Below are 71,899 nucleotides of genomic sequence, written 5' to 3' on the forward strand. Positions count from 1 at the left end.
GTTTTGCTTATGTGGAGAGTAGTAAAATTTCTATGCTTATAGATCATAAAAAGAATGCTTTATATGACGGTTATATTGTTGAATTCATTCATTATGCTACTGAAAATTATTATGAGGGAGGAATATATGCTTGTAGGAGTTGTGATAATATCAAGTTTCCTCTCTATGTGCTTAAAGTTTTGAAGTTATACTTGTTTTGCCTTCCTGTGCTTAACATGTGAATAGCTAGTTACTTGATCATGAAAAGTTTTATGAGATGAGCTACTAGTATGACATATAATGATGCTAGAAAAGGTGATTGAAATTATCATTGATCAAACTTATGCGTTTGCTAGCATTCACACTTCATAAATTATTTTCTTTTATCATTTACCTACTCGAGGACGAGCAGGAATTAAGCTTAGGGATGCTGATACGTCTCCAACGTATCTATAATTAATGAAGTATTCATGCCATGTTTACAATAGTTTTATATGATTTTGGTATGATTTGATTAGAACTAACCCGGAGTGACGCTGTTTTTAGCAGAACTACCGTGGTGTTGTTTTTGTGTAGAAATAAAAGTTCTCGGAACACGCTGAAAATCAACGGAGATTTTTTCTGGAAAATATGAAAAATACTATAACAAAAATCTACCGGAGGGGAGTCCCGTGGGCCCCACGAAGGTGGGGGCACGCCCACCTCCCTGGGGCATGCCCTCCTCCCTCGTGGACTCCCCGAGGGCCCCCCTGACGTGGAATCAACGCCAACTCCTCCTATAAATACATAAACCTTCAGGAAATAACCTAGATCGGAAGTTCCGCCGCCGCAAGCCTCTGTAGCCACGAGAAATCAATCTAGGCCCTCTCTGGCACCCTGCCGGAGGGGGCCATCATCACCGGAGGCCATAGGGAAGGATCTCGGAGGGGCCATTATCGCCATGAAGGCCAAGGACCAGAGGGGGAACCTCTTCCCATCAAGGGGGGAGGCCATGGAGGAGGAAGCACAAGGGGGAGAACCTCTCCTCCTCTCTCTCGGTGGCGCCGGAGTGCCATCGGGAGGGGAATCATCACCGCGGTGATCGTCTTCATCAACATCACCATCCTCACCTCTTTTACGCGGTCCACTCTCCTGCACTCCGCTGTAATCCCTACTTGAACATGGTGCTTTATGCCACATATTATGATCCAATGATGTTTTGCCATCCTATGATGTTTTGAGTAGATATCTTTTGTCTTTGGGTTGATTGATGATCTAGATTGGTACGAGTTGTATGTTTTATTTTGGTGTTGTCCTATTGTGCCCTCCGTGTCGTGCAAGCGTGAGGGATTCCCGTTGTAGGGTGTTGCAATACGTTCATGATTCGCTTATAGTGGGTTGCTTGAGTGACAGAAGCATAAACCCGAGTAAGGGGGTTGTGGCGTATGGGATAAAGGGGACTTGATGCTTTAATGCTATGGTTGGGTTTTACCTTAATGATCTTTACTAGTTGCGGATGCTTGCTAGAGTTCCAACCATAAGTGCATATGATCCAAGAAGAGAAAGTATGCTAGTTTATGCCTCTCCCTCATATGAAATTGCAATGACGACTGTCGGTCTTGTTAACAATTGCCTAGGATAATTCCGCATACCGATCCATCATTATTCCACACTCGCTATTTATAATATTTAGTAATATATTCTAACTTTATGATAATAGCACCTACTTTTATATTTTAGCTCTCCGATATCATGCAAAGTTATCCTCTTCATACCCACAACGTAGTTTTATTTCTCGTATCTAGTTGGAAGCAAACGTTCGGTGTACGTAGAGTCGTATCAGTGGCAGATAGGACTTGAGAGAATATTGATCTTACCTCTAGCTCCTTGTGGGTTCGACACTTCATACTTATCCCTTCCACCTTTGGAAATTGCTACGATGATTCTCTGCACTTGGGGATTATCATTGTTGCACAGGCTCCAACACGCTCTTTGAGAAAAAAAGGTGGCACAGCTTTGGATATAGGTGACATGGCGGAATCATACAGTAGTATCATTCGCTATAGTTGTAGTATACTCCTACTAGGACGACAACTCCTATAAAACCTTGCGCTTGGCTCTTTGCCTCTTCGGGAGGCTCAACAGTCCGTACTCGTGTGAACCTTGCACTTGGCTCTTCGCCTCTTCGGAAGGTCCAACAATGATGATACTATAGTACAATATGCTTTTGGCAATCTGACACTGATTGAACTGATGCACGTCCACCGCGAGAGGGAGAGGGAGAGGGTGCTATAGTCAAAACCCTCTCCTCGTCCTGCGAGCCACCGCACGCGTGGGCGAGGGAGAGGCGTAGTAAGCAAGCTTCTCCTCATTCGGCGAGTTGACGGGACACATCAAAGCAGCACTAGTACTAGTCCATACTGCGTCCTTTCTGGTTAATATGGGCTTAATTTGAAACGAGAAAAATACACTGGCGGTCAACGTATGTAACAATACGCTCTTTACGGTCACTATATATGGTTTTGCGGTGATTATACATCACTAGCTCATCGTAGAGCACCGTATTGCACCCTAGTGACCGGACACATAGTCGACGTGGCACTTTGTTGACTGGTTAAATTGTCACCTGGTTTCTAGGTCCCACCTATCAGTTGGCAGAGCAAAGAAATCAGTTAAACAAAACTTTACACAGGCGTGACAGGAGTCCAACCCTTGCGCGCGAACCACCCTGGTTGTGTATGTGAGTGCATGCACGTGTACTCCCTCGGTCTTCCAACAAAGAGTGTACATCAGATAAAAAACAAAGAGTGTAGTACATCTACACTTCCAATGCATTTAGCATTTAATCTAAATCGATATTGATTGATTAATGCACCAACTTGTGCTCTAGGTATAGGCTACATGCCTATCCTTAATTACAGCATGCAACAACCTTCATTTAATTTTTTTTCTCTCGATGGTCGCATGCACACATAAGTCTGCTACTTTTGGGCGTTAATTATGCCCTGGTCAATGTGTAAATCTCTAAATGTACAGTCTTTCACGGACGTAGGGAGTAGGTTGAGCACTTGAGCGTGAGCGTGTGTGTTGCATCGTGTGCGGTGTGCCACATGGGTGCGTGAGTGTTGCGTGCGTCCATGTGTACGTGTGAGTGTTGCATGTTGCATGCATGCATGCATGCATGAGGCTTATTCCCTCCCATTGACATGTTCATATTTCAAGCTTCCTCTGTTCCCTCCATATGGTGATACTCCCTTTATTCCCAAATACGGAGTAAAAACCTCCCTCCCAAATACGAAGTATTTGTCTTTCTATAGATTTCAACAAGTGACTGCGTACGGAGCAAAATGAGTGAAGTGAGCGTAGAGGCACAGGGATACTGTAGAAAGGAAGTCTTCGCGGTCCATTATTCCCCATCTCGGTCAGAGAGAACTATTCAACTAGTCTTCGCAGTGAAGTGACAATACACGCTACAGCAGATGGGACACTTAATTAATAAGCTGAACCAGCGTGTTGGTGTTACTAAATCAGCCTTACCCAGTACTGCCATCATGTTTGCCGGTAGAGCACGCTTTGGCAAATATGCCTACGTATCTCTATCCTCCATTAACTAACATATGGGCCCTCATGAGGTAGACCCACATGTCATCTGTGTAACTATTTACACTCCGAAGGACGGTATATCCTAGTAATAGTACTAGTAGAATTGAGATTTAATGCACTTTCTTCCCCGTCTTTCACTCTTCTTCCCCTCTCTTCTTCTTCCTCCTGTCTTCCCCATCATCGGCCGCACACCATTTCCCCCCGCTCACTGCTCGCCTGCTCGCGCCATCTTCCTTGGTAGCTCGCACGTACCATATCCCCCCGCTCACTGCTCAGCTACACGAGGAGAAGCTTCTTCGCTCGCCCGCCCGAATCCACTTCCCCGCTGGCTCGCAGGCACCGAAAACCCCAATGGCAGAACCGACTGACACGCAGAGCCGCGATTGGAATTCCCTCCCCGATGTTCTCTTGGAGCAGATATGTAATCGTATGGACCTACTCAGCACCGTCCGTCTGGCCGCATGTTCGGTGTCTTTGTGCCGTCTACTCGTCTGCAACCAGTCGACTCTTTTCAAGACACCCTGCTTGCTGATGCCCGATCCTCGCAGGTAGCCCAGACACCGACTTGATGATCCTACGGAGGTTGTTGTGGTGCCCCTCGACATGCTACCACTACCCGTCCACCTGTCTTTCATGCGCGGCCACTACTGGGCGGGCATGAAGGCCAACCGGATCGTCCTCATCCACCAATCTGGTAGTCCGTGGTGTCTCGTGGATATCTACACCCAGCGGGAGATCACCCTTCCATCGTTGGATACCACCGCCATCGAGCCTTGTGCCCCGTCGGACACTCCTGCCTATGCACGAGAAGCGTCAAGCTTTTGGCTCGACCTCTGTTTGCTGAAAGTTGTAATATGCGAAGTTCCCACACCATCAGAAGACTACATGGATTACATGCTCATTGCCTTGTTCAACATGGGATTAATCTATCTGGAATCCGGTCGCCATACATGGTTATGGCTCATCGTCAATCCTGTTGAGGCAACATTTTTGTCTGATGCTATAGTGCATGATAGCATCGTTTATGTAGTCGACGCACAAATTGGCTGCCAGGCATGGGACGGACCCGTTACGTTCCACCCGGTGATCAGAACCAAACACACCCTAAGCTCACTACTGCCATTTATTTCGCCCAGCTTCATTTGTCGGGTCCCAATGTTGAATTTTTTTAGGTGTCCTGAAGAAGTTCTAGAAGAAGCCGGTGAGGCAGCGGATTCTCGTTGAATCTGTTAAAAAAACTGTCTCATTCATCTTGACTAAGCTCATTTATTTCGCACGGTCTCAATTTCAGGTTCCAATGTCTTTTCTAGGCTTGACCTCCATTCCCACTTCCTCACATGAAATCATCGTTGTCGCGATTCTAACCACCCCACAAATCAACATAAGGCTGCTCCCAATGGACCGGTGCTTAGATGAGGTGCTAAGCATATTAAATAGCTTAGCAATTAAACTCCCCAATGCATAGGTGCTTAGCTTCTTGTAGCTAAGCTCCCTTCATTTAATGATTTAGCTATTAAATTCTTTCATGCATTGGTGAATTTGCTTCATTTAAATGTTTTGCCTAGGTTCGCGCGCTTGGCATTGGTTCTTCGTGGGGTCACCAAACCCATCTCTCTCCTCTTAATTGCCTTGCCACATCAGATTTTTCGTCTACGTGGCATGCTTAGCACCCATACTAGGTGGAGCATTGGGAGGGGCCTAAGACCACGTCTCTCCCCTCGACTGGTACTAAAGTATTTTTACTTAGACCTGATCATACCCCGAGCCAGGCTTGGCAAAGCCCAAGTCAAAATCCCAAGGCCCGAAGTCTGGCCCAACCGAAAACTTTTGAAGAATGCACTTTTTAAGTTAAATAATAATTTCAAGATATTTTTGTATATTAGTATTCCTATTTTTCATTCAAAATAATTATTTTAATCCCATTCAGGCTTTCAGGGCAGGCTTTGGGCAGAAAAGCTAAGCCCACACTCAAGACCGGTCCAGATGTTGGGCTTTCAGGCTATCAGGCCGTCCTGCCCTAATTCTGCTCAATTTATTTCCCCATATCAAGCAGGCGGCGAATCCTATTTGGATCGATGCTTAGATGGGGTGCTAAGCATATTAAATAGCTTAGCAATCAAACTCCCCAATGCATAGGTGGTTAGCTTCTTGTAGCTAAGCTCCCTTCATTTAATGATTTAGCTACTAAATTCTTTCATGCATTGGTGAATTTGCTTCATTTAAATGTTTTGCCTAGGTTCGCGCGTTTGGCATTGGTTCTTCGTGGGGTCATCAAACTCATCTCTCTTCTTTTAATTGCCTTGCCACATCAGATTTTTCGTCTACGTGGCATGCTTAGCACCCATACTAGGTGGAGCATTGGGAGGGGCCTAAGACCACGTCTCTCCCCTCGACTGGTACTAAAGTATTTTTACTTAGACCTGATCATACCCCGAGCCAGGCTTGGCAAAGCCCAAGTCAAAATCCCAAGGCCCAAAGTCTGGCCCAACCAAAAACTTTTGAAGAATGCACTTTTTAAGTTAAATAATAATTTCAAGATATTTTTGTATACTAGTATTCCTATTTTTCATTCAAAATAATTATTTTAATCCCATTCAGGCTTTCAGGGCAGGCTTTGGGCAGAAAAGCTAAGCCCACACTCAAGACCGGTCCAGATGTTGGGCTTTCAGGCTATCAGGCCGTCCTGCCCTAATTCTGCTCAATTTATTTCCCCATATCAAGCAGACACTGAGCAGTAAACAAGAGATTCTGATACAATCATCTTTCAGAAAATGAACAAACGTAAAGATTCAATGTCACACGGAAATAAACATCAACACGCTATTTTTCATCGATCCTTGTAGTTTAGGTCTGATAGCAATACACTATCCTCACACTTCAGGTCACACAAAAATACTGTTCTGACATCAGGATGGAAAGCTTATCAGCAAACATCAGGGTGGAAACGCCCGGGCATTGAACTGTTCTGCTGAGCCTGCTGTAGATGCATCCTAAGTGCATAATTATTGATCTGCAATGACAGGTGGTTCGCAAAAGATAAATTAAAACCCAACCCTTGGTGTGAAATGGATAGCTAAGAACCAAAGAAGCAAGGTCTGGAGAGTACCTCGAGAGTCTTTAGTTGTTCCTGATACTGCAAAATCAATTGCTTTAGGTTGTGAACCTCCTGTGTCTTATCATCAAACTCTTTTTGGCGCTCATGTTGGATTGCAACCCCCCGCTTCAGAACAGCATTCTCTCGAAGAGCTATTGCTAATTGCTCCTTTAGCATCGTATTTTCCTATGGCCAAGTGAAAACATTAAGCCCTAGAGGTAAATCGTGAATATTATGCAAGTGTATTCATAGTACCTTGTGCAAGTTTTGCACTGCCTCGGCTCCTGTCCGCTCCATGATGGACTTTTCAATAACCTCCAAAGCTCTTGATGCACGAGCCCGTGCATCATTTATGTCAGAGGCGCTCATCATCTCTCTAACAAATAGCTCAACCCATTCAGAGCTATGGTGATTTGTCTGACAATTATCTGTCGCAGGTGGATTTCCACTAATAGCATCCAATTGGCCATTACCTGTCCAACATCGAAAATTGTTTCCATTAATATAAAAGGGATACATGATTCATAAAGATATAGCGATATAAGTAGGCTGCCAAACAATAGACATCGTGGAAGTAATAAAAGCTTAACTAGTACTGCCTCTGTACACTAATATAAGACATTTTTGCAGGAATACTAAAGATGCCAGATAATACCAATTGAAAATTGAGTAGCATAGATTATGCAGTGTACATGAAGTACAAGGCATGCAGTCTATTTCAAATAACCACAATGTGCATGATAGACATGACAGAACAAAAATTAAAATATGTCTTTTACACGGGACACAAATACATGAAAAGTGCATGCAGACTATGATAATGCTAACTACCATTGTTGCAAAACACCAAGCAGAACAATTAAGGAATTCAGGGAAAGATGCCTATTTGATCACGCTGACTACCATTGTTGTAAAACACCAAGCAGAACGATCAAGGAATTTAGGGAAAGATGCCTATTTGATCAGACTGACTACCATTGTTGCAAAACATCAAGCAGAGCAATTAAGCATACTGTTTCACTTATCGAACAAGTTTTTATCAATAAATAAACACGTTAAATGCGATGAATTGTGCTTGAATGTCTAGCATGCAACCACCTTCTAATGTAAATTCAATCACCATACCTTCAGCCGTTAACTTAAGGGCTGTTGACAGGCCATTCTCAGGTTCACCAACAGCAGCTGAAAAGATAGCCTCAGCTGACTCCAGGCGCAGGTCATTCAAACTCCTTATTGCAAAATCCAAATCATCTCCAGATGCTTCAAGAGCTCTTTCAAGCAACTGGAATCATTATGATAAGCAATATCAATATCATATCGCTACAATGAGAAATCACTATTTAATCACAAAAACATTCTAACCATGCCAGTCTAAATGAAAACCACAAGTTCCAATACAAGATCCCCAGCTTCATAGAGCAAAAAATGCTAACCAGGGAAATACACTTGTCACAATGGAAGCATGAGAGCAGGTGTAGATAAATAGAAAAGAATGATAAGGAAATTTCTATGAATGGCACATTTACATGAAGGCTGCAGCAATATTGAGAATTAATGGGGGAAAATGCCAGCTGTTCAGGCACAAATACATACACACCACTTACAAAGGTTTGCCATGCTAAAAAAAGGATGGGTAAGCAATTACCAAACAGCTAGTTTTATTATAGTTGGTAAGAAGGTGTAAAAAAATTATCTCAATTAGAGTAAGATAAATACATAGTTCAATAAAAGAAACTAAAATAATGGAATGACAGTTTCCAGCAAATCTACATATAACAAAATAATTGAAAGTGTCTTTATTGAAATTATCTAGCCAAACACTTCCCTTATATGTAGCAGCAGTTGTGTTCGACTTTGAAGTACAGGGAAAGGCACGCAAACGGAACGTTGGTTCTATAAGTCTATTGGAACTGGCTCTCTATCCATAAAATCTCATCAATCATCCAGAGGCTGCCAATCCACCTTATAGATGGATCAATAAATGTTTAGATTTCTGTGATTATTTTTTACGCGGAATTGTTGAAGATCAAGCTTGTTATGGTGTGGGTTTCATTACATATAATGGAACCGGGGAGGACTCCCTGTTTTTCTAAAAATTGTTGAAGATCAACAACGTATTGCACAGAATCCCCTTTTTCTAGAGCGAGTTGAAGGAGTAGGTTTTATTAATGGATAAGAGGCAGTAAATTAGGGCTTATCAGACCGACGTTACGAACTTCTGGAATACAATGGGATCTTCGTAAACTAGATCCTTATGAGTCTTACAACCACTTTGATTGGAAAGTCGAGTGTCAAAAAGAAGGGAATAGCTCGCTATTTAGTACTCCCTCCGTCCCAAAATAAGTGACTCAACTTTGTACTTGAGTCACTTATTTGGGGACGGAGGGAGTACGAGTTAGTGAAAAGAGGGAAAACATATATGGGACACAATAGAGAAGCATCTCCTGACAACTACGAAGAAATGACAAATCCCAACTACATATATATAAGATCCGAAACTGCTCAGAGCATTATATGCGCAAAAAAATAGTGACATTTAGCATTACCTGAAATGCAATACGCAAAGAAGGGATATCCAAGGTACTGAGAAAATGCTCAGAATGTCAAATTTTGTGATGGGAAGTCCTAGCAAGATGTAAACTAGTTAAAGGTAGACACAATATTGTCACAACACATCCTGAAAGAGAAACCTCCTAATTGACAATAGAAGGCTATCATTAGATTGCTTGATAATCATCCAAACCATGATACATGACTCGCAATTTGCCGGGTCCATGATCCAGGTTTGGAGGAGATTCACCACTTCATAAAAGTAGGCTCCTCAGGGTTGGTAATACCTCCGCGGCTCACTAATCAGAGATGTGGTTCACGAAGAAGATATTTGCACCTCATCATGAAGATCCGGTTGCTGCTCCTCCCCTCCTCCCCTGGTTGCTGGCTTGCTGCTGCTCCTCATGTCGACTAGTCGACCATGAGTCTAGACTAGTCACAACTAGTCAAGAGTCGCTACCCCAGAACGACTCGTCGACCATTGGTTTCAGCGCGACGTGGCATTAGATCCGACATGACGGCATCCCTCTCTCGGTTAGTTCTCTTGGTTTTCTTTGTTCATTAGTAGCTGGTTTCTCATCCAGCCCTTAGAAAATAAGATCGTGGTCCAACTGTGAACCAGATCTCTCGACCGAAATAGAGGTTTGACAATGGTTTAAGGGAATCTGATAAATATGATCCAAATTATTATCGATTAGTTGATTCATCATTCATCACCAAATAAGTCAGGTAACATTCATCAAAGCTTTGCCCTATTTCTTTCTTTCTTTATTGTGAGGAAAAGGTGAGATCTATTGCATCACAATAGGTTTACATTCAGCATCCAATAGCTGGACAAAACTCAGTCCATGGTCCCAAAGTGAAAGCACAGAAAGCCGCAGACTAAATTGAGCTAACTCATGCCGCTTTTGATCTAGCAGTCCATGGTCCAAAACTCATCACGATAGGTTTGTACAGTTTGGCTGTCAGCCGCCCCTTCTGAATGAATTGCGTACTTCTCCTGTGTTTCTTCAAAAAAAATTGAGCTAACTCATGAGCTGCCCTATTTTGATCCCTACTGAAATGGGTGATTTTAAACTCTCCAAACTGGTGCACTAAGCTCTTCACCTCTTCTGAGTGAACAGTCTCTTTGTAACTAATGACCCATTTCATCAAGATAGCACTTGAGTAGCTATAGCCTAAATAGCTTTGCGTCAAACGCTTTCCACATCAAGTTTAAGCAAAGGTCCACCGTAAGGGCATCCCCAATCGGCGGTAGTGGAGGATAAATTATCCTCATCTGCGCCGCGCCTCCCTATATTTACTCCACCGCTCGGCGGCTGAGTAAAAATTCTCCTCTCCTCCTCTGCCTCCCCTGCCCCACTCCCGCGCCGCATCTACACCGGCACCGCCCCTCCCACCCCCCGCCGGGCACCGCCAGCCACCGCGGATGCTCCGTAGGCTCCGCCGCGGTGCTTGACCACCCGGATCTGTGCCTCCTCGTCCCGTTGCCAGCGCACAACTGGTAGATCTGCGGCTGCCGCCACCGCCGCCGGATTTGGCGCTTCCGGCCGCCGGCAACTGCGCCTTGCCATGGATTGGCCGGGTACCGAACCACACAGCCCCGGCAACGCCTCCACGCCGCATGCAGGTATTGACTCCGCCTCTAGCCGCTCGTATCTCCCCCGTCGGCAGTTTGCCGGATACTCCACTATTTTTAGAGGGTAGAAATGCCCTAACTTCACAACAAAAGGACCCGGTTTCAGCATCCAACACCATAGCATTTGAGAATTAGAAATATCACAAATCTACCAAAGCAACAGAGGATCTTCACACCCAGGTTTCCAAACACCAACCTCTCATCACAACAATACTAAGATTAGCGCTATTTCATTCACAGCTCCAGGCACAGCAGAATCCAACCACAGAGCACAAAATTCACATGAAAAGAGTCGCCTTCGTGCGTCCAACGCCAATTCCTACAAAATAAATCTCTCTCGGCAACTAAATTAATTAGACAAACGAGGGCGGCAGACCTGGGGATCCATGTGAGGGAAGAGGGAGCGAAGGTGGTGGAGCAGCGCCTCCCGCCGGTGGGCCGCGGCGGCGTCGTCGAAGGCGCGGGCCGGGGAGCAGCGGGCCCGCTTGGAAGGGTGGTGGTGGGGAGGGGAAGGCGGAGAGGAAGGGATGAGCTCGTCGGCGAAGATGGAGGACCTCTTGCCGCACACTACGGCAGACATGGTGGCCCCCGCCGCCTTGCGGCGCCGCCGATCCGTCCGCCGCCGATCGCAGCCGTGCTACTCGCCCCCGCCGCGGGGGTCGCCCACCATCTGGCCCGTCGGGATCCGGCCGGTGGTCCTCTCCTCCAGCGATCCACGGCGGAACAGGGCTCCGGTCTGGGCTCGAGCTAAGGAGGCGTGCGCGGTCTGGTTCCTGGTGGTGGAGGCGGCTGCGTCGCTTGCGAGATTGCGAAATGGTTTGGTTTGGTTTGGTTTGGTGCTTTACTTCGGTCGTTGGGTCTGTTTTGGTTTGGTTTGGTTAACCTGTTAGTGCTAGCTTTGTTGTTGTTTTTTTGTTGTTTTTTTTTTGCTTGTTAGTGCTAGCTTTGTTGCTAGAATGCCTCTCGTCTGGCGATCAGGACGGTGAATTTCAGGGAAGTGAAATTTTATGCGAACATGACGGTGGCATGCACGGGAAGTGAAATTGAAATTCACCGCCCTTGAGGAAAATTTAATTTTCACGGTTCAAGCTTTTGGTTTCGGAGATTGGCAGAAAATAACAGCGGGCGGTCCTCGCCTGTTTAGGGATTTCTTAGTGAATAGGATGGCGGTTTGGATCTAGATTACACAAGTGTCCTCCTAGGTATCGATCAAAGGGTTTTGTTGCCAATCTTACTACATGAGTTGGAAAAGTTTCCGAGCAGGAACTAGATGTTCAGGAAATAGGAAATTTTGTGCACCTGCATGTCAAGCTTGATTTGATGAAATTATTGGTAGGTTTCATTACGGTATCCAGAGGATGAAAATGAGAGTAATATAGAGTCCAGTATAGCAAAACCTCAAAATTTTGCGTGACATGTGATCCTATTAGATACATAAGGTGGCTTGGGAAGCATAAAGAAGAGGACATATAGTTGGATGTTATCACATCCTGAGTTTGCAGCCTGAACATTAGTGAAAATTAAGGTAATCAAACCTTAAAATAATAAACACTTCAAGCCTATTTGGTAGTTGTATTCCTTTTTTGGATGCTTTGTGATGGGACACTTTTTACACAAGTGGGAACGGCGATAGTATGTGTACTATGAGTGTCAGGTATCATGGGCAGATCTTATGTTGGGGTGCAGCTTGATAAGAGGCTTGGTTGCGTGTTTGCATCGTATACTTAACGCATGGTGAGTCATGGCTGACATGGTAAACAATCAAGTCTTGTGGGTCCAGCGTGTCAATCTGTTCGAGCAATCATGTCCACAATTATGGACGAGATGGAATAGCCGTCGCTTAACTTGATGTTAACAGTGTTTTGCCAAGTACAAAATAACAATACGATGAACCTACATAGAATTGTATGGTAATGGGACGTTGCCTTAGGTTACCAGATGGACACGAGGCACAAGTTTTACCCAGGCTAGGCCCTCGTCGGGTGAGTAAAAATCCTACTCCTACTTATATGAGATTCTACCATAGTTTGATTACAATGGGGAGTGTAATGGACTATTCGGTAAGTTGAGGATCAAGTCGTTGGCGTTGTAGGTGGACGATCTGGATGGAGAACCTTAATCGGATCTACTAATGAACTAATAAACTATTCTGATTTTCGGAGGAGTCTAAGGTCTCCCCTTGTCCTGAGGGAGTGCCTTATATAGGGGTCTTGGTTTGTGGTCGTTGTCCGTCACCTTGATCTTCTTGTTGTGCAAGTCTTGATCTTCTCCATCTTTGGTAGTCGCACGACTCCCCTTAAGGCAACCAGGTTTGCACGTCTAAGGTAACTGACCTCACAGGCATGAGCCCCTCGTACCATGCACTACAACTCAAGTTACGGTATGCATGGATGAGAATACAGTGAAACCACTTCCCCACGATAACCCCCTATCAATATTCGAAATGCGGGCGTGGGCATATTGCCCAAGCCGTTTGCCCTATTTGAAGTCGGTGGGCAACTTGCTTGGTGTTGATCAGGCCCGATGAAGTTGTTCCCTCTGTGTGGCCATGTGGGTGGTCTGATCGGCTGCCATGTGGCATACCCTATAGGGGGCCAGTGAATTATGGATGGTGATGTGATATGAATCTCTGTGTTGCATCCCTCATCGCCTTGATTCACACCGCACCTTTATCTCTTATTGGTTTGGCTTTCGAGGATGCATGGTCTGTAGGATTTATATTTTATTCCCCATTCCTTGTTGGGTTATATTGCTTCCTTCATACTTTGTCCCCAAGTCCTTGAGCCATCCTCCTCATTTCCCTCTCCATACTTCGGCATGACCACCCAGAGCACCGCCCCGACTCTGTTGTCATTGAGAGCCCTTAGCACGCAGCCGCCAACTATTGTGCTGCATTGCAAGTGCACTTTTGATCATATCGGTGTCCTTACTTGCGTCGGGAGAGGCCAACACTATCCTTACTTGTGGTTGGTCATCGTCTTTGGTTCTCATGGAACTATTCATCATGTTCAAGGAGGGGATGTTGTTGCGAGGGGTGGCCTTCTCAATGGGTGGTATCCTCATGTCTGAAGGTGTTACAGCGGTGGTCCTCCTCGATGACATGCTATGCGTTGTAAATTTTTCATTGTCCCTCCTTCTTTCAGTGTTGCATTCTGTAGAATCCTGTTGTACCATCTAACCCCAAATTCGGTGGTCTTTCTTTCTCCCTTTGTACATTCGTGTGAGGGTTTTCTTGGGATACTTCTGGATCTGGAATTATGTCATCATCTTTTTTGCGCTTTATGAAGGTGAACACCAACATGTAAGAACAAGGACATCATCGAGGTGAAAACACATAATTCTTGGAGCCATAATGACATAAAACCATCAACACGATGGTCATCGTGTCCGATGGGGCGACTGCTCCAGGTTAGGTGATTGGACTGTGCATGTGGTTGATCACGACTTCATCAGGGAGATGTAAGTTGTCATCAAAGACCTACGAAACTGGTAGCTGAATGATGTCCATGTCACTGGTGAATTCATCTGCTGATAGATTGCCCCCTCACGGAGTGGGTAGAACCCATGTAGGTTTATATGGTGGGTTGGACCCCTGCCATGATGGGAACAGTAAGTTGCTCGATCCTTTCTTCCCGCAACTGGTATTCCAAATTATCATTATCCACTTCTTGCAATGCACAGATCCCTGATAGGAGGTTCCTTGGGCTAGGGTGAACGAGATGGTCTACCCTGAAAGATGTCGAAGGACTAGGAACCACAACGCTCCAGAAGCATCGATCAAGGTGGATGCATAAGACAAAGACTGCATCCTTAGGCTAAAGTGAACTTAGTCGTGTGTTTTCTATCCCCTTTGGACTCTTTTCAGTTATTCTCATTATGTGTTTTGATGAACTCCCAAACGCATTGTTAGAAATGGTATCACATGTTCAAGGATCACAACGACCTTGGGGCGTCGGCCTAAGAGGTGGTGTCAGCCGCCAATGCGTCTGCACTAGAGGCACTTGCTACCAATGCCTGGACCGGAGGCACCTTCTCAAAGCGACTTCTATCCAACCATGTCTAGCTTGAACTCTGTAAGCTTTCTTGTTTATTCTTCACAGAGGAGCGATCTAGTTTCTCTCTTTTTGGTCGCAACGATGGGAGGAGGTCATAGCGCCAGGGCGGCTCAAGTGTGACACACACAAGGCTCCAAATTGTCTTTATGTTGATCCCCTATTTTCCTTGTGAAACTCACTTAGTGAGTTTTGATGGTGCCTTATCTTCATTGCAGCTTGTTGGAGGACGCTTTGGTTGGTAGCACGGTGGGTTGTGTCACCACTGGCACCACCCCTCTAAGAGCGAGTTTAAAGGCCACAAGCGGTGACACCTTTGTCAGCGGCTGAGCCCCCTAGGAATGAAGCTCTAGTTGTCAGTCCTTCACCGGTCGCAAGGTTGTGGGCTATCAAGTCCTACCTCTAGGAGGCAATTAAGGCCATGCAGGTTTGCCTTACTCATCATTTACCTTCTTGGCTTTCTAGATTCTGCTTTACTTTGGATGAGTAGATTTCTAGTCCGTACAGGGTGTTGCTGACCCTCAGGGGTTGAACACCTCTGCCTTGGAGTAGCCCAAGCCTATTTAGCGGGTGAATCTCTGTGTGCCTGGCTTGTGCCCAAGCGGAGGAGCGTGCCAAGTTTGCACGTCTTGAGGTGGATACGATGGTTAAAAGTCGAAAGAGCTCACGCGCCATGAGCGAGGCATTAGGAGAAGGCGGTTTCAGTCTGCAGTGACCTCCAAGCATCTGTGGAAAATATGGGGGAGGAGGCTGAGTGGCTTCGCGATAAGTTATGCAAGCTCAAGGAGTTGATCCATGAGGAACAAACCTTGAACTTGTAAGTCCTTGTCGACCCTAGATGCATGTTATCCATGATTAGGGTTCCCTTACCATCAATAATCATGCTATTGGGTGAGTTGTGGTTAGGAATGAAATAAAGTTGAACCCAGAGCTAGCTGGCTCTCCCCGAAATGCGTCTAGGGGCACCATTTGACTGGACATCTAGGGATAAAGCATTGTTTCTATGCGTGTTGCATGAGCAGTACCTAAGTGAGTTGTACCAACTCATAATACTAGATATGACCCAAAACTAATAGGGGTCAAGATCGTCAGGTGAGACGATTGGGCATAAGCCCCGATCACTAGCTAAGTCTGAGCATGCACTAAAGGAGATACTGGATATTCCCAACCAGGTTATTCATCTGGTGAAGTGTCTGCCACCATTTGATGTTGCTTCCGCCACAACTTTGATGATGATGCTGGATAAGAATGTGCTGCAGATGCCATCTCCACATAGATGCTAGCTTCTGCCCCTACAAGGACATAAAGGAGTAAGATAGTGGCATGATGGGAGAAAGATGCCACGGTCTTTGTTAAGGTACAGGGTTTTAGTGCCATAACTCAGGCCTCTCTGGAGTCTTTGAGGCCGTTGTATTGATCCTTTCATAGTGTGTGCTTTGTCATTTCCTTTTTTCTATATGAAATATAAACAAGTTAGTTCTAAAATCATTTGCTTGTCGTGTTGGAGTGGCTTTGGTTGTGTCCTACTAGGATCTTTGGTTTTCATGTTGGTAAGTTTGATGTGCAACATGTAAATATGTTGGTGAAAAATCGTTTGATACTTGTGCTGGAGCAAGTTTAGCCTTTTCCTACTAGGAACAATTGGTCTTTTTTGCGGTGTAGCCTTTGGATTGTTATTCAAAACTGTTCATTGTTATGTTGATCGTTTTGCTCACATGCATAGACTCAGTTAGTCATTCTCAGAATCTATTGTGTTATATGGTGGGACCACAAAATGTGTGTTTAATGGCACAATCGAGCCTCCTGAGCTTTGTTTCAACCCTCGCTAGATCCTCGGGTGAGGCGCCCGAAGTCCCACAGCTCGTTGAATCAAGATCCCACCATTCAAGTGGGGGCCATTACTTCCCTTTGTCCCTTTGTACTTGTGACATCGAAGACCTTGTAACCCCAGCATCATTCTAAACCAAGCTAGATACTAGGGTGGGGCGTGCAAGCTCTCGAGCGCTTTCGAAAGGCACGAGGTATGTATGTGTCATGATCGACTAGTTGTAAGCCTAGCTAAGTGAGTAGTGAACTTGCTTGATTCGTTTCAGGTATACTAGTCCCAAATTGCACGTATGAGCTTGGTAGGAAACTTGTGTGTGTAGTCAATATAGAGAAAAACCATGAATAATATAGAGAAAACCATCAATATCATATGACTAATATAAACTAATATTATAAAAGTAACAAATGCATATAAAGATGTAAATGTAATAGTTGGGTGAAGCCCTGGGTCATCATGCTAGTAATCGTAGAGTGTGTAACAGAATGTGACTGAGTTACCTCTTTGAAATCTTACGCCTTCTTTTGCATAGTGGGTTCAATGGTGTGGGCTAGGGGTGGTGTCATGGAACTCCTTAGCTTCATCCTCCATGTATACAATGACATCAATCTCCTTCTGTGTTGAGGAGTCATGGGGGTCCTGGTGCATACATGGTGGGTTGACTGGACACCTCCCGCATACCCTTGCATTGCTTGGCGTGTTGGTTGCCAACTCATAGCTCTAGCAATCGAATTTGCTGCCAAGCAACCATAAGTGGTTGTTTAGTTTTTTTCTAACTAACTTGATGATATTTAGAACTAATTTTTGTAAAACCCAAAACCAAGTTTTTGGAAAACAACTATTACATATATTTGAATAAATATGTTTATGTTATCCTCAACAACCTTGATCCTACTTCTTAGGCCAATCCATTTTCCACATCTAACAACCTACATCAACATAAAGTCAAACATGGTTATCTACAAACCAGTTCAAGTTTTTTTTAATCCAAGCATGATTTTTTTGTAAACGTATACTTGATCAGATTATTAACAAAAATCTTCTTAAAACAAGCTTTACTAAAACTGGTTGATATTATCCAAACAACCAACTAGAGTGCACTTTAGAAATGTTAAAGGTTACGGAGACATGTGCAAACTCAAATTCTTCCTTTACATGTAGCATTTATATTTCATCTCTCCCATTTCTTCTATGTGTTTGCATGCTTCCATAATTTGAACATCTACTCCATCCGTCCCAAAATAATTGTCTTGGACTTGGTACAACTTTGTACTAAAGTTGTACTAAGTCTAAGACACTTAATTTGGGATGGAGGAGGTATTTGGCTAAGAACATTTGCTCTCCTATAAGAACAACACACACTACTCCCACTAATTGTTCATTGGTGCCTCCATGTTGTACAGAAGTTCTCGAAGTGAAGAGCTCATTATGTGGCTCCATCGTCAGGTATTAACCTATTGACTTATTGTTAATTACTACAACAAAGAAATCACCATTGGAAGAAACCACTATTTCAATATCGTCATGCGACAAGTTAGATTGCCTTCTCGTTAATTACTAATGTTCTCCTAACCCTTTTTCACATGGCAGAAGCATGAACTCTGTGTCTCTCCCTCTCGCTTCGTGGTCTCAAATCACTGATGACATAACTTGGAACATCCTCGTGCTAGTTTCACCACATCCTGTCACCATTGCAAGGATAGCAGCCGTGTGCAGGACGTGGCGCTCCATTGTCAGGACTAGCAAGTTCCTGAGGAGGCTGATGGAGCATCACGAAGTAACACCACTCATGGGTTTTTTCACCAACGTCCCTAGCTCAGATCGTTTCCTCCCTTTTGATCAGCATCTAGGTGTTGTCGGTGTCCCTCGATTCACCCTGCCCATCTTGTATCCAGACAACCGCCTCCCCACTCTCTCCACGAGCCACTGGGAGGTTCTTGCTTGCCGCCATGGTAAGGTTTTGCTGCTTGGAGGGGCCGTACCTATGCTCTTAGTGTGGGATCCAATCACTAGTCATCAGACATTAACACGCACCCACAGCGAACTGGCCTATGTCCACGGCACAGTGGTATGTGTCGCCCACCACCACCATGGAAACTGTCACTCGTCGCCTTGGGTTGTTGTCTGGATTGTGAGCACCGGCCGCGAAATCAAGGTAAGAAGGTGGTCATCGGTAACCCAAGCTTGTAATATCCCGCAAGCTCAAGTTTGGTTCGACGGCCTGGTTGATTTCCGTCCAAGCACGTTGATCGGTGATGTTTTGTATTGGCATTTGACCAATAACTTCCTCATTGCCTTCGACATGGCTGAGAATCTGCTCCACCCTATCGAGTTGCCCGAAGCAATGCCATCTCTTAAATTCCGACGCCACGTCCACGTCGTGCCATTAGACGATGATGTTCTTGGCTTGGCAGTTCTGAACACTTCAGTGCTCGAGATTTGGTCCAGGGTTGGAGGCATCAATGAAGGATCTTCCTGGGCCATGAACTATACCATCCCTTTGCTTTCCATCATGCCCATCCAAGATGACCACATCATAAATCATCATAGGCCACAAGGCCGAATTGTGTGTGTCATGGAGGACAGGAAAGTTATCCTCATTCGTGCTGCTGACGGGGTATATGAAGTGGATTATCAAAGGAAGACATCCACCAAGATCATGGGAGAAACACCAAGGGGGACTATGTTTGCATATGAGAGCTTCTACATTGCAGGTTTACTCACATCATTAGATAATTTCCTTACTGCAGACTATGGATGTAATATTTCTTTTCGACCTGATTAATAGATTGCTAGTTTACATTTTTGGTGATCCCCATCGTGCATCAGGTGTCGCTGGTGTCGACGAGGCATGAAGCAAACCATCCTATGAGGAAAGCAGGACCCCGACATTACCCCCCGCCGCACACCTGCGTTCTAGTGGAAATCCGGGAGGCCTCTCTTTTATCAAAACAAAAAAGAAAACAGTGTATTGATTACTTTCATTTGTTCAATCCCTTCATTCAATCATGGTGTGCACATCTTATTTCAGTATTTTGTTTTTAAGCCATTTGAACCATGTCATCAATGTACTCCGTTGTATTAGACATCAATAATGTAGGAGTGGAATACTTCTATATGGAAAGCACGCGACTTACTTTTATGTCGTGACGACATAATTTGTTTTGAATAAGCGGTGTTGTTATATCGGCCCAACAGGCATTGTTCGCTTGGTTGATAAGAACTTTTATTAGTGAATTATAGTCATTTTACTAGGGAGAAACCAATTTTGAAAACAAATGGGAAAACATTCTCCCGCAACGATGCCTTTTGTTTTAGTGTACCACAATTAGAAGTATTGTACATGTTCTTCCACATATGAGTATTTTTATCTGATGTTAGTGAGGCTACACTATCCCCTAGTATAGTAACTCTTGAATTTGACCCATCTCCTAGTACAATAACTCAATTTCAAGTGATATGGCATTCGGTTATGACAAAACAATTCTACTTATCACACTTTTAGGGGAGGGCATCTATGCTGCCGCCCGTGCCTCACACCGTTGCACCAGAATCAACAAATGACACGCCATTTGCTTTCTCATAAAGCTAGTTATTTATACTTTTGTTTCGTGGACATATCAGTTGAGTCTAACCGTTAAGTAAATCATAAGAGATATCTTCCTAATCTTAGAAACAAGCAGACTATCTAGAGTTAGTTCCAACTTTAGAAATGAACGACTGGGTGATGTTTGATTTGCTCTCTCACCAACGGACTATCGACCATAACACGCATTCTCTGACATGAAAATGTCTTTGTACCAACCCCCTTCCTGGCCTCAAAAGTTTGGTACGAAATTCACACCCGTAAAATGGTATGACAAAATAACAACCATGAAAAATCATAATAACAAAATCATTGCACTCACGTTCCACATTAAAAGCCATGCTAGAGGTGCAAAAATAAAACAAAAAGCCAAACTAAAATGTAGTACAGAAAACAAAGGTATTCACTTCTTCCACATTAAAAGTCATGCTCGGGGGTACACATGCATCCACATTTTCTGGCCACATGTGGACCTAGAGTTGACCTCAAGTCAAGCTAAAACTCGCAGTCTTGTATTCATGTGTGGGAATTTACCACGCATGAAACTACCTTAGTGAACCAAATAGATGTATTTTTACATTCTTTGTGTAACGCATGGGTGCAACAATATTTCCATGAAAAAACATGTCGGGGAGGACCGGAGGGGTGGCGATGCCGACGATCTTGTCGCCGCGGCCAAAGAGGACCGCGCCGGTGGTCGATGATGTGGCAAGAGCCACACCAACGAGGCAGCTATGGGGCACGACAGGGGTATCCGTTGGGTCGGGGTTGTGGTAGTGGAGGAAGCAGCCAGATCGAGTCCTTCCTCACCGAGCGGCGTCGAGCGACCAGGTCGTCAAGCTCGGCGGTGTTGGCTCGGCGGTGTTGGGCCTGATGGCCTTCATGTTGGTACAGAAAACAAAGCTTTCAACCGCTCGAAATACTTCTTGACAGACGGATCCATGGCTTCCAGATGTGGACGAGGTTGACAAAGACGCCTAGTCTCCACGAACTGGGGCAGCGCAAGGGGAGGAATGGTGTCTGGCCTCTGATACCAGATGATAAGAGCCTGCTACGATCTCTCTCTCTCTCTCTATTAGTCACTTCACCAGAGGAGATTGTAGCAATTACAGGAAGAGTTACACCAAAAGGAAGAACAGGATGAACCAGGCACATGTGTTGGCCTTGCAGCTGGCCACCAAGCACCTGTGTTGGCCCAACGACAGGCCCCTCTACGTGGGCTGGTTAGGCAAGGGCCCTAACTTGTCTCAAACAAAAAAAAGACAAGGGCCCTAACACAATAGCTGCTGCAGGTGAACAGGAAATAGTACAGCAAGCACAATTGGGAAACCGACATTTGAATAGTATAAATTTTGTATAGAACACTTGAAGGTTCTTTTCAAGAACATAAATCAGAAGACGGCCAGTAAAACGAGAAGACAGAGTTCATCCATTTAGGCTCCGCCTTGTCTGTATTTTCGGGGTATCTCGTTCCCGAATGACTTTTCTGCTCACATTTGTTTTCCCACTACATTTATCGATATTGTCCACTTCAAAACTTGTGAATAGTACAAACAAAAGGTGGAAGTTATTCACAGCTCGAGAATATACCACACCCACACTCTACAACCTACAAACAAAATCGGCATTCCCATCAAGTATGGAAACAGTGGTGCTCGGTTTGGTTCGGGCTTCCTCTCCTTTTCTTCTTCCTTTTTTCTGCGGTACACAAACACAAGATGTTATTGTGTCGGTACACCAATCTGACGCAGGGCAGACTTGATGTCCTCGGTAGTGCAACCCTGGACTTCGATGATGTTGGAGCTGTCCAGTGCAACGACATCCTGCAAGGGGTATCTCCGGACTGTGTGGATTCTGTTTGCGGCAATGTTGAAGTCGCCCTTCAGGATTATGGTCCTGTGGAGACCCCCTAGCAGCTCTTCGTAATCGGAATCACCACTTTCACCAACCATGACCACGATATTTGGCAACTCTATCCCCCACCGTACAAACAAGTACCTAGAGAAACAAAAAGTTCAATCAGCAGGATTAAGATAGTTTACACTTTACAGGCATGGGCAGGTGGCCAACTGCTTAAGGGGGACAATAGCCATCTATTCCAAATATCATCTTGCTTTAAATACTCCCTCTGTAAACAAATGTTAGACGTTTTAGGTCACTGCATTTGTTTACAGAGGGAGTAGTTAATATAAGATTCCCGGCATTGTTAATTCCAGAGGGAATGCTATACCTTTTTTCGATTTTAAGGCGGGAAATATCCTATACTCCCTGTTCTCTAATTGATGAAAATTGGTATGCAAACACATACACCCTTTCATAAAGATTGGGTACAAATAAAACTACAACCAAAAGCGGGCCTAATCCGCATTTGTATTGAAAGAACTTGCCATTTGGTGTTCTCCTATTGCAAACACGCACTTAATGTTCTGAATAAGAAACTATGCTATGGTGACAAGGTAAACTGATAAATGCAGACAAATAATCAGCAAAAGAAAATGCCAAACCTTATTGCCTGAGAACGTGACGCATGAATAGGAGTTACAGACAGTCTGGTAGCGCTGTGATTATACAGCGCATTACAACGGAGAGACTGGATTCTCATCAACTTCCTCAACTCCTTTAGGGGAGGCAGCTAGATGAAGGGAGAGAGAACATCACATTAGAGACATTGTGAAGGAACTTCCACAAAATATTAAGCACAGATAAGGCGATCCATGAAGTAAAAGATTAGGGAAAATGTAAAGCTTACATGATTTGGATTGACCACTTTAAATGCAAGACAATATGTAGAAGAGTGTTCTGAATCTTCAAAAATCATTTGCCTTTCAATTCTTCCCTTTCTTTCAACCACTGAAGTAGCCCATTTCACAAGATACTTTCTTAGACCTTCTCCTCCCCAACGATACTCAATATGTGATTGATGATTTCGATCTATTACATGTGTAACCCTGGAATTGCTTGGCGTATTACCAGAATATGAAGGATAGTAAATGCTACTCCCACTGTTGCAGATGAAAGCATCAAAACCAGCAGGATGCATGCCTACAGATACTAGCAGTGAACATATCTCTGATATTGTTAGCGAAGTTGACAGCACGAAACCAGTTGAAGCCGGTGTGTTTTCTGTATGTGCGGCCTCAATCGCATTTCTGATGATCCGCACTAGATTCTCCTTGTTAACAGAGTCTACAGAAATAACAATGATATGCTTCCTTCCTGATATAGGTGCCTTACTCCTTTCCTCTTCACTACCGACAGCAGGAGATCTCATGCCAAGAGTCAATATCCTTGACAGGTGATTCTTGCAATGTTCAGGCCAGGAAAATTGGTGAATATTTTTTAGTCCATTTTCTCTGCATCTTGACCAAAGTTGCTTCTCGGAAAGAAGTTTATACAGTGCATCTGCAATGGCATTTTGATCATGTGGATCGACAAGGAGACCATTGTTGAGCACCTGCATAAGAAACGACCAGAGAGCAGACACAGTGATGCCCATTTGAAATGAGTTGATGCATTTTTGTTTACGTTAATAGCATGGCACACGTAAGTGTAAGGCCCACGTACCTGATGAATTTCAACAGGAGCTCCATTTTTTGTAGCAATAACAGGCAAACCATTCATAGCGGCCTACTCATGGATATAAAATACTGGTTCTAATCAGGAAACTGAAAAGTAAATTGCTGCAACTGGAAATTAGTCTCTCTAGTTCTGACCTCTATCAAGGTAACGCCAAATTGTTCGAAATAAGCCACGTTAACAAAAGCCCCCTGAAGAATAGATGATCAGCATCCATGTAACTAGGACAATAACAGAAGCAACAATGAACTCTACCACACTATACTATAAATAAATAAATAAAACGGTCAGATCATTAAATCAAGAATCCACTCTTCATTTTATTTGAATTTTTTCTCATTTATGCATATCCACAGGCATGAAAGAAGACATAATAAATAAGTGAATAGAAGTATGCTAAGGGAACATGAAAGAAGCATGGCCAAGCTAGCACAAGTGTATTCATGTCGCATCATGAACAACATACCTTAGTTCTTGTGGCTAAACGGTAAATGTCAGGAACTTCAGAGTGCTTGTGATGCTTGGGGTATGCCACTTGACCATACAAATCGTATTCGTCTATTAGTGTAAGCACAGATGTCAAGACAGAAGCACTCGTGTTGTGCATCTTTGAAATAGCCTCACGGTTACCCATTATTAGTGTCTACAATGCAAAATTAGAAGTTTACACAACAAAGGATAGTATCATTCAGAAACTACATATAAGGAAATAAACCACATAAAATCAAGATGATCAAGTCCAATCTTACGAGATTCGCGAGCTCCCTCAGTGGGCGGCACTCACCAAATGCCTTTACAAGTGTTGTTATATTCTTTTCAGGATATGGACGGGCAACAGCCAGAATCATAGGCTTCCGAGGATTTGTAAAGAAGCGCATTATCTGCCATCAGTTGGACATGCATGAATTATCAGTACTTAGAAATACAAGCTTAACAGGAAGAAACAATTATTCTTAAATAATTACTGAACAAAGGTTACACTAGTAAAAGTGACCTGAGACCAGATAGGCGGATCCTCAGAGGCTGGGCCATGATTTTCTTCTTCACCATCTATATCGAAATCATGAATTATATGACCAAATTCAACACCAGGAGGAATTATCTGCACAGCCAGGAATAGGAAGATATGTATGTTAAGGAATTGTAATAGACAATGCGTGCAAAGTAAAAACTAAAGCCGGTGATAATACCTTAAACTACAAATACAGTTGCCATAATTAGAAACTATTGTGAATATTGTGAAAGAGGGGGGGGGGGGGGATTGTGTACTCACAACCATACGGGGCATATAACGCCCATAGCAGTTAGCACCACGCTTGACTCTTGCTCGAAGCTTCCTTGCAAGTATGACCTCAAAACCATCATACAAGTTCCACTGCTCTTCTATCTCTTGCCTAGTACTAGCAATAACAATTTCAGATGCATCAAGAGACAATTCCTCCGCCTCGATTCGGCGCATTATTTTGTATGTCATATTTATTTCTTCCCTTGATTGTCGCCCTTGCTTGAGAAGGCCTTCCAGTTTATCTTTCCCAAGGAAATGTCCCGTAAATGCCATAGGCAGGTTAAGTGCTCCTGATAACAGGGTAGCAGCTATTCCCGCGCTGGCGTAATGCCCATGAATCACAGCAGGCCAGACTGGATGCCCACAGCCGATTTCTTCACCAATTGTTTTTGACATCCGCACAATATGGCTGAGTGCACCATCAACAAATTCTTGAATGAAAGGCCATAGACGTTCTTTAGTTAGGTACATATCTCTTGGTCCAAATGGTATCCGAATGATGTATCCACCACTGTTCTCTCCTTTTTCCTGTTTGGAATTTTTAAAGGTTGTTGAAACCAACATTTCTGCAGGTTCACCATAACTACGATCGAAATTTGGTGCCAAAATTTGTCTTGTCAGCAAATCAACCCGGTAAACTCCAGGAGACGAACTCAATGCTTTAGCAAATTCAACCACATATTTGACCTACAAAATGGTATATAAAAAAAACATTATGCACTTGAAACATGAAATAGAGAATATAGGCCCCATATGTAAGGTAAAAAACAGGATGGGGTGTGATGAGAAGCTTAATGCAAGTTTGAATTTTACCAAGAACCTATTTAAACACAAAAAGAAAAAGAAGGAAAACATCAAACCCTCGATCCAGTGGGCCTTAATTGCAACTGGAAAACAAGCATCAGATGTTATCTAGAGCCTATTTAAACGCAAAGGAAAATATGAATCCAGGCTACAAAAGCAACTCTCCTTAGGATACACACTAGAGTAAACTCTGCACTGTAAAAGGTTGGGAATATCTGTGATATTGATATACTGTACTAAGTTCAATTTGAGATGAGAGTTAATACAAGATAATGTACTAACTGGACCACTATGTGCAACTGCAATCATGCAAGCAATCAATCAATCATGTGTGTACTACTTAGGCGTGCCAACATTACCTGGCCACCAGTATCTGAATCTCGGCCTAGCTCCATATTCTCACCACGGACAAGACCATGGAGACTGCAGCACAAAACATGAATGGTTAACATACATTACAATTCAACACAAACATGTATGCCACTTCATTTGACAGTTGTACAGCTGACAAACAACCATGCCATCGGTTCTTTGTCCAAAGGATGGATTATAAAGCAGTGAAGCTAAATTTATTCTGCCAGAGTGTGAAGTTCTTCAAAGCATTTGTTTATAAGGTGGTAAGGCGACCTAAGGCGAGCACCAACCGCCCTGACGCCTAAGCACCTAAAGCGGGCATAATTGCAAGGCGCTGCCAGGGCGCCTTGCCACCTAAGCATCGCCTAAGGGTCCAAGGCAGGACACCTTACAAACAATGCTTCAAAGGCTTTCAAACATGTGATGAATTGATAAAACATTAGTTCTTGCAATCCTAGCTCTAGTGCAGATTTACAGCCTAAAAGCCAGCACAGCTGCAGAAATTCATTAGCAATATAAAAATATAAACAAAATTTATATGTAGAAACAAAATACGAGTTAAAAATTGTCAATCCGCTCTTTCCTAAAAAATGAAGATGTGCAGAGTGGAAAATGGTCGTCCTTCGCGACCAGACTATTTCATAACACAATAATTCAGATCTGTGAATACCCAGAGGGGAGACATGAATGCAATGCACAAGCATTACACCTCACCACCTCGGTTTAAAGGTAATCTTCAGAATCAGGGTATCAATTATCAAAGCAAGATAATCCCTTGCAGTTAATTTCTATAATGTGACAGTGCTCAGGGACAGGAGGGGCTTTTGTCCATTTGAGTGTCACGAAGAAGAGATATCACTATAATTAAGTTTTGCTGCTTAATGTATCTTTGTTTCCAAGGATTTATTCATTAAGAAAGCGATTTGTTGCGAACACCTTGTTATTATGGATAGGCAGAAAAAAAAAACTTGGTGCATCATTGTGAGGTCCCTATGGTACAGGTTACTTTGAATGTATGGAAGAAGAATGTTCTTCCTCCTATCTGGTTAAGTATATTATATTCAGCATCAGATAATAGAATGTGCCTTATGAAGAGATTGACATGTTATCTGCTCCTGGTGGTTATGCTGAAACAATATTCTCCGTACCTGATCAATACAATGTATAGCTTGTCAACTGAACTTGTCTTGGGTGAGACCCCTGTGGTGCTATCACCATAGGCAACAGATGGATCACCAGCATCTTCTCCCTTTTCGCCTTCAAAGAGATCTTCAGACATATCCGCTGTAGCATCAATTCGTGTTTTCTCGGTTTCTGGATGCCTTTTCAACAAACGACAAGCTTCTTCTTTCTCTAACTGCATATCAGAACATATATATGACTGACGCAGGAGAGGCTAGACCGCTAGAATTATAGAGAGTGGACACGGTCCAATATTGGCCTTTAAAAAAGAGTACTCTTTGATATAAAATGTAGTAGAACTAAATAAGTGGATTGGGTAGTTACCCAGAAAGTAAAAATAAAATTGTAACTGAACTGAACTTAGCTGGAAAACCGGTGGTATACTAGAGTATTATGTACAAAGTTATCTACTTCAGGCACATAGAAAATAGATCTTAAGAAAGGGATACGCAGATTCAACATGTCTTGTTGTGTCAGCTAGCGCGTATTCACAGAACTCCCCTTGTTTCCAGCAAATATGAGAATTGTGCAAGGTATTTTCATAACTGTGCATGAATTATCAAGCGACACCTTTCACATACTAATTATAAGGTACAGGCGACATTAAAAATCCAAGGACCATCAAATTATAACATAGTATCATAGCTGTAGTAGGCGAACATATTGTCTTATAAATAGCTCAAGCTTCAAGGAAAAGATGCACCAATTCTACCCACCATTCTTTGCATGCTAGTACCTATATTTCTTCAGTACCCACGAAGAACAGATCTGCCGCCTTCTAACTATCACCTACACCACACGACATATTTTGATTCTTTTCAGCCTTCAGCTACTTCTGAGCAAAACTAGACCGATCTAATAACTCGCTGGAGCTTTCCGTTCTCTGTGCAGAATCGTCGAAAACAAACCCAGCCCAATAGAATCTCACGCAAGGAAGCTACTACAATCCAAGAGAGCAGAGCTCACCTCCTTCTTCTTCCTCGCGAGGTTCCAGATCCTCCATGTCATGTTCTCCAGCCGCGTGTTCCTCTCCTGCGGGCTCCGCATCGCGTTCGCCTGCGACACACCCCGCAGACCGATCAAACAAATCCGAAGCGGAGCACAGAAATCCAAAAGGGTAGGATTCGTGCTTGCGGCGTGGACCACATACCCGGAGCCATGTCTTGTAGAGGTCGGTCTCGTCGTAGCCGGTGATGACCTCCTCGACGAAGTAGCGGGCCGGGGAGAAGTGGCCACGCTCGCGGAGGAGCAGGGAGGGGCGGTCGCCGCCGATGGCCGACTTGCCGGCGTCGAGGATGGCGTCGAGGTAGCTGTTGATCCAGTTGTCGTTGCCCACCATCTTCGCCGCCGAGCCGCAGCCGCCGCCGCCGCCGCGCGCCGGCGAGATCGGGGGGTGGGAAGAGTGGAGGCTAAGCCAAAAGAGGGAAGTGGGGAGGAGGAGGAAGTGAGGAGAAATGACGAGGCGAAAGGAAAGTGTGCAATTTGCTATTACCAAAACAAAACAAGACAAGAGAAAGAAAAAGATAGCGGCCTGGTAATAATAATGGAGCGAGACAGTCTGGTACATTTGGACTTTGGAACCAGTATACAATACAATACACACAATAGTATAATGGCAGCATCAATATGAGATGCCATTTTTTAAAAATTTGATTCCCTGTCCTATTTCATGATTTATGGAATTTGAATTATTGGATCTAACAACTTTTCCACGTCACTTTTTACCCTCAAGAAAACTTCTCCTCCTCATTTTTTGATGAAAATTATGAAATCACACGTTCTTCAATTATGAACGGTTTGAAGTTGGCAGGAACCATGCATTTATCATGTATGCAGTCGTTACATCGCCGATGTAACAACATGTGTGGCTCCTACAAATTGTGCACTTGGTTTTCAGGCACCGCATCAGTCTCCTCCACATAACTTGCATTATGATTAATTATTCCTTGATGATGACCAAGTATCGTCACCATCACATTTCCATTTCATATGAGGCCAAGTGTTTAATGTGATCCAAGTGCTTAGGGTGTTTGACATGTGTACATAAATCTGTCCATAAGCCCCCAAAAAACAATTCTCATATATTGCCCTTATATATTATGAGAGTAGCTCACAAGCTATAAAGCACTAAAATAATATTATTTGTATACATTTCAATATTAAACTAATTTTGCATGGCAAGTCTATTATGAGAGTAGTTCACAAGCTATAAAGCACTAAAATAACATTACTTGTATACATTTCATAATAGACTACTCTCATAATATACTTGTGAACTACTCTCATAATATACTTGTATACATTTTTTTACGGGCCTTGGGTTTTACTTGTATAAATTTCATAATAGACTACTCTCATAATATACTTGTAGTCTATTATGGCCAGCCCGTAAAACCCCGGCTCCGCCGCTATATTTACCGGATCCGATGTGTTTTAGGGTTCCTATCTGCCAAATCCCCACCTTCCTCCGCTGCAATTCCTCTTTCTCCGACGCCAAATGTACCCACTCCTGCGACCGTTTTCCGCGTGCACATCCCCTTTTCGACCGCCTCAATGTCGAGCGAAGGTCGCGGGTGTGGTGGCCGAGGGGGCGCGGCGGCTCATTGGCATGTTGTAATGCCCCTGATTCAATCTACACTAATCATACACGCAAATGTGTACGGCCAAGATCAGAGACTCACGGGAAGATATCACAACACAACTCTAAATACAAATTAAGTCATACAAGCTTTATGTTACAAGTCAGGGGTCTCAAGGGCCACAATACATCAGCTCGAATACAAACGAGTCAGCGGAAGCAACAATATCTGAGTACAGACATAAGTTAAACAAGTTTGCCTTAAAAAGCTAGCACAAAAGCAGCATCGACCAAAAAGGCAAGGCCTCCTGCCTGGGAGCCTCCTAATTACTCCTTGTCGTCGGTGGCCTCCACATAGTAGTACGCACCCTCGGGGTAGTAGTAGTCGTCGGTGATGGCATCTAGCTCCTTGACGCCATCTGATCGCAACAATCGGGTAGAGGAGGAAAGAGGTAGCAAAACAATCGTGAGTACTCATCCAAAGTACTCGCAAGACTTACATCAGATCTATACCAAGTATGCAACAATATCAGATGAAAGGGTTGTATCTATGGACTAAACCGCATAAATGCCAGAAGAGAGGGGAAAGCCTAGCCTATCGAAGACTAGCATCTTCAAGCATCTTGCAACATCAGAAGAGATAAGAATAACATATCATAGTAGTAGTAAGTATGTTGTAACATTAACGCCCAGAGATCCTTTCCTGGCTCCCTGCGAGAAAGCAATCCCGTAGCCATCATATCCACTTCATGCCTTAGCATCCAATTCTAGTTGTATCGATCGAGATACAACTCCGAGCATCGGTTACCGTGGACATGGCTATTCGAATAGATCAATCTTCCCTGCAGGGGTGCACAAACTTACCCACCACGCTCGATTAACTCCGGTCGGACACACCATCAAGTCATGTCCGCCCTCGGCTGATCAACACACCTAGTACTACCTAGGCTCAACAGAGAGGCCAACACGTTTGTTGGGGATATAACTATTGGGTATGACCCGCCCAGGAGGGGCCAGGTCATACCACTGACAGTTCATAATGAGAAGGCCCAAGAAGATATTGAAGATGGTGGTTCATGAAGCAAGCTTATTGAAGGCCCAAGACCCGGAGGAGACTTGAGGCCCACGGGCATAAACCGCCATATATTTAACTTGTATATTAAGGAAAGATTAGTTTTGTCACCGAACCGGACACGTTGTGTATGAGCCGACCGGGACTCTGTAGGCCGCCGACATCAGCTTGTGTATATAAAGGGATGACCCGGCGCGGGTTAGGGCAAGAAACAATAAGTTGAGAACTAGGTAAAGCGTATTCGCTCCCTGGTAACCGAAACCCAAGCAATACAACCTAAAGCAGGAGTAGGCCTTTACCCCGTTGCGAGGGGCCGAACCTGGGTAAAACTCTCTGCGTCCCTTGTCCCGTTTTAACCCCTTCAAGCTAACCACGTCGTGATGGCTCCACACCTAAGTCCTCATGCTAGGGCATCTGCCATGACAATTCCACGACAGTTGGCACCCACCGTGGGGCCAGCGCACGGTGGTTTCGAGTTCTTGAAGGGCAGCTTCGCAGGGCTCAAGGGATACACTGTGGGCCGGATAACCAAGAGTCGTCGCGGCAAGCTCTACATCGACGCCGCGGGCTGGGGCCCCGAGGCTAGCTCAATCGAGTACGGGTAGCGGGTCCCCTTCGGTGGAATTCATGTCTTCATCGACAAGATTGGTGAGTCGGAAGCTGAGCCGGACACCTGCACCAACATCGTCGAGACGGCTTAGCGTGCACGACCCGCACAAGGTTCAAGCGCCCCGGAGCATGTCTTTGTTCACTTTACTCAAGGAGTGGATCTAGAAGGAGGATCTGAATCCGGTGGTGAGACGACCGTCTATTCAGGCGATGAGTCCTCAACCAGTGAGACCAATTCCATGTATCAGGTTCAGGATGGTGGGCTTGGGGACTGTTTCGATGGTGACAGTATTTCAGACCCCTACGAGTCGCTGAATTGGGTTACAATCTTCATGGCCAATACACAGCCAGGGCAGAATTCTTCAACTACGACAGCAATGATCTCCGGTTCAGCGACGACAATGATGGCTCAAGTTTTATCTGAACTGATGGATGCTCTGGCAACATTGTTAACGACGGAGGTGGCCTCGGCGAACCAAACTCAACATAACACAGGCGTTGCAAAGTTACGTGATGAGATAGCCCAAGGCAAGGAGGATCTGAACGCTGAGAACACCCGGATGGCGATGGAGCGAGCTGCCTTGGAGAGGGAGGCAGAACGGCTTCAAGCAGAGAATTTTTGCTTGAGCTTGGACTGGGACGCATCAAACGATGTCTTTAACAGAAGACATATGAGCTGTTCACCTCGGTTTATGATGTGAGGAATCTTTTCAACACGCCTGGGGCAGGAACCACTAACCCGCCTGGTGTGGATCGGGCCGTTGAGGCACCGGCGGTTGGAGCGCCAGTTCAACCATGTGCTACAGACCCCCCACGTTTGAATTTGACCCCTCCTCAGCACATTCCGACACCCCCGGGTCATTATTCTAATCCTTTGGATAACATGATAGCTGCGGCTACTCGATTGGCGGCTCTCCCAGTTCAGGATGAGTCGCCAGCGGCGATGGAAATACGAAGAGCCGAAGAGCTTCTTCAGACAACGGTGTCTCAACAGGCGGCTTATTCATGCAGTCGTTATCAGATCCACTCAACCCCACGTCCAAGCCGGAGCTATAGCAGGCACATTGATGAGTCGGCCGTATCGAGCAGTGAGCAGCACCGCAATCAACCTCGTCGGACTGACCCGGCGCGCTGGTAATGATGCTCAGACTTTGGTGGACCAAGGCAGAGCGCGGCATGAGGCGGAGTTGGCAGCTCAGTCGGCGGCTCAACAGCAATCTCCGGCTTATCCGTCAGCGTCTGTCAAGGCAGGAGTGACCTCTAGAACCTTGGGTGTGCCATATTTAGTATTTGCTTTACGCAATGAGCGCTTGCCTAAGGATTTTAAAGGCCCTCGCAAGGTGCCTAATTACACGATGGGTCAGCCCCCAGAGGCTTGGATTGAGAGCTATGAGATGGCTATGGAGATGCTGGATGTTAGTGATGCTGCATGTGCTAAATATTTCACCATGATGTTGGATGGGCCGGCTCGTACTTGGTTGAAAGGGCTGCCCGCTAATTCCATTGGGTCATGGACGGAGTTGAAAAAGCGATTTATTCAAAATTTTAAAGATACATGCAAGCAGCCTATGTCGATTCTGGATTTGGACTCTTGTGTCCAAGGTGAAGGTGAGTCAACAACAAATTGGGTGCGCCAGATCTCAGCTCTTATACACTCATCGGACAGTATCAACGCCTGTTCAATAGTCCTGATGTTGGAGAAGAACTGATGTTTTCTTCCCCTTAAGCAGAAATTGGGGCGACTTAAGCGTAATTGCAATGATATGGGGGAGCTCATGGCGGCTCTCGTCAAGTATGCCGGCTCTGATAGCACTAAAGACCCTGAGTTTGATGAGGAGAAGACTGTGAAAGGGAAGAAGAGTGGCAATGCAAAGGAACATCATAACATGACGAGTCAAGGTGGAAACGGTAAATGTAAGGCGGACGGCGGTTTAGACTTCATGGCTAACACCAATGCGCATAGTAATAACCAGTGTCATAAGGGGAAAACGCCAGCACCCCAGTTTGGAGGGTCGAAGTTTAACCTTGAGGCCATGATGAATCAGCCTTGCCCAAAGCACGGAACCCAGGATAAGCCAGCCAGTCATCTATGGAAGGATTGCTTCATCATGAGGGAGTATAGAAACTCTAATTTTTCTAGAACAATCATGGCCCGCACGGTGGTTCAGGTTCCGGCTCTCATGGAACTGGTTTCGGAGGTGGCGGTTCAAGCTCTGGCTTTCAGGGCCAAGGCAGTCAAGGTGGTTTTAATCAGCAATCCGGACAAGGGAATCAACAACAGCAGTCTGGTTTTCAGAGCAATCCAAAGCAGTTGAATAGTGGTCAATATCATGTGTTCACCACAAGTCTGTGCAAGCGAGATCAGAAAATCCATAAGCGGGCGGTGAACTCAGTTGAGCCGGCGGTACCTCATTATTTGAGGTGGTTTGAGCAGCCTATTGTATGGAGTCGGGAGGATCACCCGCCTCGTGTTGACAATCTTTGTAAATTGGCATTGGTAGTTGCTCCTCAGGTAGGAGGGTATGAGCTTACAAAGGTGCTCATGGATGGGGGCGGTAGCATCAATATCCTTTACTATGAGACTTTTCTTCGTATGAATTTGAGTGGCAAGGATCTTAATACGTCTTCTACTGTTTTCCACGGGGTGGTGCCTGGTAAGTTGGCGTATCCAGTGGGTAAGATAACCCTGGAGGTGGCCTTTGGAGATGACCATGATTCCGGAGCTGAGAAATTAACCTTTGAAGTGGTTAAGATCAAAAGACCGTACCATGCTTTGTTTGGGCGGCCGGCTTATGCCAAGTTTATGGCGTGGCCATGTTATGTTTATTTGCAGCTTAAAATGTCGGGTCATAAGGGCACCATCATGGTGCATGGTGATAGGAAGATTGCTCTAGACTATGAAGAGGGTGATGTTGCTTATGCTGATTCGGCCTGTGCCACTAAGGAGTTAAAGTTTTATAAAGGCAAGGTTGACCCGGCGGATATGACACCTTTGAAGAAGCCAACTACAGAGAATGACCCCTTGTTGAAGTTGAAGTCGGAAGATGACACTAAGATGGTTGATTTTGTTCCTGGCGACTCATCCAAGTAGTTCAGCATCAGTGCTAATATGGATGCAAAATAGGAAAGCGCGCTCATTGAGTTCATTTGTGAGAATCAGGACATCTTTGCATGGAAACCTTCTGACATGCCAGGTGTACCGAGGGAACTCGCTGAGCACACTCTTAATGTGGATCCAAAGTTTAAACCGGTCAAGCAATTCCTTTGTCGTTTTAATGAAGAGAGGCGCAAGGCAATTGGTGAAGAAGTGGCCTGGCTCTTGGCGGCAGGGTTCATCATTGAAGTTTTTCATCCTGAGTGGTTGGCTAACCCGGTGCTGGTACTTAAGAAAAATGGAACTTGGCGTATGTGTGTGGATTATACAACCTTAATAAGGCCTGTATGGCTGACCCTTTTGCTCTCCCTTGTATTGATCAGATAATTGATGCTACGACGGGTTGTGAGCGTTTGAGCTTTTTGGATGCTTATTCTGGTTATCATTAGATCAAGATAGCAGTTAAGGACCAGGAGAAGACAACTTTCATCACTCCCTTTGGAGCCTTCAGCTATGTGTCTATGCCCTTTGGGCTCAAGAGTGCCTTGGCGACTAACCAACGGTGTGTTCAGAATTGCCTTCATGGCCAGATTGGACGCAATGTTCACGCCTATGTGGATGATATTGTTGTGAAATCTAGGAAGAAGGAGACTTTGAGAGATGATTTGAAAGAGACCTTTTACAATCTCCGGGTCTATAAAATGATGCTGAACCCGGCCAAGTGTGTCTTCGGCGTGCCAGCAGGTAAACTATTGGGTTTCCTGGTTTCTGAGAGAGGCATTGAAGCTAACCCGGAGAAAATCAGGGCTATCACTTCTTTGGCTAAGTCGGCATGTATCAATGACGTCCAGCGGTTGGCGGGTCGTATTGCAACTTTGAGCCAGTTTATAAGTCGCCTGGGAGAGAAGGCCATCCCGTTGTATCAAATGATGAAGAAGACAGATGACTTTGTTTGGAGTGATGTTGCTAATGAGGCGTTTGAGGCGCTTAAGAGACAACTAGATGAACCGCCGGTTCTTGCAGCTCCTATTGAGAAGGAGCCCTTGCCGTTATATGTGGCTACAAACAACAGAGCCGTTAGTGTGGTAGTTGTGGTTGAAAGGAAGGAGTCAGACAAGGACTATCCGGTTCAAAGGCCGGTTTATTATGTCAGTGAGGTGCTCATTAAGTCTAAGCAGCGATACCCACATTGGCAGAAGTTGGTATATGGCGTGTTCATGGCTAGCCGCAAGTTGAAGCAATATTTCCTTGGTCATCCCATCACTGTGGTTAGTTTTGCTCCCTTGGGAGATATTATTCAAAATAGAGAAGCCATGGGTCGGGTAGCTAAGTGGGCCACTGAGCTTGGACCCCATGGCTTGAAGTATATGCCTCGGACAACTATAAAATCTGAAGCACTTGTGGATTTCATCAATGACTGGATGGAATTGCAAATGCCTAAGGATAAACTGGATATCACATATTGGACTATTCACTTTAATGGATCTAGGCAATTGGAAGGTTTGGGGGCTGGAGTTATATTGACTTCCCTACGAGGTAATAAATTTTATTATGTTTTACGGTTGATGTTCCCTTGTACTAACAATGCAGCTGAGTATGAAGCCTTACTCCATGGTCTTTAGATGGCTAAAGAGATGAATCTAAGTCGAGTGAGGTGTTTTGGCGACTCATACTTGGTGGCTCAGCGAGTGTCTGGAACTTGGGATTCAAAGGATCCACTCATGGCGTCTTATCACCGAGAGGTTGACACTATTGCTGGTCATTTCAAATGTTATCAAGTGGAGCATGTTGATCGCAGGAAAAATGAAGCCGTCGATGCTTTAAGCCGGCTGGGGTCTCAGCGCAAGCTAGTACCCCCTAATGTTTTCCTCGATGTTTTGCATAACCCATCAGTCAAATTGCCTACAAAGGAAGATCTTGCAATTCCTGACCCGGAGGCACAGTTGGTGGCGGCTCTCCATGTTATTCCTGATTGGACTGTTCCATATTTGGCTTATATGACCCAGTGCGAGTTACTTGAGGATGAAACCTTGGCCAGAAAATAACCCAGAGGTCTAAGTCAATGACTATTGTCAATGGTGAGCTACACAGATGCAGTGTTACAAGAGTGTTTCAACAATGCATTTCTCCTGAGGAGGGCCGCGAAATTCCAAGGGAGATTCATGAAGGAGATTGCAGTCATCATGCTGGCTCTAAATCTCTCGTTGCTAAAGCTTTTCTTCATGGGTTTTATTTGCTGATGGCTCATGCTGATGCGGAAGATCTGGTTAGTAAATGTGATGGTTGTCAGAAATTTTCAAGACGAGCTCATGTGCCGGCTCAAGAATTAAGGATGATTCCAATTACTTGGCCGTTTGTAGTCTGGGGGCTAGATATGGTTGGACCTTCTAAAAGGTCCAAGGACAAAAAGACGCATCTCCTGGTAGCTGTTGACAAGTTTACAAAGTGGGTAGAAGCTGAACTGGCCAGCAAATGTGATGCAACAACGGCGGTTCAGTTCATCAAAAAGGTGATCTTTCATTTTGGATACCCTCATAGTATCATCACCTATAATGGTACTAATCTGTCTAAGGGTGCAATGAAAGAGTTCTGTCAACAAGAGCATATCCGGCTTGATGTATCGTCGGTGGCTCACCCCTAGTCTAATGGTCAAGCTGAAAGAGTCAATCAAGAAATCTTGAGAGGTATCAAACCCCGGCTTATGGTCCCTTTGTAGAGGACACCGGGTTGTTGGGTGGAAGAGTTGCCCTCAGTGCTTTGGAGTATCAATACCACCCCCAACAGATCCACGGGTTACACGCCTTTCTTCATGGTTTATGGAGCAGAGGCGGTTCTCCCTAGTGACATACGTCACGATTCACCCCGTGTGGCGGCTTATGATGAAGCTAATAATGAGAAAGCACGTCAGGATGCTGTTGAACTGTTGGATGAAGAGCGTGACCTTGCGACGGCTTGTTCGGTGATTTACTAGTAAGATCTGCGTCCTTATCACAGTTGTCGGGTTAAAACCAGGACCTTTCAAGGAGATTTGGTGCTCCGGCTCATCTAGGATCAAACTGACATGCACAAGTTATCCCCACCTTGGGAAGGGCCTTTTGTGGTTAGCAAAAATCTGAACAACGGGTCATACTACCTTATCGATGTTCGAGACCACAAGGACTCATGCGCGTCGGAGGAGGAGACCCATCGGCCGTGGAATATTGCTCATCTTCGACCTTATTACACCTGAGCCACCGGCTCTTGTGATGTACATACTTTTACCAATGTATATATTATGGTTAGTATAATAAAGTTGGCATCCCTGATGATTCAGGACCTTTGTAGTTTCATTTATGAGAATCTGAGTCTTTATTGTTACTTCATAAGGTTATTTGGGGACTTCCCGCTCATTGAGCATAGCTATGATTACCTTTTGATCCGGCTTGTACGCCTTGATTGCAAAATACTTGGGGGCTTCCTGCTCATTGAGCATAGCTCTGACTACCCTACTGGTCCGGCTTGTACGCCTGGATCGAAATATTACTTGGGGGCTTCTTGTTAAATAAACAAGAGCTTTGTTGTCCCGCGTAATAGGCTTGGACGCCAGGTGTATTCAGCAAAAATCCGGGTTATCCTGCCTTTGTACGCTTGCCACTCCGACCAGGTAATCCTGGAATGACTCATTGTACGCTTGACAGTCAATCTTGTAAAGACCCTGAACTTGTGAAAGTTAAAACAATGATTGGTCATGTGAGGCCCGACTGACAGGTTTGAATTAAGGAGTAACTCAGTGGATGTGCATCCCTTGAATAACACTTGTTGTTGAGGCTTGGCAGCCTTTGAATGCCTTGGTTTTCTGTTTTCTATTACCTTTGAATCTTTTTTTTGATGATTTCTGTTCGTACCATATTGATATATGGTTAAAACTTGATTCAGGCCATGATGCCTTGGTCTTTGTTTGATAATATCCGGTGTTTTATTAACCCGGCCTGGTTTTGGACGATAAGTCGCCAGTGTATGATGATCATATGTTTGGAGTCATGTACTCTAAAGATTGGGGATGTCACCCTTTGCTGTCTATGGCATTGTAAGCCGGCAATATGAATAAATTGCACAGAGCGTTGCGCTCTGAGTTGGGACTGTTACCCTTATTACATATGGCATGGTAAGCCGGCAATACGCATAAGTATCACAGGTATGATATTTATTTTTATGATTATATGAGGTTTTGATAAACTGGCCCTGGTTATGGACAATGCAGTCACCAATGGTTTTTTATATGGGGCATTATGACCTGCCTTGGGGTAAACCGCCAAGGCACTTGTGCTCTATTTGTATGCATCAAGCAAAGTTGATAATGATTATGAGCATAAACAACGGATCGTCAAATAAGATCAAAACGGTTCATAAGTGTTATGCAGATCAACATGCGCGATGGCATAGCAGATAATTGTTTTCAAGCTAGCCTATTACAAGGCAACAGACGACCCAAAAGAGTAAGTGTTTTGGTAAAGTATCTCAACTAACAGATGCTAAGCCAGCCTGTAGTTTACTGATTTTGACCTTTAGAGGGCTCCGGGTCATTGTGCACAGGTTCATCATCTTCCTCTTTACCCATTGGCTAGAAGTCAGAGGTTGTCTAGTTGATCCCGGTCAAAGCCTTGAATACAGCCTCGTCACTAATAAGTGATGACGGGTCAATGTCAGGGGCAAAAGTATACTTACGAATTGGAGGAGTAAGATCCTGGGATTCATGGATCGGCGCTTTGACCTTCTTGTTGTCAGCATCATAAACCGCCTGATAATGTGACAGGTTGGTGTCCTCAGCTAGTTTGCTTGCTAGCGGGCGCATTTCTCTTGCTATCGCCGCAAAATCATCAGCGCTGAAGGGAGACACTACAAAAAAAGACACATCCGTGACATTTTGGGCCGAGCAATTTTTTTTGTCATACTTATGACACTTCTATGATGATAATTGTGACAAAACCCGGTATCATCATAGATGTGGTGGGCTCCTACTTCTATGACAGAAAATCATGACAGAAAATGGGCTTTTTGTCTTGGGCAGGCTGAAGACGCAGCTGCATGACATTCTTTGGGTTGTCCATGATGGAAAAAACCGTGGTAGAAGCGAGGGCGAGGAAAATATCGGGGTGTTCCCGGTTACGGTGGGTGGTCGGGGCCGAGCGATGCATAGAGGTTTGCGCGTTTCTCTTGTACACGCACGTGCGTGGGTGCGAGGCATTGGGCTCTATAACTGAACCCGAGCGAGGCGTTCGCCTACTGAACCCGAGCGATTGCACTGCAGGCTACGCGTTACTGAACCCGAGTGATCGATCGATGACTGTTAACTGAACCCGGTTGAGCGATTCCTTCGCTACTACTGCTAAATGAAACTGATCGATGTTGCCTCTGGATGAACAGTGAGCGTTGCTAGGGGGTTTGGATGAACAGTTCCCAGTGGGGGTGGATGAACAGGACCTCATGGTGTTGCCTCTGGATGAACAGGACCCCGATCGATCGAGCCGGTTGGAGCTGGATGAACAAGACCCCGTGGAGGGCTGGATGAACAGGACGACCCCGTGGAGGGCTGGTTGAGCAGTAGCCGATGGAGGGGTGGATGAACAGTAGCCCGTGGAGGGGTGGTTGAATAGGAGCCCGTGGAGATGGCTGGTTGAACAGTAGCCACTGGAGTAGCGCGTGGTGGAGGCTGGATGAACAGGAGCCCGTGGATGAACAGTCGTAGGTGGAGGCTGGAGGAGGTCGACAGTGGGTGAAAAGTAGACTGCAGAGGCTGGAGGAGGTCGACGGTGGAGATGAACAGTATCCCGTGGAGTCCCGTTTTGCGGTACGCCACACCCCTCCCGATGAACATGTTGACATCAGATTTTGGCACAGTCAATAACTTATTTAAGATGGCCTCAAATGGAGAAGTGATCTTCATGAAAGAGTTCCGTATTGTCGATATGAACATCTTTGAAGTTTGGGTCATCGCAGTCCGATTTGATCTCGAAGGCCGAAACTATGCTCAAAGTACTAAGATCTTATATTCAGAGTACAGTTTGGCTGATTAAGCCCCCAAGACTATCTCAAATGGAAATATTATCTACACGGATTGTCTTCGTCTCGTCGAAACGATCGATTTTGATATAAAAATTGTTCCAACTCGAGTTCATATGCAAAAGTTAGAGCCATCGGAATACAACCCTATCAGGAGGCAAAAACTGGCGCGCCCACCACACACCCTGTCTGATGGGTAGCGCGAGGGATAGCCTGTTTTGTGCGACCGATTTGACCCTTAATATGACCTCTGATCAAAAAACGTTCAACATAAAGGTTGTTCGTCTCGCCAAAACGGTCAATATTTCTTTTGGGCTCGTTTCCATCCGAGATCGTTTACCACCACAAAAAAGACCCGCAAGGTGCAGCCAGTTTAAACCGAACAGTTTTGGAAAGTTCGGACAAAACCAATCCGAATTTGACTAGGGTTTTGGACATGAATCCAAGCCTTTTCCTTGCACGGGAAGTCCAGCCGCCTCTTATATACCTAAGGGGTGACGGCCGATTGAACAACACACAATCGATCAATTCATCTACCACCTTTTACATTTTATCTTTTCTCCTTAACCCTAGTTTTTCTTCTTCCTCGTTCTTCGTCTGTTCTTCTTATTGCAGGGCGGCGAACCTCGAGGCCCTAGGGGCGGTCAGGCCGACCTAGGACAGCCCATAGCCGCCGCACGCCCTGACGGGGTCCCTCCCGGGCGTGTGGGGTTTCGGGTCTTCAAAAGCACCCGCCGGATTGCCTGCGTACCGCGCTTCCGGACGGGTCTCCTTCGACGTGAGCTGCGGTGAATCACCCTCGGTGTTGGAGGTACACGGTGATGTGTTCGTGTGCGAACACACTTTTTGGCGACTCCGCTGGGGACGAAGCTTCGAATGGTCTCCGGCCCGTTCTTGCTACAAAGAGATCGTCATCTAGGGTTTGCAGTCTACAAAGGTAATATGAATACCCAATCCCTTTATGTAGATGCAAATAATTCATATGGTGTTACTAGATCGTTTAATGAGTATACTCTATCGGCCAACCCTAGTTTTTTCAATCATGCAACTAACTACGTGCAAGGGCCGATTCAAAGTAATTTATATACTTCAACTTCTTATGATATTAGTAACATGCACCATATGTATCCCAACTCACACGCATCGGCAACCCAGCAAATTCATATGCCGATGAGCAACATGATGAGTTCGATTAATCAATTTGAAACACCCCAAGTTAGAATTTCCAATGTCATACAAGAAAGCGTTTCACCCTTTTATTCATCAGCAGCTAATGTGCAATATAATAATCCAACCATGCCGATGAATGAGAGAATTGGCCATGCTACTAGTGGCTATTCGTCCAGTTACTCTCAATCGTCATATGCTACACCTCATGTTACTAATTCTTCGGCGCCATACACAACTGTAGATGCTCATAATTCGGCTTCACACCTTCCTGGTTATAGCCGAATGAATGTAAATTTTACATGAGCGGTTGTGCCAACATTGTAGAAGATGAGGTAGTGGTGGCTGCATTGAAGAGTTTAGCCCAAAATAAGAGAATTAGTGCTCTTTGCCTTGAACAACATGAAAAGGGGCTATTTCCTGATTATGCCACAATAAAAGCTAGAGTTTTGCAAGAAGATGAATCTTTGCCAATTGATAAAATTGGCGAGCAAAAGTATGGTCTTACAACAATGCATATGCCTTCACCTAGTACTACATCATATTATACACCCCCTACACAATTGCAAAATTTCGGCAACACCCGTGTATCATTGCCGAAAGAATCTAAAAGCATTGGGTGGCAATCATATCCGGAGTGGGCTGAAATTGAGAAAAAGCTTAAAGCTAATTTTGCTGCTCGCCGTCAGAAACAAATAGAAAAAGAATTGCATCAGATAAAAGAAGCATTGCCAATTGGTACTATCAATGAAAATAAGGATGATTCGGAACATGAAAGTGCTTTGATTGAAAAAGCCGAATCAAGCAGTATATATTCTGAATCCATCAAATCCAACGAGGCAAGAATTATTGAGAAAGGGCATGGCAAGCATAGGAAAACAAGGTGCTTGATTTTTCTGAAGTTAATGGAACCTACTTTCTGCCCTATGAGTTTCGTGCCGTAGAAATTGACAAGCTTCAAGGACAAGAACAAGTTGCCGAACAAAGTTCGGCCGACAAAATTCTTCAGTGTAATGATGCACGGAATAAAGAAAAAGATGATGAAAAGGCATTGGAGAGTCATCCAAAGATGAAGCTAGATATTGTTCAAGTCACACCACCATCATGCTCTCCCAACGTATTTGAAGAGGTATGCATAGCGAGTAATTTACCTATTTTCAGATTTGGTCACAACTTTATTGTTGATGCATCTATTAGAAAAATTCTCATAGGTAATTTTGAAAGACCAATGAAGAAGGGTAATTTACTTGTTAGCAATAAAATTGTTTTAGAACATATCGGTCAACCAATTGTGCCATTTATAAAGACCGATAATGACTTATTATTGCAGCCAAAGCTTTCCCCGTTGCTTTATCTAAAGTTCATATCTATTTGGGTAGCTTTGATTATTTCGTACTTGGCTTGCACTTGGTCTCAATTGAGACATGTATGTTCTAACTATTTTTATTTTAGAAATTTAAAGCCAAGGTTAAATTATGTTGAGAAAACCGATGCTAATACAATATCTTATCCGAAGACATCGGAGATAGAGTGGAAAACACAATTCACAGCCGAATGAGGAGATTCCAAATCTGAACCATTCGTTTGCTTATCTCCAAAGCCGTTCAAACAGCAAGATCGGCTAGAAAACAAGAAGTATACCTTCAATTCAAGCATGTGTGATCAAATATTTGATTTGTTGCTAAAAAATAATTACATTACAATTCTCGATCACCATGTTAAGCCATCAATCCAAGGACGAATGTATTGTAAGTTGCATGATTCGTCCAAACATAATTTTGAGGATTGCAACATGTTTCGGCAAATAGTTAAATCGGCCATTGAAAAAGGACGATTGAAGTTTGTTGAAACACCAAGAGATGACCAGTCTATTCCGATTGGTCCAGAGGGCAAAAGGTTTTTGCATCGGCTGCTTCAAGCCGATCCATTTAAAGAGAATGTAAAAACTACATGTGATGGGATCAAGGTTTCAAGTAAAGAAGTTGTTGAAGAGCATAATGAACATAATCTTGAGGGCGAAAATTCCATTGAAGCTACAATGGAGACGCCAAGGACTGGGGGGCAGCAAGCAAATCCAATGATCGATGAAAGCAAACCAAAAGAAAACAAAGGCCGAAATAAGTGCAAGTGTAAGAGATCAAAAGTCACCTTTGCTGAACTATTGGATAAATATCAAAAGATGAGTGAAGAGAAGAATGCTTATCGGCCAAATCATGCAAAGAAACCAAGATCACCCCCAAGGCGCAAATATGAGGATTGATATTGGCAAAGTGATAATTTTAATGCAACATATTCATATCCTTATTTTGGGCCGCCAATGCCAATGTCGTGGATGCCTCCCTATGCTCATATAGATACATATTCATCATGGGACAGGTATGGTACAAGGGCACATTCTCCATCTTATTCTAGACCATCTCACCAATACTATGCAGCTCCAAGAAGATCAACATTTGAACAATCACGCATCAAAGACCGTTTCAATCATAAGGAATCGGTCCAGAGCTCAAGGAAGAAAAAAGAGGTGGTAAAGCAAGTTTACCGCGTGAAAAGAGATGGTCGTAAGTGTGCTACTTCAGATTTGATCTCAAATAACAAAGAGCCAATTGAAGTGTTGACATTGGCTACAAAAGGCAAAGAAGTGAAACAATCAATTGATAAAAATCAGAGTGCCAAATCTGAGGAAAAGAAGTTGAGGGTGCACAAGGCCCAAAAAGAGTTGCCATTGCTTCAAACAAAATCATAGCTGGGGTGCCCACTCAGCTTATCGTATTGGCGAAAGAAGGAATTACAAAAATTTAGTGCACAAGAGCTGAAAAAGAAGAACATGGCATGGGTTCCGAAGAGGAGCAGTCAAAATGAAAGTGATGTGCAACCTTCTATTGCGACAAGTGTTACAAAAGTGAAGAAAGAGAAGGATGGAAGCCAAAAACAGTTAAGCCGAAGGTTTGCATCACCCCATCAAAATCTTCGGTTAGCACATCATCCATATTCTTCAACCATACCATTGATGCCTTTGCCATGGAATTCATCATCAGGTATGATAAATTACCCTCCCTGGATTATTTTAATCCATGGAAGCGACATAATTTTCTGCATCATGAGAGGGTATTACCAAATCTCTATACATTTTATTAGCTACATTTTTTCTTGCTAATCCAAAGGGCCGAAATATTTGATTGCTATTTCATTTGTTTATTTCGGCTATACATGATTTGGTGACTGAATTCTACATGGGCATTATGTTGATGGCCGGTATTTATCTATCGCCCTAAGAATATGTCAAAGCGTGGCTGATGTAGTATCCTAACATCGTCCTTAGTTCAATTAGAGGCCAAAAAGAGGTACATGTTCATTGATATTGCCCTTGTCTTTCTAGTACTATGGATATTATTTTCGACGGTAAATTTGTGGCAATGGCCAAGGTGTTGGTGTTGCTTATTTATCTCCATATGGAGCTATTTTGTGAAGCCTTAGGCCACTTATAATATTTTTGCACAATCATTAAAGCCGAATATGCATTGTCATTCGGATTGGAGCTTTGCCTTGATATAGGTGCTATACATATTGAGGCTTCCGGTGATTCGTTATTAGTAGTGCAACAAATATCCAAGGGTTATCAATGTTTTGACGGATCACTTATAGTTTATCTTTTGGTATGTCTAGATGCAAGATTTACCTTGGGTTGCTTTGAAATTGTTCATATATCTAGGCATGACAATTTGAAAGAGTTGGCACAACAAGCGTCCGGCTACTATGTTAACCATGGTGTATTGCATTTCTATCAATAGCCGATGCTAGGTCTTGTCAACATAGGTAAGGCTGAATCGAAGCCCACCACTTCGGCCACTAATGAAACTTTTATGCAGGCGAAGTAAGGATTGGAGAAAGTTCATTCTTGATTATCTGCAAAATCCTAGCGAAAGGGTGAACAATATGGTTCGAAGGATGGTTTTGATCTATGGAACCTTATCACCGGATTGTTATAGAAGCTCAGAAGTTTTCACCCAAGTTTGCATCAACAGGTTCAAACAAGCAATGGCCGATATATACTTGTCGCCCTAAGAACATGCAAAATGGCTGATGGAGTGTTGACATCGTCCTTAGAACAAGCTATGCGGAAGTTATTTTTCGGCACACAAACTTTGCCGAAAAATAGGGGGGCATGTGTTGACACCAGATTTTGGCACGGTCAATAACTTATTTAAAATGACCTCAAATGTAGAAGTGATATTCATGAAAGAGTTCCGTATTGTCGATATGAACATCTTTGAAGTTTGAGTCATCGCAGTCCGATTTCATCTCGAAGGCCGAAACTATGCTCAAAGTACTAAGATCTTATATTCAGAGTACAGTTTGGCTGATTAAGCCCCCAAGACGACCTCAAATGGAAATATTATCTACATGGATTGTCTTTGTTTCGTCGAAACGATCAATTTTGATATAAAAGTCGTTCCAATCCGAGTTTATATGCAAAAGTTAGAGCCATCGGAATACAGCCCTGTCAGGAGGCAAAAACTGGCGCGCCCCACCAGACACCCTGTCTGATGGGTAGCGCGAGGGATAGCCTGTTTTGCGCGACCGATTTGACCCTCAAGATGACCTCTGATCAAAAAACGTTCAACATAAAGGTTGTTTGTATCGTCAAAACAATCAAGATTGCTTTTGGGCTCGTTTCCATCCGAGATCGTTTACCAGCACAAAAAAGACCCACAAGGTACAACCAGTTTAAACCGAACAGTTTGGGAAAGTTCGGACAAAACCAATCCGAATTTGACTAGGGTTTTGGACGTGAATCCAAGCCTTTTCCTTGCACGGGAAGTAGACGCCTCTTATATATCTAAGGGGTGACGGCCGATTGAACAAACACAATCGATCAATTCATCTACCACTTTTTACCTTTTATCTTTTCTCCTTAACCCTAGTTTTTCTTCTTCCTCGTTCTTCGTCTGTTCTTCTTATTGCAGGGCGGCGAACCTCGAGGCCCTAGGAGCGGTCAGGCCGACCTAGGGCAGCCCATAGCCGCCGCACGCCCTGACGGGGTCCCTCCCGGGCGTGTGGGGTTTCGGGTCTTCAAAAGCACCCGCCGGATTGCCTGCGTACCGCGCTTCCGGACGGGTCTCCTTCGACGTGAGCTGCGGTGAATCACCCTCGGCGTTGGAGGTACACGGTGACGTGTTTGTGTGAAAACACACTTCCCTAGCGGAGTCGCCAAAAAGTGTGTTCGCACACGAACACGTCATCGTGTACCTCCAACGCCGAGGGTGATTCACCGCAGCTCACGTCGAAGGAGACCCGTCCGGAAGCGCGGTACGTAGGCAATCCGGCGGGTGCTTTTGAAGACCCGAAACCCCACACGCCCGGGAGGGACCCCATCAGGGCGTGCGGCGGCTATGTGCTGCCCTAGGTCGGCCTGACCGTCCCTAGGGCCTCGAGGTTCGCCGCCCTGCAATAAGAAGAACAGACAAAGAACGAGGAAGAAGAAAAACTAGGGTTAAGGAAAAAAGATAAAAGGTAAAAAGTGGTAGATGAATTGATCGATTGTGTGTTGTTCAATTGGCCGTCACCCCTTAAGTATATAAGAGGCGGCTGGACTTTCCATGCAAGGAAAATGCTTGGATTCACGTCCAAAACTCTAGTCAAATTCGGATTGATTTTGTCTGAACTTTCCAAAACTGTTTGGTTTAAACTGGCTGCACCTTGCGGGTCTTTTTTGTGGTGGTAAACAATCTCGGATGGAAACGAGCCTAAAAGCAATCTTGACCATTTCGACGAGACGAATAACCTTTATGTTGAACGTTTTTTGATCAGAGATGATGTTGAGGGTCAAATTGGTCGCGCAAAACAGGCTATCCCTCGCGCTACACATCAGACATGGTGTGTGGTGGGGCGCGCCAGTTTTTGCCTCCTGACAGGGCTGTATTCCGATGGCTCTAACTTTTGCATACGAACTCGGATTGGAACGATTTTTATATCAAAATGGATCATTTCGACGAGACGAAGACAACCCGTGTAGATAATATTTCCATTTGAGGTCGTCTTGGGGGCTTAATCAGCCAAACTGTACTCTGAATATAAGATCTTAGTACTTTGAGCATAGTTTCGGCCTTCGAGATGAAATCAGACTGTGATGACCCAAAATTTAAAGATGTTCATATCGACAATACATAACTCTTTAATGAAGATCACTTCTCTATTTGAGGCCATCTTAAATAAGTTATTGACCATGCCAAAATCTGGTGTCAACATAACATGATCCCCGTTTTGATCGTAGCGCTTCAACACACGTCTGTTTCCTCCGTTTTGCAGTACACCACACCCCTCCCGATCAACAGGACCCCGTTTCGACCGTAGGAGGTCCAACACAATTCGGTTTCCTCCGTTTTGCGGTACGCCAGACCCCTCCCGATGAACATGATCCCGTTTCGACCGTGGCCGGTCGAACACAAGGCCGTTTCCTCCGTTGTGCGGTACGCTAGGCCTCGTTTCCATCGGCTGTTCCATCCAAGCCCTTCTGATGAACACGACGACACATTCCGTTCCGACCCAGCCGGTTGGCTCCCCATGAACATGACGATGATGATGTTTCTCTGTTCTGACCCAACCATGTACACGAGCCCTGGGCGTATGTATGCGCGAGTAGGCGTTCGAGACCCCGCTCGTATGTACATACATGGCCGTATTTTCTTTCTTGCACACTGGCCGATGTACATACGTGTACATGCTACGTGCGCGCCTCTACTACGACACGTGCGTGCCTCTACATCGACCAGTATGTACATACACGTTCGTGACCAGAATGACAATGCTACATACGCTTAGACCAGGTGGGTCCCGACTGTCAGGAACTTCCTTCCGTGCAAAGATGTAGCTAGTGGGTCCCAGCAGTCAGGGGGGCGAATTATTTTTTTTTGCCCGGACGCACTTCCTTGCGTGCGAAGATGTAGCTGGTGGGTCCCAGCAGTCAGGGGGAAACCTTTTTTTCACGAAATACGGTGGCCAGTCCGGTGGGTCCCTGCTATCAGGTGGAGGAATAATTATTTTGTGCGTAATAAGGAGGTACTTCCTTGCGGCCACCGTGGACCCAGCTGTCAGCCTCTCCACGTATAGTACTCTTCTGATGGAAGTCGACCACGTTGACCACGCCGCACTGAGAGCACCAGTGCGGTGGACGACGGCGAGGCCTAGGAAGGGGACGACATGGAGCCGGGGAAGACGCGACAGTGGAAGCCCGCGCGGAGAGGAGTACGAGGGTTCACGGGTTTGACTGTGGTGTGAGGTTGTCATTGCCGCAGGGCCTGGCCAGTGGTGGGAGTAGTAGGGGGTGCTGAGGCCTCCACGACAGCACAGCCGACCATGGGAGGCAGGAGCGGGCGGCACGACCGGCGCTGCTTTGTGCGGCTAGAGCAAGAAGACCATAGGTTGAAGAAGAACTACAGCCATTGGATGAACATCGTACGGTAACTGGAGCTAGAATCATTCATATTGACTAAGTTGACAAAGCCCTCCGTCCCTGTCAACTTAGTAGGCCCACAAGTTAGCATCCCACTATGTTGGGTCCTAGCTAGCAGGGGGGGTATTCATTTTTTTGTGCGTAATAAGGAGGCACTTCCTTGCGTGCGAAGATATAATTGGTGGGTCCGACCTGTCAGCGGGGGGGGAACGTTTTTTTTGTGAAATACAGAGGCCCTTTCGGTAGGTCCCAGATGTGAGCTGGAGGAATCATTATTTTGCGCGTAATAAGGAGGCATTTCCTTGTGTGCAGCCGTGGACCCAGCTGTCAGCCTCTCCGCATACAGTCCACGTCCGATGGAAGTCGTTCCATGACCACGTTGACCACGCCGCGTCAAGAGCACCAGGGCGATGGACAATGACGAGGCCTAGGAAGGGGACAACGCGGAGCCGGGGAAGACGCGGCAGTGGATGCCCATGCAGAGAGGAGTATGAGGGTTTACTGGTTCAGCTGCGGTGTGAGGCTGCCGTCGCCGCAGGGCCTGGCTAGCGGTGGGAGTAGTAGGGGGCGGTGAGGCCTCAACGGCAGCATAGCTGGCCACTGGAGGCAGGAGCAGGCGGTCTCGCTGGCGCTGGTTTGGGCGGCTGGTGCAAGAAGAGCAGTGATTGAAGAAGCAGCAGGACCGTTTGCTTCAAATCCAACGGTTACTGCTGCTAGAATCGTTTGTTGACTAAGTCGACCCTGCGTACGCGTCAACTTAGTAGGCCCACATGTCAGCCTCCCAACCGATGCGCCCCAGATGTCAGTGGGAGGAATCATTTTTTCGCGTAATAAGGAGGCAGTTGATTGCGTGCAGCCAGACCAGCGGAGGGAGTAGGGTGGGCCGGGGAAGCCTGTGCGGCATCACAGCGGGCCACAAGAGGAGGGAGCAGGCAGTCCCGCCGGCGCTAGTTTAGGCGGCTGGAGCAGGAAGATCAGAGATTGAAGAAGCACGTCGTCCGTTGAATGGACATCCAACACTCACTGCTGCTAGAATCATGTGTTGACTGACAAAGCCTTGCGTAAACAAGTCAGCCTCGAAATCTATGGCATGTACAACCCATTTGCTGTATTATTTTTATAACTTTTACTCATTTTCTAATTCATATGGAATTTATTGCAGCCCGTTTTCTATTTTTAGAATTGCTGCCCATTTTATGGTCAGTACCAGGGTTAAAAAAATTAACTAAATATGTGCGAAATTTGAAAATTTGCAAATTTTTGCTGGGGAACAAAATATTCTTAATCCAAAAATTAGTAGCCATACTAAAACAAATTTAAAAATAAATTAGTACTATGTCATGTTAAATCCAATGAAATAGTATAAAATATCAGTGAAGAACAAAAACAAAAAAAGAAACTAATATCCCATTTGCTATATTTTTTTTGGAATTTTCAACCCCTTTGATATTACTTTTAACAGACACTGACCATACTCTTTGGCCAGGCCGGAATGCATCCCTCCTCGTCTTGAAAGATTTGCAGCCCAGTAAGTCGGAGAAAACAAATAGGCCTAGCTTGGGTATTCTTCAAAAAGAAATACTGGGCTACCTATTTTCCCAAAGAAAAAATTGCTGGGCTGGTCATGTTGTTAGACGGGCCACAGAGACCGCACAACCCAGTTTATAGCCTGCTCCTCCGAATTACTACTCAAAAAAAGTTGTGCAATTCTGTCGTTAATTGACTATACATTGAAAATGATGTGGGTCCCAGATATCAGCAGGGTGGATTAAAGTAAAAAAACGAGGGGTGCATCTGAGTAGTAAAAGAGGCGCTTGCTTGTGTTCGGGAGTGGACCTGGTGGGTCCATACTATCATACTCACAACTACAGTCCTCTCCCGATTCACTATGTTGACAGGGACCATTTCGAAAAAAAACTATGTTGACAGGGCCGGACGGCGGCGCCGCGGTGAGCGCACCAAGGCAGAGGATAAAGTGTTGTCGCCAATGTGTTGGGCTGGGTTGGACATTCTTATTGAAAAATAAAAATGGACCGGAACTATTTACGACGTTGACTACAATTTGCATGGGTCCGCTGGTTGCAGGAAGAAAATGCTGGGAGAAAGAAGACTGGTCGCTATCTTTGCCTAAGAATAATATCGACTGAATGTAACGATACTATCATAGGAAATAATATCCTCCTGTTAAATCGTGAATTTAAAGAGCTGGTGCATGAGAATTTAGCTTTATTTATTTATTTACTTATTTATGTTTAGGGGACCATGAGCATGTACCTGGGCCGGATTCATGTGAGAGCCTCCCTTCTAGTTAATTATGGGCTCCTCTATTGGGCCTTCATCAGTGGGCTGCATGTTATCATCAAGTGGAAAATGTATTTTGTACAAAAAATAGTATGCGCTACGTACCGTACGGGACACTAAAGGATCGAACCGTGCAACGACTTCCAAAACATTGTGTTTGTCGTTCTAACAACACATTTATTCAACCAACAGACGAAATATACTACTAATTGTACATTGAAAACAACAGCAGCAACAACCAGGGCTGGGGGTGCAACAGAAGCAGTAAGCAGGCCAGAAGAGTGAAGACGCAATCTCTCTTCCAAACCAAACATCAGCCATCATTACAAAAGGGCTACCAAAAAAGAAGAAGTGTATGCATCAAACTAAATAAAGATCCTACTATACCAAGTGTACGCATCTAACTATCTGGCTCAGTTAGACATTACTATTTATTAAGCTATGGAGATTGGCTAACGTTTGAACCAGATGGGTGCCTGATGGGGGAAACTCCAGCCAGCAGGTCGAAGTATGATACTTGTGACCCCCTCTCCTACTTTGGGTTGCAGAGTGTGGCGGCACATATCAGGGTATGGTGCATGCAGAGACGCATGGTACACCGTGTACACACAGTTTTGCCTGATGAACGAAACCGCGCTGCCATCATGATCCTTGCCGTCGGTTATCTCCTGGTTAATTGGATAATTTAGTCCGAAAAACAGAGAGCCTGTACCAAGGCTACTTACCAGCCTCCAGTCAAAAATTCCTAAAGGCCCAGAGAAGCTGGGATCCTGCTCAAAGACCTTGTAGTGACTGTGATTGTATTCCATGAAACAACATGTTCGGTATGTGCGAACGATAATCAATCGTTCACCATCGTCTGATTGAGCCAGGAACCACCTGCAACTGCCATGCTGCTTTTCTTTGAAAGGTTCTGGGATTAGGAAGGGTAGGGACACCAGGTGGCCTACAACATCGTATCAAGTTGGAGTCAAATAAAAAAGGGCTCTTGATGTAGTCAATCTTAAGAACATGTTATGAGCATGAATATTTTTTTAGTAAATGTTGACAATAATATAAGTAAGCCATCATGATATCACATACTGCTGTAACGACCGTTTATAGCGATGACTGGAGTAGGCCAGCAATACGTCCAGCCATAGAAGGAGTCGACAGCGTAAATGAAGCCCTTGTGTTCAATGGCATCAGAGAACCATGGAGGATGTATGATCCTGCGATGGACGTGTAGATTATCCACTTAACGCAGTGACCTGTCAAATAGGCGAGACCACGGTTGAAGAACGCAATTAGCCTAAAATCTTTATAATTCGCAGATGAAAGTGCAACTATCCCTGGGTGGTTTTGGTAATTCCTAACAACATATATCTCATTGAGCTAATGCTATTTCAAGATAAATATGTCAGGAAAGCTCAATGATTGGCATGGCATGGATGAGAAAAGTGGATCCCTCAAAATGCTAAGGACAAAAGGATTGGCTCAAGCTCCAAGCTCAAGACTCTACATCTTCTATTTTAGTGATCTAAGATCACATTGAGTCTATAGGAAAAGCCAATACTATCAAGGAGGGATGAGGTGTTGCTTAATGGCTTTCTTGCTCAAAATGCTTAGTGATATGCTCCAAAGCCCTCAACTACTTTCTCATATCCACATATGACCTAAACCAAAAGTCAAACTCGGCCCCACCGATTCTTTCTATCCGGCGCCACCGAGTTCAGATGTCATAGCCACTGCCACAAACCCTAGGCAAATTGGTCTCACCAATAGGGATCTCGGTCTCACCGAGATGGGGTTGTAATCTCCCTGTTTCCATTCGTAACGTTTTGGTCAAACCGAGATGAGCGATCGGTCCCACCGAGATTACAATGCAAACCCTCTGTTTCCTTTTCGTAACGTTCCGGTCTTACCGAGATGAGCGAATCGGTCCCACCGAGTTTGCCTAACCAACTCTCTGGTTAGCTGATCACCAAATTTGGTCCCACCGAGTTTGTGTAATCGGTCTCACCGAGATTACATTATGCCCTAACCCTAACCATATCGGTCCTACCGAGTTGCATGCCGGCCCCACCGAAAATCGTAATGGTCACATGATTTGCTAAATCGGTCCGACCGAGTTTCTCAATTCGGTCCCACCAAGATTGGTAAGTTGTGTGTAATGGTTAGATTTTGTGTGGAGGCTATATATACCCCTCCACCCACTCTTCATTCGTGGAGAGAGCCATCAGAACATGCCTACACTTCCAACATATATTTTCTGAGAGAGAACCACCTACACTTGTGTTGAGACCAAGATATTCCATTCCTACCATATGAATCTTGATCTCTAGCCTTCCCCAAGTTGCTTTCCACTCAAATCTTCTTTCCACCAAATCCAAATCCTGTGAGAGAGAGTTGAGTGTTGGGGAGACTATCATTTGAAGCACAAGAGCAAGGAGTTCATCATCAACACACCATTTGTTACTTCTTGGAGAGTGGTGTCTCCTAGATTGGCTAGGTGTCACTTGGGAGCCTCCGACAAGATTGTGTAGTTGAACCAAGGAGTTTGTAAGGGCAAGGAGATCGCCTACTTCGTGAAGATCTACCCTAGTGAGGCAAGTCCTTCGTGGGCGACGGCCATGGTGGGATAGACAAGGTTGCTTCTTTGTGGACCCTTTGTGGGTGGAGCCCTCCGTGGACTCGCGCAGCCGTTACCCTTCGTGGGTTGAAGTCTCCATCAACGTGGATGTACGATAGCACCACCTATCGGAACCACGACAAAAACATCCGTGTCTCCTATTGAGTTTGCACTCTCCAAACCCTTCCCTTTACATTCCTGCAAGTTGCATGCTTTACTTTTCGCTGCTCATATACTATTTGCATGCTTGCTTGAATTGTGTTAAGATTTCTTGAACCGTGCTAAGTTGCTAAAATCTACCAAGAACTAAAATTGGGAAAATGATAGACTTTTATTTGGTCAAGTAGTCTAATCACCCCCCTCTAGACATACTTTCGATCCTACAAGTGGTATCAAAGCTTTGGTCTCCATTTGCCTTGATCTCCATAGCTTTTGGTGGTCGTAGCCTTGGTTTCACAACCTAGGAGAGTATGGCATCTAGCGAGGGAAATTACCACCGTAGAGGTCCTTACTTTGATGGCACTAATTTTGCTAGTTGGAAGCATAAGATGAAAATGCATATTCTTGGACATAACCCCGCCGTTTGGGCTATTGTGTGTATTGGCTTGCAAGGTGAATTCTTTGATGGGAGAGAACCGAACCATGAAGCTACCGCGGAAGAGTTGAAGATGCTGCAATACAACGCTCAAGCTTGTGATATCCTCTTCAACGGATTGTGCCCCGAAGAATTCAACAAAATCATCCGTCTTGAGAATGCAAAGGAAATTTGGGATACCTTGATTGATATGCATGAAGGTACCATCTCCGTCAAGGAATCCAAGTTGGATGTGCTCCAAAGTCAGCTTGACAAGTTCAAAATGAAGGATGGTGAAGGTGTTGCTGAAATGTACTCTAGGCTTGCTCTTATCACAAATGAGATTGCCGGCTTAGGAAGTGAAGAGATGACCGACAAATTCATCATCAAGAAGATCCTAAGAGCTTTGGACGGAAAATATGATACCGTGCGCACATTGATCCAAATGATGCCCAATTACAAAGATCTCAAGCCAACGGAAGTCATTGGAAGAATTGTTGCTCATGAGATGTCACTCAAGGATAAGGAGGAGCTCCACAACAAGTCAAGTGGTGCTTACAAAGCCTCATGTGAAGCTCTCACATCATCAAGTGAGAAACAAAACTTCAATGAAGAATTGAGGCTAATGGTGAAGAACTTCAACAAGTTCTACAAGAGTAGAAGCAAGGAGAGAAGTTCCAAGTCAAGGTCATACAATGACAAAAGATCTTCTAGCCATGAGCGTAATTGCTACAATTGTGGAAGACCCAGACACTATTCCAATGAGTGTACATCACCCTACAAAAGAAGAGAAGATTCTCCAAAAAGAAGAAGTAGAAGAGAAGAATCACCATCAAGAGAGAGAAGGAGTAGAGATGATCGTTATGAACGAATAACATCCCGGAGAAGCAAGGATTCGAAAAGGAAAGACAAGTCATCAAGGAGCTACACAAAACGAAGACATCAAGCTCATGTTGGTGAATGGGTATCCGGCTCCGACTCCGACAATCACTCCGAGAGAAGCTATCACTCCGACTCCGAATATACTCAAGATGAAGGTGTTGCCGGTCTAGCACTTGTGTCAACCAACTCCTACAACATATTTGATTCATCGAATGAAGGACTTGGAAGATGCTTCATGGCTAAAGGCCCAAAGGTATCACGCCCCGAGTATGTTGATTTCAATAGTGATGAAGATGACTTGTTAGGTGATGATGATTTACTTGTTGACAACTCTAGTGATGAATACTATGATGAAATGTCAATTAATCATGCTAATCAAGATAAAATGAATGACAATGATAAGTAGAAGATTGAGCTCCTAACTAAAGAACTAAACACTCTTAAGTTAGCTCATGAAACTATCTTAGGAGATCATCGAGAACATTTAAGGACTCATGAGAAGTTATGCTTTGAAAAGCTCAACCTTGAGAAAGAACATGAGTTTTTAAAAGCAATCAATGATGATCTTCGCAAGAAAAGTTCTTCTTACATTGCAAGCGTTTACTCTTATCCACTTACATGCCTCAAGTCAAGTCTAGTAACAAGAACAAAAAGGATTCTTCCTCTAGTAGTAACAATAATCATGCTAAATCCAATGTTGTTGCTTCTAGTAGTTCTCTTGATTCCACTAATGATTCTCTTAGCCAAGTTACACTTGAGCAAGAAAATAGCTTATTGAAGGGAATTGTAGAGAAAGGTGTTTACAAGAGTCTTGCCGGGAGTAAGCAATTCGAGGAAATTGTACGCAAGCAAGGAAGGCACCGGAAGAACCAAGGTGTTGGTTTTGAACGAAAGTTCAATGCCAATGGAGTTGAGTGGGAAGAAGATCAATACCCCAAGATGAAGTTTGTTCCTCAACAAGAGAAGTATGATCCTACTTCCTTCAAAGGGACACAAGCTCAAGATGATCTTCCACCATAAGACCACAAGCAAAAAGGCAAGGACAAGCTTCAAGAGGAAATCTGATGGTTACATGGGATTCACCAGGATTGAGCTCGTGCCGAACAATCGCCATATATCATTACTAAAAAAAGGTTAAAACACCCAGGGCTATAACTTGCACCGTCTGACCACTAGAAATGATACTAACATAGTTATAAAATGGTCAAAGACCGTGTCTACGTGGTGTTTGGAATTATATGCAAAAAAATAGCAAGATGCCTGTGCATTGCACGGCACACCATCATCACCAACTCGGTTTTTCTCTACTCCTACTCCTATAAAAGACTCAATTGGTGATGATGGAGGCGAGGAGGCGTGTTCAGCCGGGCGTGCAGCGGATGGTGTAGTACTATTTGATTTGTTATAGAAAACAAAGAAGAGTAGTAGAGATAGAGATAAGAGTAGAGATAGAGACTTAGGGAGGAGGACCATCTACTGCTTCGTGTGCTACTCCTGCGCTCTATTCGGCGGCCACAACATCCCCTACAACCACTCCCTCCTGCGCTCCATTCAGCGGGAGCTGTTGAAATTTGGGGAGCGCACTCTCGCGACTGCTGGCAGCCACGACTTCACCGACGACGACTTCTTCCCCGACCTCAGCAACCTCTTCCTCAACGACATGGGCGACAACCTCAATGCCAACAATGTTGCTACCATTGCACCGTATGTATTTCTGTCCTTCCTGTTCGAAATCGTGGTAGAATTCATGTTTCTACTCTGTATCCTACTAGATTCTATCTGTTCATCTACTATGCTAGTCCACATGATTAGTTTAATCTCTGTTATAACCGTCATGATTTATTTTGTGCTTACTCGGATTAAATCTCGTAGTAACTTGCTCATATATTCAACTGGCGCAACGTCCCCTACAGCCACTCCTGTTTCATGGACGGCCTGGTCGATGCCTCCAGGAGCCCTTCGTCTACTGCTATGAGTGCCCGATGCCGTTTTGGGGCTCGCCGGTGGACATCGTGCATCACCTCATGGATGCGTGCAGCGGTCACTACTGGCCCTTGGCGAAGAACATCAAGTACGAGACGTGCTACCCATTCACCATGCCGGAGTCGTTGGAGGATCACCGCCGCCTGCTAGTCTCGGAGGAGGACGGCAGCGTCTTCCTCTTGATCATGGGCATCGGCGAGGCCCGCGCAGGCAGCCGCCCCATCTCTGTGGTGTGCGTCAGGGGCGACGCCGCTGACGCTGACACTGACACGAGGCCGATGTACGGGTGCATGCTCACTGTTAATACCCCTCCGAGGTACGTGGGTGGCGACACCGGCTCCATCATGCTGACTAGGACTGTGCAGAGCTGGGACCTTCCCGCCGATGTGGACATGGAAGACGCATGGTATGATTTACCCCCCAACACGGTGCACGGGGACTCCAAGGAGGTTCACCTGGACATACGCATTATCAAGTTAAATGTTGATCATTAGTCTTCGCTCAGTGTAATCCGCTGTCTAAGCACGTGGAGACTTCCATGCATGATCTTGCTCTATTGGAGTATCGTGCATGAATAAAAGTGTATCCATTTATAGTTTAGTCTAGAATCTTCCTTGTATGAATTTTTACTACACTACTGGTGAAAGACTTACTATGAACCATTTCTTACATCTCCTCTGCCCCTTCCAAGTCATCCTGATTTAATCCCTCCATCTAGGTGTATAAGGGCATGGTTAATACTTAATAGTATAGCCAACTGTTGGCTATAAGAAAGTGCCATGTCATCTCTAGCCAACATGTATAACAATTGGTACTCAAAAACTAATTCTTAAAGATCATTTATTGCAAAGCACAATAAGTGTTATTTCTTCACAAGTTTTGGATGCAGGTTGAACAGTTGAATGATTTTGTTTGCAAAAGATACCTTTTTATCTATTTCACCCGGATGTTTGTGAGCTCTAGAGATGAAATAATATCTGAAGAAACCTATCGATACCCATTACACATAATATCTGAAGAAACCTATCACCCTGATCAATGCTATTCACTCTTCCGTGCAACGCACGGGCACCTTACTACTATAGATTAGTACGAAAAAAATTGAACTGACATTATATATAGTAGAATAAATGCTGATGCATGTCAACTAAAATTATGTCATTGAAAACTATGTTCAAATACGAATCCAATGATATAGTTTTTTTTGACATGCACTAACATTTAGTCAGTTAAATCTTCAGTCAAATTCAATGGGGGACTAATAAACCACGACTGATGTAGTACAAGTGTAGAGGGCGACGCTGCACACGAGTCTCACCCCGCTCGTGGCGCGATAGTAAAGCCGTCATATCACAAAACCCAACCACTGCCAGTAATAAGTGGCCTGGTAAAATAAACGGACAAGCAACCATCACAGCCCTCCGTCTTTTTTGCATTTCATCTCTTTGCATTTACTTTCTCCGGTTCATCTCGCACACTCGATCCCTAGCTACTACTCCTAGTATCCCTAGCTACTACTCCTAGGGCCAGTTCTTTTGGCGGCTTAAAAAATAAGTCGTCTCTTCCCCAACTTTTCCCATAAGACTAGTCACAGTGGAGAGTAACATTAAGGCGCCTCAGTCATTTATTTGGACTTCTAAACTACTACTAGTACTTCCGTTCTAGTTTATTCGTCACCATTGTAATTTGTGGTAAATTTTGACTAAAAATTTAACTAATAAAATGTTAGTGCATGTGACATGCACAAACATTTCATTAGTTAAATTTATGATCAAAATTTGACACAGATTACAATGGGGACCAATAAACCAGGACAGAGCTAGTAGTAATGGGATTACTACTAATCTAGAAGCCTAAACGAACTAGCCCCTGGTACTCCTACTAGTAGTACTAGTACTCAAGTTGGAATTCCAATTACACGACACAACTTGTTAGGCAAAAAATTCGATACATGGTGTAGGAAGCGGTTTGGGAATTTGCATGCCTTTCTGACCAGTGAGATACTCCGTACAAAGTACGACAGAGAAATAACCACAAAGAAGGAAGCTAAAAGTAAACAATCAAATGAACATTTTTGCATTTGTTTTGCATTGAATCGTTTCACAAGCTTGACTAGTGCTGTTTTTCTACTTTTACAAAAACCACATCGTAATATTAAAACGTGCATTTGCACGTACATAAGTAATAGTAGTACTCCCTCCATCTAGGTCAGTACTGGTCTAGGTGTATAAAGTCTTCCCTCCTTCTTGGTCATGGTGCACAACCAAAGATGACTTATTCACCTCGACGGAGGGAGTAGCACAGTCTGCATATATAGGGAGAGACGTGTAGTGCGATAGTATATAGTAAAGTTTGTGCTATATGCACCTACTTACAAAATGCGTACGGATACACAAAGTTTCCAAACTTTCCCTCTTACATACTTAATTAAGGACGCTAATAAGTCCTGAACATTCGGGATTTATCATTTGCATCCCACAACTAATGAGATCACCTTACGAAACTAAACTATACTCCTACTAAAAGCCACGGCGCTCGCAGGAGTGCTTGCGCGCGCCACAAGTGCCCTGGTGCGCGGCCGTTTCCCAGTGCGCCGACACAATGCCTCTTCCTCAGCCTCGCAACTCGCGAGGTGCTGATTGGCGGCTTGCCGGCAGGCAAGCGCAATCTCACCGATGTGGTGATTCGGCTCCAACATGTACTCCTCCTTGCTGGAAGCGTGCACCCGGTCCACGTATCGCCAAGCGTAGATGAGGCGCTTGGGCCCAACTGCACTCAGGGCTTTGGCACGGGCGTCCTCCGCCATGCTCACGGCCCTTGCACGAGCCTTCTGCCAAAGAGCCAATTGCCTAACTCTCTCGAATGCGACATAGACCTGCCAGGCAGCTTGCCCCACGGCGCGCTTATCTTCCTCGGCCTTCTTCTCCGCCTCTATTTTGGCGTGCTCTGCCAGCGTCAAAGCCTCCCACATGGCGACATCCATTTCTTTCCAAAGCTCCTCAAGGCTTGGGGGGGGGGGCTCGACGGGCGGCGGGGCATTCTCCTCGTAGTGGGGAGCCGACGCATCCTCCAACGCCCGTGCTGGCGAGATTGGGAACACCGACGCGTCCACCTTGATGCGTCGCGGCGAGGAGTGGAACGCCGACGCGTCCTCCTCGACTAGTGGCGGCGAGGAATAGAACGACGACGCGTGACCATCCGGGCAGTGCAGCGAGGGGTGCCTAGGGCTTGGGAGGGGCGATGCCATGGTGGTTGACGTGAGAGGAAGGGGGAGGAGATAGCGATGAATGTGAGTGTTCTTCCGAATGCCGTGGGAGGCGCTGTATTTATAGCGAGCAATGGCACGCCTACGTAAGATATGGACTGAGCTGCATTGACTTAACTGCAGGTCCAGTTGCGTCACTGACATGTGGGCCAGACCCCTGTTGGGCCCATATGTCAGTGACCCAATGCACCTGCAGTTAAGTAACTGAAGCAGCGTCCCGGGAGATATGTTGCGTGATTAACATAACAACTACGTGGGCATATTTGTTGGAGTAAATTACGGGGGAGGGAAGGGGTGGAAATATTGCTGGTCACAACGGATTGGACGAGCGTGGGGGGAGGAGAGTCATGCATGCAGATGTTTTCCACACGGGGTGGAGTAGTGGGACCACCGAAGGGAGAAGGAGAGTCTGGCAGGCATATTGTTTCCACACATGGAGAGGAAAATATTTGGAGATGAACGGGCTTCCTGCAGGTATGGGGAACGGTGCATAATAAGTCATCTTGCATGCCGGGCTAGGTATAGTCTCAAGTCATTAAAAACATACATGCCCCACACATGTTCATATTTCAAGGTGCACTAAATTATTGCATGCGATGATTAAGGCTGGCCATAATGGTGGTATCTTAGCTGGTATCATGCACACGGGAATAGCGAACAAGCTGATGTGGCAAAGAAATAAAGAAGAGAGGGGGGTTAGAGTAACTAGTGTTCATGCATGCATTGGTAAACACATTTTTTTGTGAAGAATGACAACATTAGTTGAGTACTTTTGCAGACTACGAAGACTATTCCACCGCCTCTATCTTGCTAAGAGTAGGTGAAGTTTTTGAATCGAGCCCTTTAAACTAGAAGGGAGATAGTAGTAGTCTAATAGCTAACCTTGTTGTGATGACAAGATAGGACATGGCACGCACCTGGACAGAGGAACTAGTCTGCCTTGTGCATTTAAGTTTTGTCTGAAGTCAATGTACCTCTACTTTGACCAAACTTATAGAAAAATGTATCAACATTCACAATAATATTTTTATACTCACTATAGAACGTAGTTCTTATACTCATTATAATCAGTATTGTAGATATTGATATTTTTAGTATAAATTTGGTCAAACACTTTGCAAACGGTTGACAGAAGTAAAAAAGGACCAGAGGGAGTATCATGCATGCGGAGTAGGCAAAAAAAAAGTTCATTTATAGCCGATCGAAGTCTCAAAGGGCGCGACCGCGTGAGGGAGGCGAAGGTCGTGGGAGGCACGACGGTTGACGAAATTAAGTGAAGTTACATCCACGCACCGGCATGGCGTGCGAACAGGCAAAAGCTATACCGTCAGGCCTATGATATGGGTCTAGTAGACATGACATCTAGTGGGTCCCGCATAGTTCTCGAGAACTCTTTGGGGGCCTGCAGCCGTTTATCCATCGGGCAAGCCAGCAACCCCATGCCGTTCACACGCCCTACTCGTCCCCGTCTTCTACTAGTACAATACCTTACAACAGTTCGCTCCTAGTCATCCTGTCCTTTCACATTACACCAGTTCAACTTCTCCTAAACCTCCTCCAAAATCCATGGCCTCCCAAATCTCCATGGTCACTGCTGAGTACCAGGTTAGAGCCATCACAGGTGATGAGTTCATCATCATCTACACACGTGGATCCGCGATGGTGAAAGCATGCCTTGCTCGTTTCCTACACATGTTCAATAGTTCAACAGATGAGTGGGTCGCTGGGCTAGATGTTGAGTACACCACAGTCCTGGAAAGAGAGAGGATTCTAAAGGAGGCAGAGAAGAAGAAGCCCGCTGTGATCCAGGTTTGCGTACATAACGTGTGCTTGGTCTACCACATATGCCATGCCGATGTTGAGTGCCAGGATTTTAAGAACTTCCTCAAGGACGAAAGAGTGAAATTCGTTACTGTAGACTTTAGGAACGACAGGGATGTCCTGGGTCGGATAGGCCTCGTTGTAGGCCAGCCCTTCGATCTCCATAAGGCAAGCCTGGTGTACTCCTCTCAGCCTTCAGTGATGACCCTGGCAGCAGCCATGATTGATCCTTCGTACGCTAAACTGAAGAAACCTCACCACGAGTTTCATTATGCATGGGAGTCGAAGACAATAGATGAAGATCACATCCTGTACGCAGCAATGGATGCCTACCTTTGTTTAAATATCTACAAGGGTTGATGAAGAAGCAGAGCCCAGTGTCCGGTTCAAGCAAAGAAGCGTCGGTGAAGAGGAAGAGGAAGAGGGACGAGGACTCGGATTCCGAGTAGGTGGCAGTGCCGTCGCTCATGCTGGTTCTACTATAGTGTCAAGCGGACTAGTTGGTTAGTTTATTTTCAAGGGTGTGTTATGCTGAGGCCCCAATAGAACTATGTTTATGTTCTTTCTCGTTATTTGAACTCTTTAGTACATACAATAGTACTAGTACTATGTCTTACTACTATTCTTCTTGCAATTGGTACTACTGCTCGTATATTCGTGTTCCTACTATACTTAATACGTTCGTACTAGCAGTATAATTTGGGTCAGTTGATTTGTGAATGAAGTTCGACGGAGCGAAGGAAGAAGACGACAGAGAAGCTACCCCAATATCTATATTAGGGTGGCAGGGTGCCCATGATCTATCTTATGAGTGTTGGGTGTGGAATGCAGTTCGCCGGAAAAAACGGATCGTGCCCTGGGTCAAATGGATGGCGGGGGTGGGGGGAGCATGGCGGTGGCAGGCGGTTCAGGGGAGGACGGGGCGGCGGCGGCAGGCGGTTAGGCGTGTGGCGGGCTAAGAAGATGAACTATGCATCAATTTTAGAGGTTGAAGAAGCCCTTCTAGCCATCCATGTTGCATCAAACGGCTCAGAAGAGTTGACTTATCCAAATTGCTCCTTCAGATTGCAGGACCCACGTGGCATTCAAGGTCTCGAAGGTAGATTCTGTGTCTGCACTGGTTTGTGGGCTTGACGCGCGCGCGATTGGCTTCCGCCGTGACAGCCACCATGCATGCCTCCTCCGTGCAGGCGGAGACGACAATGACACGCTAGTTCCTCCTCGCCGGCGTGCTGGAGCACGCGCTCATCCTCCTCTTTGTATGATGCGTGCATAGACACGGCTCCACCAGCTGCTCACGTGCTTGGCAGTGATACGTCTCCAACGTATCTATAATTTTTGATTATTCCATGCTATTATATTACCTGTTTTGGATGTTTGTGGGCTTTACTTTACACTTTTATATCATTTTTGGGACTAACCTATTAACCGGAGGCCCAGCCCGAATTGTTGTTTTTTTTGCCTATTTCAGTGTTTCGAAGAAAAGGAATATCAAACGGAGTCCAAATGGGATGAAACCTTCGGGAGCGGTCTTTTTGGAACAAATGCAAACCAGGAGACTTGGAGTGAACGTCAAGAAGTAAACGAGGTGGCCACGAGGGTGCCCGTCGCGCCCTAGGGGTGTGGGCGCACCCCCCACCCTCGTGGGCCCCTTGTGGCTCCACTGATCTACTTCTTTCTCCTATATATATTCACGTAGCCCGAGAACATCCAGGAGCACCACAAAAACCTAATTCCACCGCCGCAACCTTATGTATCCGCGAGATCCCATCTTGGAGCCTTTGCGGTGCTCCACCGGAGGGGGAATCGACCATGGAGGGCCTCTACATCATCTCCAAGGCCTCTCCGATGAGTTCTGAGTAGTTTACCACAGACCTTCGGTCCATAGTTATTAGCTAGATGGCTTCTTCTCTCTCTTTGAATCTCAATACAATGTTCTCCTCGATCTTCTTGGAGATCTATTCGATGCAACACTTTTTGGGGTGTGTTTGTCGAGATCCGATGAATTGTGGGTTTATGATCAGGTTTATATATGAGAAATATTTGAATCTCTCTGAATTCTTTTATGTGTGATTGGTTATCTTTGCAAGTCTCTTCGAATTATCAGTTTGGTTTGGCCTACTAGATTGATCTTTCTTGCAATGGGAGAAGTGCTTAGTGTCGGTGTCAAAACCGACGGATCTCGGGTAGGGTGTCCCGAACTGTGCGTCTAGGCGGATGGTAACAGGAGACAAGGGACACGATGTTTTACCCAGGTTCGGGCCCTCTTAATGGAGGTAAAACCCTACGTCCTGCTTGATTAATATTGATGATGTGTGTTACAAGAGTAGATCTACCACGAGATCAAGGAGGCTAAACCCTAGAAGCTAGCGTATGGTATGATTGTTGTTCGTCCTACGGACTAAAGCCATCCGGTTTATATAGACACCGGAGAGGGCTAGGGTTACACAGAGTCGGTAACAATGGTAGGAGATCTACATATCCATATTGCCAAGCTTGCCTTCCACGCCAAGGAAAGTCCCATCCGGACACGGGACGAAGTCTTCAATCTTGTATCTTCATAGTCTTGGAGTCCAGCCGATGATGATAGTTCGGCTATCCGGACACCCCCTAGTCCAGGACTCCCTCAGTAGCCCCTGAACTAGGCTTCAATGACGACGAGTCCGGCGCGCATATTGTCTTCGGCATTGCAAGGCGGGTTCCTCCTCCGAATAATTTATAGAAGATTGTGAACACCAGGATAGTGTCCGACTCTGCAAAATAAATTCCACGTACCACCGTAGAGAGAATAATATTACACAAGTTCAATCTGCTGACGTATTTGGTGGCGTGACGTCACACTACTACCAAGCCTTTACTCGAATTGTTTTTATTGTATCACCTCAGCATGTTTAGCGAAGCGGTTTCCTTGGCACGTCTTGTCAAAGCAGAGATCGTGTTCCCCTTATTCCGGGATTCCCATCAATACGGACGTGGGTAACCCAACCGCGCCATTGATTGCGGCGCTTGGGAGATAAGCGAGTTTTATTAGGCCGGTGGGGACACATGTTTTTGTCCGCCCATATCAGGGGATAAAGATCCAACCCTTTTACCTGCGCCTTCTTCATCCTTGGCTTATCCATCTCCGCGAACTCGAGCTCCAGCACCCAAGTCCGCACATCTCACCTCAACCTTCTCCAACTATGTCCGGAGCGGGAGGCAAGTGGATGGCCTCCTCTGTCACGGAGGGGCACATCCAGAAGCTGCGCAACACCGGATATTTGTCCAGCAACATCGCACATTGGCTCCCCGACGAGGGAGAGGTCATCCCCACCCCCAGGCCCCATGAGAGGGTAGTATTTCTTCCCCATTTCCTCCGCGGACTGGGCTTCCCACTCCATCCCTTTGTCCGGGGGCTCATATTCTACTACGGCCTGGATTTCCATGATCTGGCCCCGAATTTCATCCTCAACATCTCAGAGTTTATCGTCGTGTGTGAGGCCTTCCTCTGCATCCAGCCCCACTTCGGCTTGTGGCTCAAGACCTTCAGTGTCAAGCCGAAGGTTGTGAAGGGCAGCCAAGCGGAGTGCGGAGGCGCCATGGTGGGCAGGATGTCCAACGTTACTTGGCTTGAGGGCACTTTCATGGAAACCATTAAGGGGTGGCAATCGGGGTGGTTCTACATCACCGAGCCGCGTGACCCCGAATGGGCAGCGGCCCCCGAATTCAGATCTGGCATCCCCACACGGCTCACCTCCTGGAAAGAGAGCGGTCGAACATGGGGTGATTCATAGGAGCTGACCGGACTCCAAGCCTGCGTCCAAAAGCTAGTGGACAAGAAGCTCAAGCTTGTCAATGTAGTCCAGGTCATGCTCATCCGCCGGATCCTCCCGTGCCAACGACGGGGCTTCAACATGTGGGAGTTCGATCCGGCGCAGCACCAGACTTTGAGCGGGCTCTTTGACACTACGTACGAAGATGTCTGGAAGGTGCTGTTCAAGGGCGCCGAGGCTCCTGCATCCGCTACCGAAGATCGCGGATTCAGCTCGCAGCGTCCGGCTGACGAGGTAAGCGATTTTGTCCTTTACGGGACGCTTGTTTTCCATAATTTGACTCTATGCGGGATCTAAACTCCCTTTCCTTTGACAGGACTGGCTGACGAAGGCCGAACAGACTATCTGTCCGGCCCCATTGCCAGAGGACCCAGCGGACGCCCGCTTAACGGGGCTGCTGGCTGCGGCACCCCACATGGTGCCGGAGAAGAAGGCCAAGAAGAAGGCCACGGGCACTCGAAAGAGTTCCCGTTTTCAGGTGTTATCAGATGATGACTCCGACTCCTCTCACAAAGGCGAGGAGGAGAAGAAGAAAGCCTCTCCCCCAGCGGGGGGAGGGAGGAAAAGGAAGGCCTCCCCAACGAGGGAGGCCGAAGGGTCCAAGAAGGGAAAAACTCTTTCCCCGGACTGCTCTGCCAATGCTAGTGATGACGACAAGGACTGGCCCCCAAGGGCCAAGCCCCTGGCAAGATCATAAGTATCCGGACTCCCGAATAACTTCATGTTTTTTTTCTTTTCGCCACATAATGTCTTTCTAATGCCGCATACAACCCTGCACTCCGCCCAAGGATGATCTTCCCGCTTCGTCGAGCGGGTCCTTAGGTGCGTCGGATATGGATTCTCTTCCGACCGCCTCCACCCCCCGTGATGCGGACGATGCCGAGGTGGGATCCCGGGAAGGGACCCACCAGGAGGAGGAGGCCCCGGGGGTGTCGCAGGACAACCTCCCGGACTTTGCACCGGACTCGGCCCCGGAACCCATAGTGGCTCCGGAGTCCGGCGGGCGGCCCCTTTGTAAGAAGGGCAAGACCGTGACGCCGGCAGCCTCCGTCCAACCGGAGGCGCTGGATAGCTTGCTGGAGGCGCTCAATGGCGCCTCCATCAAAGAGGAACACTGCACTGTTATGAGTGCGGTGATTCAGAAGGTTCAGCTCGCCAAGAGCGGGCTGACCGAAGCCTGCAGCAGCCTTCTAACAGGCTTTGAGGTAAGAATTTTGATATATGTAAAATAGTACCGCATAGACAGTAGCCCCTGATGCTCGGTTCGGTGTTCCGAAAGAAAAGTCGGACTGAGGATCTAAAAAGATATACGCAGGAGTCATAAAAAATATGTCAATATGGGATTGCAGGCTGCGCTGCCGACCTCTGCCGCACTGACCGCGGATGTCAATACTTTGAAGCAAAGCCTCGAGCGGTCCGAGAACGAGCTCAGCCGTGCCAAGAAGCAGCTCGAGGACAAGGAAGGTCAGTAACACCTTATTGAAATTGTACCTTACAGAAAAGGATTTTGGTTGCAAGAAGAATGACAAGGATAACGTGGGTATTGTAGGGGCCACTAACGAGGTGGCGACCCTGAAGGAGGCGGTGTCCGCGGCCGAACAGAATGCGGCCGCGGAGCGCATCGAGTGAGAGAGGCAGGAGGCGCGGGTGGCGGAGGTATGGCAAGAGCTCCAGGCTCTCGTGGAAAAAAAATGAGAGTTTGGAGCGTGACTCGAAGACTCGAGAGTCCGAGCTTGCAACGGCTCTTGAGAGTGCCAAAGCCGCTAAGGCAGAAGCCTATAAGGCCCTCCAGGAAGTCGAGGCGTTGAAGAAAATAGCGGCGGGTAAGGCATTTTTCATGCAAAGTAAGCATGTGAGTGTGAATTACCTATCACTTACCCGAATTCGGAGCTCTCCAGGAGCGTTCACAGATCTGCCCCGCAGCGTGTCCGATGCTGCCGCTTTCTACAGGGCCGAGGAGGGGAGCTCGACGGAGAAGGTCTTCTGGTCTCAGTATGCTGAGGCCGGACATCTGGTGCCCCTTAGCGACCAGCTGAAGCAGCTGGTCGAGCTCCACAAGGTGGCCGAACAGGCCATGAAGGGCCTCATAGTTCGGCTGTGGCCTAAAGAGGCCATGCCTGGGAGCTACTTCGGCCTGGTGCGGCGGCTGGTGGATGCGTGTCCATGGGTTGAAGTCACCAAGCACTCCGCCTGTATTGAAGGTGCCTGTCGGGCTCTTGCCCGCGCAAAGGTGCACTGGGGCAAGATGGATGCTCAGAAGCTTGTGACGGACGCGCCACCGCAGGGCAAGGAGCATCGCACGCCCGAGATGTATTATAAGAGTGTCCTGAAGGGTGCCCGCATTATTGCGGGTGAGTGCTCCTAAGATGTAATATTTGAGTAGACTCGCATTTTGTTATCCTGTGCGCTGAAAACTTAGTTCATATGCTCTAAGCAACGCTTGTTAATTTAAAATATTACCTTCTGTGCGGCTGTTTATCAAATCTGAGAGATGGCAAGTCGTCGGCTTCAGCCCCCATGCCACGAGTGCTGGGGTGTTCGGGATAAACTTGAGCACTCTTGTTCCCATTTTTGGGTCCATCTAGGGAGGCGCTCAACACAACGAACAAGGCAACCAGACTTATAATGCTTGAACACTCTCACTTAGCCATAGAATTCTATAATTTTAAATTTCGGCAAAGCCCCTAGTCTTCGGAAGGCCGAATTTGGGGCGCTATCCATGCCTGGGCCGGACAAATCTGGCTTCTCGCTCTAAGCGGCATAAGTCTTTAGGGACTCGCAAAAGACCTCTCGAATAGCGACCGACTCTCGCCTCATCATGACGGTCAGTTTTAGCTTTCTCCACTGAGGCGCTCGCCCAGCTCAACCGGGGCGCAATCGCAGTGGTTCTCCCAGTGCTACCTTAGCCGATACAACGGAACGTAAGGTACCAAAACATGGGAGCCGGGCAAACCCAACTATTGACCCAAGACATGATTCGGAGCCGATGCATATAATGTTATAAGTTCGGGGTGCCGCACTTGTGAAAGTGTTCAGACTTATCACACCATGATGCGGGAAACATAAGCCCCTGGTGTATTTAGCCGTACCAAAATGTACGGATGCAACATGTCATAAATGAACATATGTATAAGAAAGGAATGCAATTGGAAGCAAAAAGGCGCCGCATTACTTATTCAAGAAAAGACTGCTATGAATGCAGAACGATACAAATGGTGCAATAAGCAAGGGATGGGACTATTAAACATGTCCCCCTCCAGGGGGTAGGTTGCGGAATGGTGTATAAAACAGATTTAATGCTCGTAATGGAGACCACCTGGATATTCGTTGTAGCCTTTCTCCTCCCCTGGCTGTTGCATCGTGAGTTCGGCAGGTCTGTTGCCGAACAAGGCCTCTAATGAACGGAGTCCTGTATAAAAAAAGGAAAAAAAGAACGACACACTTGAGAGCCCCTGGTGTGGTTAAGCCGCATTCTGGGCCTATCGTGGTCGTGCCCCCCCCCATGCCCATGGTATCTCCAGAGCGTAATGGTGTACGCGAAGGACCTGTCTTGAAATTTTGCAGGGGCTGGGGTTGGGGCCACACTGCTACGCATGCTCAGAACGTGCCAGGTGGTCTTGTTCTAGGTTACTCCGGGTGCGTTTAGCCATGTCCGGTCGCTTAACGGCCAGACTCGAGAATTGCCTTAAGAGGCTGCACTGTACTTCTGCCGCGAGAGCCGCTGTATGTTCCTCCGTTTGGAGAGAGCGTTCAGTGTTTCTGTTGACCGTGATGACTCCTCGAGGGCCTGACATCTTGATCTTGAGGTATGCGTAGTGCGGCACCGCGTTGAACTTTGCAAACGCGGTACGTCCAAGCAGAGCATGATAGCCGCTGTGGAACAGAACTATGTCGAAGATTAACTCCTCGCTTCGGAAGTTATCCGGGGATCCGAAGACCACTTCTAGTGTAACTGAGCCTGTACAATTGGCTTCTACACCTGGTATGACGCCTTTAAAGGTTGTCTTGGTTGGTTTAATCCTTGAGGGGTCTATGCCCATTTTGCGCACTGTATCCTGATAAAGCAGGTTCAGGCTGCTGTCGCCGTCCATCAGGACTCTGGTGAGGTGAAATCCATCGACGATTGGGTCTAAAACCAATGCGGCGAATCCGCCGTGGCGGATGCTGGTGGGGTGATCTCTTCGGTCAAAAGTGATCGGGCAGGAGGACCATGGATTGAACTTCGGGGCAACCGGCTCCATCGCGTATACATCACTGAGTGCACGCTTCCGCTCCCTTTTGGGTATGTGTGTTGCGTATATCATGTTCACAGTCCGCACTTGTGGGGGGAAACCCTTCTGTCCTCTATTGTTCGGTGGTCAGGTCTCTTCCTCGTCATCGCTATGCAACCCCTTGTCATTGTTTTCAGCAATTAACTTGCCTGCCTGCTTGAATACCCAACAGTCCCTGTTGGTGTGGTTGGCTGGTTTTTCGGGGGTGCCGTGTATCTGGCACGAGCGGTCGAGTATTCGGTCCAAATTGGACGGACCCGGAGTAGTTCTTTTGAATGGCTTTTTCCGCTGACCGGGTTTAGAGCCTCTGAATCCGGCATTGACTGCCGTATCTTCACTATTATCGCCGTTAATGCGGCGTTTGTTTTTGTTGCGCTCGACCTGCCATTGCGGTCCTTGATATCCGGACTGCCAGAATTTTTGCTGAGGTTGTTGCTGCGTGCTAGCTAGCTGTCCTCACCCGCGCAGAAGCGGGTCATGAGTATGTGAGGGCTGCCATAGATTTCAGCTTTTCCTGTCCCAGGTGCCGGGCAAGCCACTCATCGCGGATTTTATGCTTGAAGGCCGCGAGGGCCTCCGCATCCGGACAGTCGACGATTTGGTTTTTCTTGGTTAAGAACCGTGTCCAGAATTGTCTGGCCGATTCGTCTGGCTGCTGAATTATGTGGCTTAGGTCATCAGCGTCTGGTGGTCGCACATGTGTGCCTTGGAAGTTATCGAGGAATGCGGCTTCCAGGTCTTCCCAACTCCCGATTGACTCTGCTGGCAAGCTGTTAAGCCAATGCCGGGCTGGTCCTTTAAGTTTGAGTGGGAGATATTTGATGGCGTGAAGATCGTCACCGCGGGCCATGTGGATGTG

General features: G+C 45.7%; 3 protein-coding genes across 3 annotated transcripts; 1 reads left to right on the plus strand and 2 right to left on the minus strand.

Moving 5' to 3' along the window:
* Nucleotides 1-6,296: 6,296 nt before the first annotated feature.
* LOC123136522 (uncharacterized) lies at nucleotides 6,297-11,682 on the minus strand. The gene is made up of 5 exons (XM_044555919.1): nucleotides 11,221-11,682; nucleotides 7,781-7,937; nucleotides 6,911-7,128; nucleotides 6,668-6,841; nucleotides 6,297-6,571 (listed from the first exon to the last, which is right to left on the minus strand). Exons 1-5 carry the CDS (start codon nucleotides 11,422-11,424, stop codon nucleotides 6,485-6,487), a joined length of 840 nt encoding a protein of 279 aa, XP_044411854.1. The 5' UTR covers nucleotides 11,425-11,682; the 3' UTR covers nucleotides 6,297-6,484.
* Nucleotides 10,539-19,896, plus strand: LOC123136521 (uncharacterized). The gene is made up of 4 exons (XM_044555918.1): nucleotides 10,539-10,835; nucleotides 18,125-18,167; nucleotides 18,312-19,435; nucleotides 19,551-19,896. Exons 1-4 carry the CDS (start codon nucleotides 10,778-10,780, stop codon nucleotides 19,574-19,576), a joined length of 1,251 nt encoding a protein of 416 aa, XP_044411853.1. The 5' UTR covers nucleotides 10,539-10,777; the 3' UTR covers nucleotides 19,577-19,896.
* A 1,817-nt stretch (nucleotides 19,897-21,713) lies between these two features.
* Nucleotides 21,714-28,974, minus strand: LOC123136523 (probable sucrose-phosphate synthase 2). Its single transcript, XM_044555920.1, has 13 exons — nucleotides 28,659-28,974; nucleotides 28,475-28,564; nucleotides 27,475-27,683; nucleotides 26,332-26,395; nucleotides 25,157-25,855; nucleotides 24,878-24,985; nucleotides 24,633-24,764; nucleotides 24,350-24,526; nucleotides 24,021-24,074; nucleotides 23,872-23,934; nucleotides 23,057-23,761; nucleotides 22,812-22,939; nucleotides 21,714-22,305 (listed from the first exon to the last, which is right to left on the minus strand). The coding sequence occupies exons 1-13, from the start codon at nucleotides 28,845-28,847 to the stop codon at nucleotides 22,029-22,031; spliced, it is 2,895 nt and encodes a 964-aa protein (XP_044411855.1). The 5' UTR covers nucleotides 28,848-28,974; the 3' UTR covers nucleotides 21,714-22,028.
* Between the last annotated feature and the right edge of the window lie 42,925 nt (nucleotides 28,975-71,899).

The sequence above is a fragment of the Triticum aestivum genome, chromosome 6B (genome assembly GCF_018294505.1).
Source record: "Triticum aestivum cultivar Chinese Spring chromosome 6B, IWGSC CS RefSeq v2.1, whole genome shotgun sequence".
NCBI lineage: Eukaryota > Viridiplantae > Streptophyta > Magnoliopsida > Poales > Poaceae > Triticum > Triticum aestivum.

Coding starts and splice junctions, on each gene's coding strand:
- LOC123136522 (XM_044555919.1), bottom strand. CDS start 11,424: ATGTCTGCCGTAGTGTGCGGCAAGAGGTCCTCCATCTTCGCCGACGAG. Junction 7,938..11,220: donor TCCCTCACATGGATCCCCAG/GTCTGCCGCCCT, acceptor TAATGATTCCAG/TTGCTTGAAAGAGCTCTTGA. Junction 6,572..6,667: donor AACAACTAAAGACTCTCGAG/GTACTCTCCAGA, acceptor CTGTCATTGCAG/ATCAATAATTATGCACTTAG.
- LOC123136521 (XM_044555918.1), top strand. CDS start 10,778: ATGGATTGGCCGGGTACCGAACCACACAGCCCCGGCAACGCCTCCACG. Junction 18,168..18,311: donor TTATGTGGCTCCATCGTCAG/GTATTAACCTAT, acceptor TTCACATGGCAG/AAGCATGAACTCTGTGTCTC. Junction 19,436..19,550: donor TGAGAGCTTCTACATTGCAG/GTTTACTCACAT, acceptor ATCGTGCATCAG/GTGTCGCTGGTGTCGACGAG.
- LOC123136523 (XM_044555920.1), bottom strand. CDS start 28,847: ATGGTGGGCAACGACAACTGGATCAACAGCTACCTCGACGCCATCCTC. Junction 26,396..27,474: donor CTATACATTGTATTGATCAG/GTACGGAGAATA, acceptor TTTGTGCTGCAG/TCTCCATGGTCTTGTCCGTG. Junction 24,765..24,877: donor ATCCGCCTATCTGGTCTCAG/GTCACTTTTACT, acceptor AACTGATGGCAG/ATAATGCGCTTCTTTACAAA.